This window comes from Podarcis tiliguerta, assembly GCF_965153285.1.
Source record: "Podarcis tiliguerta genome assembly, chromosome: 5".
Classification (NCBI taxonomy): Eukaryota; Metazoa; Chordata; class Lepidosauria; order Squamata; family Lacertidae; genus Podarcis; species Podarcis tiliguerta.
In genome coordinates, this window is record NC_139538.1 from 50,871,973 (window position 1) to 50,943,854 (window position 71,882).

Sequence of the window (71,882 nt, forward strand, 5' to 3'; positions counted from 1 at the left end):
GCTTAAATAGCCCCTTGGTAGCCAATAGACGACCCAACAGGCCAAATTTCTGCCCCAGCAACCAAGGGACAACCAATGGGGTGTTGTGGCTATCCAAATGGTCCCACCAGACAACAGGGAGGCAGTTTAGGTGATCTCACCGCAACACATGCTCTCCATGATGGAGGACACGATTTATCTGTACTATTCAGTTAGCTGGGAGTGGAACAATTGGGCCTTATTTGCCTGGCTTTGTATCCATCCCAGTTCCAACTCATTACTTTTATATCTCTTACAGGATGATAAATATCTTCTCATAATATCCTGAATCTCGATCCCCCCCAATAAAACCAGATAGGTATTTCTTTCTTATGGCTTTGATCCTCAGAGATACTCAGCAAACTTCGTAATCAAATGTCAGATCTGAAGCACCAGGCCTGCTGTTTTCTTTCATGTTCTCTGACTATCATTTCTGTCACAATCATTATTGCCTGTTACTAAGTTTGCAGAATACACAGTGCTTTACATTGCAAGGGTGGCCCATCCTGCTTTTCCGCCTGAGGCAAAATGAGGTGGCATCCCCCACTCCCTGCCCCCCGCCAAAGCCTCACTTACCCAGATTGTGTGGTGGTGGCATCAGCTTTCCAACAAGATCTCATGAGATTTCATGGAACTCTCATGAGATCCTGCAGAGAAGGAAGTTACGTGCTCCTAGGGCCTCACTCTGGTCAGCAATTGTGTTGCAGCATTCTGCACTAACTGCAGTTTCCGAGGAAAGTGCAAGGGAGTGTATTGCAGTGACCTAATCTATATAAGGGAAAGTGTGCAGGCAGTATAAAAGGTAAAGGGACCCCTGACCGTTAAGTCCACTTGCGGATGACTCTGGGGTTGTGGCGCTCATCTTGCTTTATTGGCTGAGGGAGCTGGCGTACAGCTTCTGGGTCATGTGGCCAGCATGACTAAGCTGCTTCTGGCAAACCAGAGCAGCGCACGGAAACACCGTTTACCTTCCTGCTGGAGCGGTAACTATTTATCTACTTGCACTTTGATGTGCTTTCGGACTGCTAGGTTGGCAGGAGCAGGGACCAAGCAACGGGAGCTCACCCCGTTGCGGGGATTTGAACTGCCGACCTTCTGATCGGAAAGCCCTAGGCTCTGTGGTTTAGACCACAGCGCCACCTGTGTCCCTATACTTTCCATTTATTCCCTGATCAATAGAAACTGTAATACTATATACTCATAACTAGGAGTAATTCCTACTGAGCTCAGCTGAATTTACCTTGGAGAAGACATACATAGGATTGCACTGTTGATATCTTTAAACATAGCTTTTTACCTATATTGATGTTCTGATTGTTATCCAATTATTCCCTGCCCCTTTACACAGTTTCTGACAGTGGACCCTGTTTGTACATTATACCACACGGGTTACTATTTGTAGCTTTTACTCTGGGAACTAAATGCAGTGTGACTGGGCAGCGGGGAGAAAGAGGATCTTGGTTGGATGATTTGCTTCTCCCTTCCTTCCTCTCCATAATTCATGTGCAAACTCAAGGGCATGGAAACATTGCCAATCATCAGAGTCTTAAGGAAAAGCCATAGAGAAGGCTTAACTAGCAGGCAAACCTTTTAAGGGAACAGGGCAAGATCTGATCTATCATCAACAGGAATTAATGTAGGAATAAGCTCCAATTCTTCAGCTCAGTAAACACTAGAACATTTAAAAAGTGGGACTAATTTCTATCATTAACTGTTAGAATTCCTTGCCATGTGAAAAGGTCCCAGCTGCTCCCTCCAATCAGCAGAAGTGGACCAAAGCAAACATCTCCCATTTGTCAGCTCTCCAGTTGTCACTTTCTGCCTTCCAGCTGGAAAGAAAAGAGGCCCTTAATGGTCATTTCATGCCTGCCAAACAATTCTTGGGATTGTAGTTAAGCTTTACTCAGAGTAGACTCATTGAAAATAATGGACCTATGCTTATTAATTTTGATGGGTCCACTCTAAGTGGGATTAGCATTGGATACAGCCCTTGATCCAGTTTTTAGTTTCTTTCTTTTTTCTTTTTACCTCCCCCCCCCCTGCGAAGTATTTCACTTTCATATTATTTGCCCAATTTGGGGCCAAAACACACAGGAATTGCTCCATCTCCATGATCATAGAAATCACATATCTAGAAAAAACAAATCAGGAGCCATAGATCAAGAAATCCATGATGAACTGCTGAGTTCATAGCTACCACCCACAATGTGGAAAGAGAAAAGATTAGATTATTTACTATTTTCATCTGCTAAATATGATGATGCTACCTTTTAAGGACAAGTCCTCCTGAGAAATTAAAATTAATGCAACAAATACCAAAATGATATGCAAAACAGCACATATTAAAATGTAATGGGCCAACAATAAAATCATTAAAAGCATTGATGGGATAATAAAGAAATTCAGGATCGTAGAACTATGGTTTTCCCTCCTGCTAAATTATATTCGGATGCGGGTGGCGCTGTGGGTAAAAGCCTCAGCACCTAGGGCTTGCCAATCGAAAGGTTGGCGGTTCGAATCCCCGCGGCGGGGTGCGCTCCCGTCGCTTGGTCCCAGCGCCTGCCAACCTAGCAGTTCGAAAGCACCCCCAGGTGCAAGTAGATAAATAGGGACCGCTTACTGGCGGGAAGGTAAACGGCGTTTCCATGTGCTGCGCTGGCTCGCCAGATGCGGCTTTGTCACGCTGGCCACGTGACCCGGAAGTGTCTCTGGACAGCGCTGGCCCCCGGCCTCTTGAGTGAGATGGGCGCACAACCCTAGAGTCTGTCAAGACTGGCCCGTGCGGGCAGGGGTACCTTTACCTTAAGTTATACTCAGAGAAGACCTATCAAAGTGAATGCACCTAAGTTAGTCATGTAACTTAAAATTCACCTGTTAGTCATTTCAATGGCTCAACCCTGAGTAGAACTAACAGTAGATGTGACCCAGTTCTCTCAAACATACTCTTTTGAACTAGATTAAGTATCCAGATTGCTAGGCTCTGTTTTCACAATCAGACTCTCAGGTTGAACTTTCAGGCTAGTGCTCTTGGAGTGCTTTCTCAAAGCCATTTCATATAGATTAGTTAACCTGTAACACACTTTTAACAACTTTATGGCACTCTCTCACTCTCTCCCTCCCCTGTGCACATGCGCGCGCGCGCGCGCGCGCACACACACACACACACACACACACACAGAGGGATCCTCAATTCCATGATGATCTGTGTCTTTTGATCCTGATGAATTAACCGTCAAAGTCATCGTAATCACTATTGGCTGAATCACATCACATCATTACAATGTGAATTCGGGGACAGGGGGAGTAGGTTACACAGTGTATGGTTAGAAAATGATTCAACAGACTGATTGGAAGCTTGGCTGTAGAAAATTTAGGAGTAGAAAGGATAAGAAATGGAATATTTGGAATGAGTTGAATACTTAGCAGGAGACTCTGGCATGCTGACTCGTGGTGTGCATTTTTGTTCCATAGACTTTGATAGGTTGGCTTTGTGGAAAAGAGTTCTCTATTTGTACTGTGTCTTTTGGGAAACATTTTGTTGTGTTAGCTGAAGTGGAATGTCTAGTATGTGCTTTTTGTCTAATAGCAGTGTAACATGCTTGTAGTTTTTGATGAAAAAGGCAATGTTGTGGCCACTGCTGGTCAATGGGATTTCATAACAGTGTCCCTTGCACACATGCTCAGTACAATATGAACCTGTTGTGGAAGGTGGTTAAAGCGGGTGGGGGTTGAATGGAATATTGGATGGAGTTAGAACTCGAGTAGAGCAGGATGGTCAGAAACTAAAAGAGTAGCTGTGTAAGGAACAGAAAATGAGAATGAGTGATGGATTGATATAAAAGCACGGACAAACCAGGCCTCAGCCTTAAAGAGTTTATAGTTCAAGTAGCTCAAGTGTGAAAAGATACAGGAAGAAGAGATCACTGGAGATGAATAAACATAATTTGAGAGACATGGGATGGAAGAGGGGAAAATATCTGTGAGGTATACAGCACCTGGATTTCTGATGGGCAACTTTTGAAGGAACAGGGAAGCCTTTAAGGGAAAAGCAGGAGGGAGATTTAGGGAGCAACAGTGTGATGGTGAGTGCTTTTATCTTCTGAATTCCTCTTTTCCTATTTCAACTTTGAAAGGGTTCGCCAGTTGACCTGAAAACTACCAGCTGGACCCATTCTGGTTCCTTTTAAAACCATACAATGTGCAGGATTCAGCTGGGGTGATGGTAGGGCATGGGAATCAACCCGAACCTTTGCTGATGTCACCCAAGGAACCAGCTGTTGCAGGCAAAAAAAGGCAGTGGCAGCCAGTAGAAGTTAGCAACCCTGTTAAAGACACAGGAGCCTGATGAAGCAAAAAGCAGTTGTTGGCCCTTATTTCTAATCTTGTTTCACTTAAGAACATAGGGTGCACCGGTGGGGCTGTATGGAGCAACAGACCTAGTAGCACACCTGCAGCCTTGCAATGCACAGCAGCCAGAGCAGAAGGTGGGGGAGGCAGATTGGTGTGACAGCCTGGAATTGGCACAACAACCAGGCTTGGATGGAGATTGATGAACAAGAAACCTTTCAGTTTAATACATTGTGTTCAGGGCTTCCCATGTTTACTCAAGCTCTAAAATGTCAGGATATTACAGCTGTTAAGCACCACACCTTCAACGGATGTGTTATTTAGGTAATATGGCTATGGAAGGGTATCTTATCTTCTGGATCGTTCCGGCTTCATCACTACCTTTGGAGCTGCATGGTTGTCAGTGGCGGGGTGGTTAACTGAATGGAATCACCCATCTGGCTCAGATGGAAGAGCAAACCACAGTTTCCTTCTGTAAAAATAAATTGCACTGGATTTCAGGCTTGTGCTCCCACTCCGCTCCTCCTTCTCTGCAGTTGTGAGATCAGAAACAACAACAATAAATAGCACCTTGTAGACAAAGCCACATAGTGTTTTTGCTTACAAGAAATCTCAATCTAGGGAATCATAGTGTTTTCAGGAAGGCTGCCGAATGCAGACCAGTGGAAAACAAATTTCATCGGCAACAAAAACCCTTGTAGCCCTCAAATTAGAATTTCATCGTTCATTGGATCATTTTTGCATGCAGTTTTCCCCTCTCGTACATTGATAAGAGGATGGGTGTGTGCGTAGGGAATGCAGAATAACTTTTTTGGCACAGCACAAAAATGAGAGCAAACCAGAATCTAAGACCATAGTTTGATCCTGGCTCACTCTCATTATTCCACAGTTTAAACATATTATAGTTTCCAAGTGCAGGTGTCACAGGAAACTGTGGTTAGTCTGCATTTTCTTCTTCCTATTTTAATCTCCCTCTTGTGGGAGGAGAAAGAGTGCTAATCCCTACAGCTTGTTCACCTGAACCAGGTGATAAGAGTGGAAGTTATTCTAGGGATTATTTTGTCTAATTTTGTGTGTTACCAGAATTCCTTGGTGTTCATTATGCTTTCAGCATTTGAACAGAATCTGCTAAATTACATATTAAATCATTTATGCTTGAAAATGCCTTCCTAAAAGGACAGATATATGCAGCTTCAAATTTTTGAAAAATCAAATTCCTCAGTCTGCAATCCTGCCTTGCACACTTACCTTGGAGCAAGCTCCATTGAACATAATTAGGCTTACTTCTGAGGAGACATGTATAGGCTTGTGTATAGGCTGCTACAACCCTCTGCCAATAATCCACCGTAAACATTACTCACCTAGCATAGTCTAGGTTATTTATTTTGTTGTCTGCCATGCTCAAGTGCAGAATGCAGTCAATGTAAATTTTTGAATGTGTTAATAATAGTAAGAAAGAGAGAGGGAGAGAGAAACTCTGCCACATAAATTGGATGCAGGAGGACAGCTGTAGACTGAACAGGAAGCGCTGGCCCAAGGCTAAATGAAACAGCTGTTGCCATTGTTCTGAATAGAAAGTGCCTTTGCAAATTCCACACAGCCCAGGATCAGAAAGCAGATGTTAGTAATTACAACACATGAAAAGAAGGGCACAGGATCAGGCAAGTGACGAAAAAGCAGCAGGACCAATAGATTTATAACTCACTGCTGCAGACCAGCATCTACCAAGGAGAATGTAACAAGTGTCAGCATTTAGCTCTCCTTCTTCCTGTAAGGTTCACACTAGGGGTGTCATCACTCATTGTCTCCCCATGTTCAGCTTGCAAACAAATAACCAAATGAGCTGAGCACTGTAAGGTGAAGGTGAAAGAATTCTGTGATTTATCAAAACAAAACCTCCCTAATTCGACTGTGTTTAAACAAGGCTCCTTGGAACGCAGCAAGACCAGTACAAGATACTTTATAGTCAGTTAACTTTCATTTTTTGCTTTGTATTTATGTACATAAGCCGAGATTGGTGTTTTTTCTTCATAATGTTGAATGTATTCTATGTTTGCTAAATTGTTGGTTTTTGTTGTTTTGAATTTACTGGCATGCTGTCCCGTATATTTGCATTTCCAATGTTCTCTTTCGTAATGTTTCGAATGTTTGCTATAAGCCACACAGCTCATTGTATAAAAGCAGCTTCTAGGCTTCCGGTCCTGCCTGCCTTAATGGAGGCAGCCCCTGCAACAGCGGGAGATCGTCTGTGAACAAAAAACAAGCATGGCGGAGGGTAAATCATCTTTGTAATTTCCCTCCAGGGATGGGCGGGAATGGGCTTCACTCGCAGTTCGTCTCGGTACCTGGCTCTTGCGCCGGCATGGAATATGGGAGGCAGGAAGGTGTGGAGTGCAAAAGCACTTCACCTGGCGAAAACCCTCCCATTAAGAAACAGAAGTTCTCTGTTTAATTGGATCTTTAATTGGCTTTAAAGTACTCGTGTGTGATGGGAAAGGGATGCAACAACATACTGTGCAATATACCAGCTACATATGGTAGATCAAAGGTTTGAATTGAAATAAGATTTTCTTTGGCGTGAAAGTCGGCTGGGGAGAGGGAAGCCCACAGTTTGTTTATTCTAAGCTGTTTTTATATATTTATGATTTGGCAACCCTCTCCAGAATATAAGATAAAAAAATATTTACAAGTGAGGAAGGGACATTGGAGTAATATTGATATTAACTAGCAAAAATGGAAACTGTGTGTGATCTAAAATAAAGAAAGGAGGGGGAGGGGAAGCTCAAGTATGACTATGTTGGAAAGACAGAGTAATTTCCCTCACCTCTGTTTAAAAACAACAGACAAGGAAAAAGTGACTGAGATTTGTGTGTGCTACTGACGGAATGTAATCTAAGATAAAGTTTAATTAAGCCATAAATCTCTCCTTGCAAGGAAAAGAATTTGGAGGCTGTGATAAGAACGCTGCAGAGATTCTGGGAGTTGGAAAGGAGTATTCAATCTTCAGCGCATTTGAAAACTGCCCACCTTTTTCTAAGCAGAGGGGGAAATGGCAAAGATCTGTGGTATGTTTTACTAGTGAGACAGAATGGTTTCTAGCAGACGGTCACCTGTTCCGAGACATTGAAGCAAGGGTTGGAGAGATAAGACGTCTGAGAAACTTCAAGATTCAGTTCCTCCACAAGACAGGATGGGAGAAAACAACAGCTGGGAAGTGAAAGAGACAACACCATAAATGGACAGAAGGAATCTCCATAGACATAACAGTTTTCACATGCAGGGCAGAATAAAGGTAATAGTTTGAGTTCCTCACTTGAAGCTTTATACATTCATATATTGTAACATCACAAATGGAAATCATTAATTATGTAGATTATTATTAAAACTGAAACGTAACTGACATTAATTAAGATTATGGAATGTAGTGATAAAAGATTGGAAATGCACCCAAGCCACCATGCGGGGAGCCACTTTAACTAAAATGTATTAATTGGAAGTTGATTGACATTTTGATAATTGTACAATTTGGGAATTAATTGTTATTGTTACAATTTGGCTATTATTGGGGGTATATTAGAAAGATGATAGATAGATAGATAGATAGATAGATAGATAGATAGATAGATAGACAGACAGACAGATAGATAGATAGATAGATAGATAGATAGATAGATAGATGATAGATAGATAGCTATCTCAGCATATAAGTGAAATCAATCAATCAGAAATAACATGAACACTATTTTGGGGTTCACTTCCCTTGCATAGTGACAATCATATGAGAGGGGGCAAGCCCATTTCACCCAACACATTGCTTTCCTCATCCTTTACAGCTTTCCATGAGTTGAAGGGGCAGTTTTCTGAAGCAGGGACCTGCTGTACTCATGAAGGCTCCCTGTGTGACTGACAAACCTTGGTGTAATAGAATGTGGGACAGCATAAATGACTTCCTAAGTAGGGATGGGTGAATTCTATTGGTTCTGGAGTCTATAATGAATTTGAAGCTACTGGTTGATTTTTGCAGGTGCCTTCTGGACAACTGGTTTCTTTTTCTGTGGTCTCTGTTATTCCCTGACTGATGCACATCCAAGCCTGGTGTGCCATTGTGTGCCAATGCCACTGACACCAGCACAAGGCCAAACATGACAAGAGACTCTTCTGGATCTCCAGCATATTTAAGGAATCTCATCCTCCTCCCAGAACTTCTACTCCAGTTTTTCAGCAATTAATCCCAGGATGCAGCTCCTGAGTATTTTTGGCAAAGACTCTCCTCCTGCAAGAGAGGGGAGTGGTTGTGGTCGGGAGCCGGACTCCGCCTTAAGCAGGGGGCGTTAGCCCCCTGCCTCCCAATCACCTGGCTGGCGCCAACGCCCACGGGCAGACACCCAACCAGGTGCCTGCGAGGGGGTGTGTTTAGCAGCCTAAATTGCTGCGGCACCAGCCTTCCGGCCTCACTTTTTGTCGTCCCGTCGCAAGTCACCCACCCTCCACTCCCTTAGAGCTCAGGGTCTCAGTTTTCTTTTGGCCTTGCTATGGACCTTAGGCTGGTCCTGTCCGGGGGGCCTGGTAGGAATTTTTCCATTTGGCATTAGGCTTTTTGGTTTTTTCGCCTACCTCGTAGCAATCGTCACAACTTTCGTGGTATTGGTGGGTAGGTTAGGCATTGGAATAATGTGTTGTGGTGTGTCGAAGGGCTAGGTGTGGCCATCGCCTGCGCCTTCAATTTTGGGTATTCTGTTAAAGGAATCCGGCGGTCATGTATTCTGTCCGATGCCTGCGTGGCGGGAGGCCATGGCACGACCCTCGGTGACATCAGGGGAGAGCTTATAGTTGGATTAGCATCAACAGGCTCCACCTACTGGTGAATAAACCCCCCTGTTTTAGACTCACCCCTCTCTGAGGGGGTGGAGTCAGCTGACGTAATCCAATGCCTAAGCCAATACCTTTTCACTTGCTGTAATCAATAAAGTTGTGGCCTTTTCTTGCCCATTAACCTTATATCACGTGTCCTTGTGTTTTCATTCCACTACGCGGGGATCGGGTCCTCGAACCACAACTCTGATCACAGATGACAAGGTAGGTTGAAATTTGACATAGTCAATACTGTGGACATTCTGCAGCAGTGGTTAGGAGGAAGTCTGAGTGACACATCTCCTTTACCCTTCCACCTTACTTCCAGCTACCAGGTGAATGTGCCAATCAGCTGAGATATGCGGTTATCGCCCCTTCTCTGCTAGTCAGATTAGTGGAGTCTTACAGGGGGGTGGGGAGCAGAAAAAAATTGCCTGGGGCCTAAATCAAGCCCCTTGGACCAAACAGTGGACCAGTAAGATGTCAGCATCGCTGCTACAACACCAATATCAAATATGGTTGGTATGGCTGAGAAATTTGTATACCTTTTTCTTTAAAAACAGGGACTGTTTCCTGCACTTTGGGTTTGGGGGTAAATCATACAAACAGCAGCGTAATAAGCTTCCATCCAGATATATAGCTTAGATTTCAGCCATAAGTAGGAAAGAAGGAAGAAGATGTGATGTTGTGAGCCTGATATTGATTTTGATAAAGAGTTTTTAGGCTTAACATCCTTTGGACATCTTCTTCCGTTATTTAAAACCATGCACACATTTAATCAGAAAAAAAGAACACACACCCCCACAGCCCACAGCAAGGAGCACAGACTGTAAGAAAGGTTAGTCAAAAGGTAAACCATGTGTTTGCCATCTTTGCTCCTGATATGGAAACCATATGCTTAAATACACCAGCAAGCATACTTAATATAACACTTTTTTTTATTAAACCTGGTTTTATAAAAAGCTGTCCACCATTCTCTCTGTTAGTGACTTCCAGATAGGTCACATATTCCTCACTGCAACTATCATTACATATTTAGAGCAAATTAGACTGCCCGGTAGACTGGTTCTGATTATTACTGCATAGGAGCAAGGGGGCATCTTATTTTTCTCCCCTGCCCCTGATAAATTAAAGGAACGGTAATGGGCAATTTCTGCAACCTGCAAAAAGGCAGACCCATCTGTGACTCATTTAGCACTTAAAAAAAAAGAAGATTTATTTTATTAACTCGGGCAGAATTTAGAGAGAATATAGATCCGCCTCCCTGCTCCTTTTTAGTTCTCCTGCTCACGATTGAGAGAAGAAAAGGAAAAACCCAACCTTGCACAGACATTTCAGGAATGAAAAACTGCCAGCATGTTGTTATTATAAGAGCAAAGTTTGCTGCCTTGGTGGTGAGATAGTGGATGGTTGCCTGGCCAACTGGAAGAACTCTGCTCAGGAATGGCTTTAATATCCTATAGGCCCTCTGCCACCATAAAGCACTATACAGAAATGAAGCACTGCAAAGAAAAACGGGCTGGAAGAGCTGGCTGCTCAGCCTACCTTGGTAAAGCATCAAAGAGACAATTTGCAAAAGCCCATTATTATTATTTTCAAATTAAGTTCTTTGGAATTATTCCCATGGTATGATTTCAAAATCAGTGACAAGTCATGGAAAAATCTGCCTTCCTGCCATTGGTAAACTGCAGAGTATATACGCTATACCAGTCTTCCCCGACCTGGTGCCCTCCAGATGTTTTGTACTTTGGTTTCCATCAGCCCCAGCCATTTAGTTCAACACATCTGGAAGACACCAGGCCGGGGGAGGGCGGCTCAAGATAATGCAGTTATGTTAACCTTTCATGCCTACATGATTTGCTCTTATCACTGTGATAAGATTCCTTCTTCCACCATTTTCCCTTGCATGTTGATGGAACCTTTCTCCATGGTTAGTCCATTTTGGATTAATCAACTTGAATTTGTCTGCAATCATTAGTACAGTGTCACCACCCCACCACTTATATCAGGCATTGGAAATCTGTGGCTCTCGACATGTCAGACTACATCTCCCAACATCCTTGGCCATTGGCCATGCGGGATGAGGATTTTTGATGTTGGAGTGCCACAGATTCTCCATCCCTGTCTTAAATACTCACTTGAAAAAGTGGGAAGTGCTTGCTATTATAATGCTCTTTCATAAATGTTCTATATATTTCTGGACCCAAGAGCCGGCAAATGCTAGTGATAGTAACTGAAGAAACAGCAGTTCCATAAGCTGGAAAAATAGGGAGTTTGTGAGCCATCATTTGAGCAACAGAGCTACACAACACCCTATTGGCCAGATCGCTTAAAGGAGGAAGCCTTATGTGCCCCCTCATCCACAAGTTTTAAATGGGGAATTTTCTGGGCTAAATATTAGAAACTTGATTTTTTAAATTGCTCATACACAAAAGGAAGTCTAGATTCTTATGATTTTTCTGAACCTGATGACCACTAGGGTAAAAGTAAAAGGTAAGTAAAGGACCCCTGGATGGTTAAGTCCCGTCAAAGGTGACTATGGGGTGCAGTACTCATCTCGCTTCAGGATGAGGGAGCTGGCGTTTGTCCACAGACAGCTTTCCAGGTCATGTAGCCAGCATGACTAAGCCGTTTCTTGTGCAACAGAACACCGATGCCAGAGTGCATGGAAACGCTGTTTACCTTCCTGCCACAGTGGTACCTATTTATCTACTTGCACTGGTATTCTTTCGAACTGCTAGGTTGGCAGAAGCTGGGACAGAGCAACAGGAGCTCACCCTTTGTGTGGATTCGAACTCCTGACCTTCCGATCAGCAAGCCCAAGAGGCTGAGTGGTTTAAACCACAGTGTATCCTGACTCCTGGGTAATATGAAAGGTACAAGCAAGGGAGACAGCAGATTAACTGAGAACATGTCTGGTTCGCTCAGACCGCATAGCAAGTCTGACTTGAAGCCTTTGATGGTGGAGTGGTGGTCAGGCCTACCAATGTTTCAACAGGATCTTATCATAGGTCATATCTGCACCCTATATTTAAAACACATGACCTCCTAAAAAAAACACTAAAAAACAACAACTCCTGGAATATATAGTTTAAAGGTGGTGGGAATTGTAGCTCTTTGAAGGGTAAACTATGGTTCCCAGTGATCTTTGTGGTTTAATCGCATTGTGTGGATATTATCCTAGATAGCAAAAATAACTAGGATGGCACATAGCCTGAATTTCTGAAAGCCACCACTTCTGAGAACTCTGTATGGGCGCAGGAAGGCTGGAACTCTGTGTATGGGGAATGGTCTGTAAGCCTGGCATGGCAACCCACTGAAGGCCATGCCAGCAATTCTATTAAGGCCTATACAGATCCTTCTGGTCAACATGCCATTCCTTCCATCAGCCTCTGATCTGTGTGTGGTACACAGGCTGGATCTCTGCTTGATGGCCCCCAGGCTCAGGATAGGCCTGGGTCCTGACACACAGTGTGTTTCCTTATGGAACGGTATGAGGGGAATGGAGGCAACACCCCTTCTACCCCCACCATTGCTTAAGAAGAGCTTTCCGTGCAGCAGTGTGTGGAGTTAGCCCCAAACTCCAGTCTCTTTATCTTTCCTGACAAGCAGGAAGAATGAAGAAGATCAAAAGCAAATGAAAATCGATAGGATTAAGGTACTGAAATTCTTCTGTTTTGCCACAGGCTGTCACTCTAACTCCACGTCCTTTGCAGCTGGGCAAGATTTCTCTTTAGAGGAAACCAGATGAGAGAGGAAAGGCAGCCAGACAAAGTAGTTCAGAAGTTTGCTCCTCCTTTTTTTGTTGCCTGTTTCTGAAATATAATCTCCCTGAAGATTTGTTTGGCAGTCGAAAGCCCCCCCACCCCCACTCTCTTCAGAAGAAGAGTAAGGAACATTCATCTTGATAACACACATGCTGAGCTATAGGGAAGTAGCTTGGTTGTCGGGTTGAGTACGGCCAAAAAAAATTAGAAGCAAATCTAACGACAGCTTTAATGTTGCTGGGCTTTGCATGTGCGGGCCATTTGTGCACCTGCAAAACTTTGGGGAGAGGGAGGGGAGTCTATTTGCACATTGAGAGTTGCTGAGTCCAGCTGGGCAAAAGCCAAACTCCACAGTGGACAAAGGATGAGGGTGCCTCAATCAAATCTTTCAGATGTTTCCATTGACACCAGCCAGAGATAAAAGCCCAGTACAAACACTCCCCCAGGCTTCAAGAGTCTTTGCATAGTCTGTTGATGCCTACGCTCTTCTCCCATGCAGATAATGTCTGTTAAGTTCTTGCCTGTGCGGCAAAAGCCTTCACGTGTTGCAAGGAGTGGAGTCTCCAAACTCTCCTGCCGCGTGGAGGCACACCGCATGTGATTCCCATGGCTGTAAATATTCGGTTCACATGGTGGTTCTCTTTCAATAAAGCAGGGAGGTGGTGCAGATTGGACACAACGCTATGTTCACATTGGAGAGAGGTACACAGAGCCCTCTCCCATGTGAAAATCCTAGCTGCTACCCGAGTGAGCATTTGAAGCAGCATAACCAACATTTTTGTGCTAGCGAGAGGCTATGGCAAGGGTGGGATGGTTGGTCTTCTGCCAGCCTTTGAATAGTCAATGGGGATTGTTTTCTTGCTGTCCTTCCATTTCAAAAGCAGGCCAAGGCATACAGAGGGGGAAAGGAGGTGTGAATGGAAAGGCAAGAGATGAAAAGTGCCTTGTCAAAGGCCAGTGGGACAGATTCAGTGTCCTTGAAAGTGTGCGTGCAGATGTCTTGGCCACTGCTGGACAAAGATGAATTTTCAAAGGCCCAATGTTTGGGGGTCAGACAGACTTAAACTATGATAACCATAAGTATACTTAGTACAAAGTGAAAGCTATACATTCCCCCTATTCTGTTTTTAGGGTTGTCTACTGGTCCACCTGGTAAAGCTGTGGGCCACAGTCTAAGGCAAATAATCTCCAGGTTTTGTGGAGGGACCATCTATATAGAAGAGCATGTGTCTTGAATATTGAATGCCCCATGTTCAATCCCTTGCATCTCCAGGTAGGGATGAGAAAGCTTCCTGTCTAGCACCATGGAGGGAAACTACCACTCAGTGTAGACCAGGGATGGGGAAACCTGCCACCCTCCAGACGTTGTTGGATTCCAGCCATCATGGTCAATTATTTTTAAAAAACACAACTATCCTGGAATGTGGCAAACAACTGATAATCTCCTAGAAAGGCACCCTCTGCCCTGCAGAAGTCCATCACCATTTTTTATGTACACATACATGCTACTCCTAAATTTATTTGACCCTCTTAAAAAAAAGCCCAAAAGACTAGCAGGCAATCCTCCTGTAGCAAGGCTGTCTTACACAATGCATGGGGAGATGTTATTGTGAAACGCCTGGATCAGACTTAGCGCTGGGAATAAAATCTGAATTTAAAAATAATAATTCTGGAGAGGAGTCTTCATCCAAGCCACATGGTCAGAAACTTATTAAGCTGCCTTTAAGTCTCTCTTCAAAACTCACCTTTTTCTGGGAAGCCTTTGGATCCACTCCCTAATCCCTATTGTAGGCAAGCCAAAGTACATCTAATGGAAGTCATCTTCTTGTCTATTCATGACTTCATTCCTCCCTTTCTCTGCTGTTTTCCCATGTCTGTTTTGGACTGGAAGCCCCCTGGGGCAGGGAGCTGTCATACCTGTGCTTTGCAAAGTGCAATGTACACAGATCAAGCATGGTGAGCATTGATGAAATGCAGCCTTTGAAGCTCTCCTGAGGCCACAACCCTCCCTGGCCCTGCTTTCTACCCTACTTCAATGGTTTTTGTCTGGCTGGAATCATGGAATTGTAGAGTAGGAATGTGTCCTTGTTCTCTGCTAATGCCTCTTGCTTGCTTGCATGAATGGAGGAAGTGGCAAACTGTACAAAGCTGAATTTTGCATTTGTTGCTCCACCCACTTTTGCTTTTGGCCCCTTCCAGGCTGGCAGGTGGCCCTAGAAGGTTTCCCAGGAGGGAATGTGTCCCTCTTGCTGAAAATGCTCCCCATTTGTGACATAGATGGTGCTACATAAATAACAGCAATATGATAAAGACGATGCAGTCAAAACATCCTATCTGTGTTTTAATTATTGTTTAATTGGTTACTCACCATTTCCAACAAATCCAAACACTTGTGTGAAAGAAAAGTAGAGGGCAAGGCAAATTGGTCTGCTTTATAAGACACTGTAAATACAGTTTGCAGGGGACACCGATGGGAAGATTTTTAGCAAACGAAATAAACTCACTTGAGTTCTGCAGCAAAAGGCCCATTTAGGTTTTCTTTCCAGATCACCTTGGGGGGGGGGGGAATACATTCACATGGTATGGGAGATGTTTGTTGTTTCTAACCAGCTTCATCTCAACCAATCCACCTCCGCAAGCTCCAGTGTTCCCACAGATGTTTCTTGCTGGTCAAGAGGAAGCCACCCTAATTATGATCACAGCATTCTGCCTTTGTAAAAAAATAATTATGAATATGAAGTGCGAAATTAATTTGCGTGAAAATGCTCCCGTGTGCCATGCAAAGCAGAATATTTCTTCAAGCAAACCGACTCATGAGTGGGAGGATTAAAAAGGAAAGGAAGAAACAATAGAAATTCTCGAATTATTAGAATTATTGTGGTGTTGTGAAAGAAAACCAGAAGACTCGGCTTGCGTCCATCCATAATGCTGGCTAGGAGCAGGCGCAATTATCATTATCTACTGTGGATGCCCGCCAGATGCTGTTGACTCCAACTCCCATCATACCTGCTCATCAGCCATGTTGGCTGAGGGTGATGGCAGCTGGAGTACATCAATACCTGGAGTGAACAACTTTGGTTAATCCCGATCTACTGCAGTAAAAGAAGCTCTGTGTATACGCCTAGCAGAACAGAATGCTCATTACTGAGGTATCAACTGATACAGGACAGAACCAAATGCTGGTTCCCTGCTCTGAGTATCAGTTTGTGTGCTCAATGTCTCCCAGATCATAAGCAGCATCTGTTCTTGTGCTGTTTCTGGACCTCAGAGGTGTATCCCAGAACCCCTGTAATGCCACAAAGTAGTCTGAAGAGTGCTTTGTTCTAGTGATGACCAAAGAAGTGCATAAAAAAGGGTGGTCATTCCAGAATCATTTTGAAGAGTTAAGGGGAGTAGGTTGTGTACTCTCAGTTTACGCAAAAGTTGGGACACTGGGCTGAATGCAACAAACTTGTTCCACTAGCAGAAACCATTGCAAGGACTCTCACTAGTGTAATGGGGGGCATGCAAATCTGCCATGGAGGGTCAGAAGAACCCTCAGAACAGTACAGGAGGGAGGGTGATAGGAAAATGTTCTGTTGGGCAATCAGATATGCTTGTGCTGAGGGAACCATCTCCTTAGTTCCACACTGAATTCCACCCTCTGGAAGGCACTTGCAAGAGTCATCCATAGTTCCACCAGAATTGAGCCCCAGTGCAGAAATTCATAATCTGTTGTGGTATTGCAATATTCTTTCCTCCAGGTTTCACCCATGAGGGCCATCTCCTACCTTCCCCTCATGTTGAGAGACAACAAGGGCCACTGCCTTTATGAGAAAAGAGCTATAGCTGTGTGGCAGAGCAGGTGTTTTCCGTACCTAAATTTCAGTTTTAAATCCCTGGCATCACTAGTAAGGGATCTTAGGTAGCACACCTGGAGAAGAAATCTGCCTAAGACTTTGAAGAACTCTTACCCATTGGGTACAATAATGGGCTAGAGTTGGGTAGCCAATGCGGTGCCCTCCCGTCGTTGCCAGATCACAGCTCTGAATATCAGCCATACCGGTTGAAGCTGATGGGAGTTGTAGTCAAACAACATCTGGACAACATGACATATGTGCTCATGTCTTTGGTTCACTTCAGCTGCAATCCTAGAATGGGGAGAGGAATGCAGGTGGGTCATTCATGTCTAACAACCTGCTGGGCTCTTGCCAGCAGGGTGGAAGTGAGGGTGGAGGAGTGCTTTGTGCTCTTCCATCCTTTTTTCCTGATGGGTTGGTTTGGAAACAACGAAAGGGAAATAAATGAGATTGTCTTCTGCCAGCTCCAGGGTGTATGGGTGTTGGGAAACTGGGAAGTTATTGGATCTGTCAGATCTAAGCTTGCCCTGATCCTCCACGGTATTGCCAACACCCCCCTAACATGCCACCTTCTTGACTCTACTGACTTCAGAGCTTCAACATTGGTAGGGCCAGGGCTCTGGAAGTTGCTGTGGTGGCGGTAAGAGTTTATCTTACTTGATATCTCAATCTAACCTTGGAGAGGGAGAGCTAATGCATGCCATGGCCCCTTAGATGGCTTTCCAGGAACCATAAAATAGGATAAGTTCCCAAGCAAGAAGCAGTGTTCAAGATCTACTTGCATGATAGATTCCCTTTCCTTGCAATACACACCCCTTGCTGACTTCTGTCATCAAGCATCAAGGTTTTAATGTATTTTTAATCTCTGTTGGAAGCCTCCCAGAGTGGCTGGGGAAACCCAGCCAGATGGGCAGGCACAAATAAATTATTATTATTATTATTATTATTATTATTATTATTTTATATTTGCTGCTGAGATGTTTAGTTTGCTGGCTGACACTGTAGCTGAATCCCTTTAGGAGACTTTGCAGATTCTTCCCTCATTCCACAAACAGATTGATATCTGAATCATGCAGTTCAAAAAATTGCCAAAACCATTTAATTTAACCTGCTGCAGATTCCAGGGCTGGTTGGCAAGTGTCATTTAGAAAACTTTTCATGCATTGTGACAATCATTGACCACCTACCTGCTCATCCTTGCTTTATTTGACTTGTACATTGTAACTTCTGTCTGTGCTTTGTCAGTATGTAAACAATAGTATTATATTTCCGGCTGATTTTATTGTAAGGAGCGGCTCATAAAACAGTTTATTTGACTTGTTTAAATGAGATATCAAAGGGCTTCCCAGTTACACATATTGTGATGGAGAAGTATAAATGATCACATGCAGATAGTAGAATTCTGATGTGCTCAAAAGGGTGAATCTCCATGCATTGTTACACTCCCTTGCCAATTTGGATAATCTTTCTTTAGTTTTAAATTTTATTTTATTGAAGTAGGAGTACATACATTGCAAGATGAAAAAAGCCAAGAACAAAATACAAAGGTGGATTCAAGAGCATATAGCACACATAAATAAAGCCATAATCCCATAAAACATGAAGCAGATTACAGCTACTATCATAAGGCAAGAAGAGCTGCCTTTCCAAGAGGAAAACTGAGATGAAGGAGGATGAATTCTTGCCTCCCACCTTTGTTGGTGAAAAACAGGGTTGAGGAACCTTTTGCCCTGCTCGCGTTGTTGGACTACAATTTCCATCATCCTTGACCATTGGCTATGCTCTCTGGGGTGATGGGAGTTGGAATCCAACAACATCTGTAGGGCCACAGATATAACCACCTCTATGGAAAAGATTAACAGAAACCACATTTCAGAGATGGAATCTTGTCCTCCATACCTCTTGCCAGTTCACTCTGGCACATTAACTTTTTAGACAATGCCAGAAACAACATCCTTGTGGATCAATTCTTGGGTTGACTGTACAGATTAACATGGTGAACAGTGTGTGATATAATCTCAGAAACTGGTTCCCAGAATGTCTTAACAAGTCCACCATGTGCATTTCAGAGACGGTCCTCCTTAGTGTCTCCTCAAGCACAAGGAAGACACTCATTGGCTAATGTGATGAAGGCAGATGGTGGTAAGGTGCCATCTATGTATGAAGTTGACTTGAGCAAGTCTTTGGCCTGTATGAATAACCTGTGGAACTCTGAAACAGGGATCCCAATGACCTTTTCACGCATAGTTTTATTTTAAATCATCTATTGGAACGAAACCTTTAGTTTTGGGAGCTGAGGCAACAAGTACATTTTCAAACACTGTCAGATATCTTTTTTTAAAGAATGCCTATTAATGAAAATCCATAAGATGCATCGGTTAGCCCAGGAAATGATCAAGACTAGCAGAAGACTAATGCTGCAGCCCTAGACAAAACAAGTGATCAAGCATTGCGCACAACATTGCACAGCAATAGTGAGACCAGACAGTGGGAAAACCTTTTTCTCTATTTTCATAGTATCTCTCCAGCACAGACCAATTTGGGGTTATTTTATTCTATAGCTATTTAAAGCCAAATCCCACATTTTGAAAGATTCATTCATAAACATCTGTGTGGCACGAAGCCAGCAGAACTCCTTCATCTGCCTAGGCTCACTGAAACATCCAGCTTGGAATGGTTCTCTTTCCCCCACCCCCTTGCGTATTGCTAGCCAGAACAAATGTGATCATCTCTTAAACCATTCTTGTGCTTTCATGTGGTGTTTTGGCATATTGGTGCCTGAAGTGTCCTTAATTGTTGCTGTAATAACAACATGGGCATCCTTTGGCTTGAAATGGCATTCTCTAGCTTACGCGCCTACAATTCCCTTTACTAGCAGGATAACTGAAATTCTTCAGCAATCCCATATTTGCAGCAATTTATTCTAAATCATGTTACTCAAGGGAGAAGTGTGCACAAGACTTTAGAATAATTATTATCTTGCTGGAAATGTGCAAAATTTAATTCCAAAATGGTTCTTAAAATGAAATCCTCAATGAAATATATAGTGTTGACATCCTGGACCATTATAGTTATTATTTTTCAGAACATTCTGAGTCTTTAATCTTGAGGGAATTATTTGGCATATCTCTTCTCTGATGTCCCTGTTCAAGTAGCCAAGAATCTCGCTCTGTTTGATATATAGTGAGTCTTTAAATCTTGTCTTGGATAGGGTTCCAACATTCTAGACTGGTGAATATCAGGAGACAATGGGGATCAATGTAATTGTGATTTCCATCAAAACCCTGTGGGTTTCAATGCAAATTAGCGGTTGAAGCAGTTCTTGGCTCCTGATGTTGGGGAATGCACATGACCTTTCCTCCCTGTGATTTTCTCATCAGTAGAAACTTTAGTAAATAGGAGAATTTGCTTTTACTACATCAACTTAGGAATCTCTTTACATTTTAAATGATGTTTGTTTGTGTGCATTTAAGTGTGAGTGAATGTGGGGACAGGACCTTTTCTATAGTGGCCCCACAGTTGTGGAACAAACTCCCAGCCCTGAGAGATACAATCAGCCCCCTCCTTGCTGTCATTTAAGCATGCTCTAAAAACATATTTATTCATGACTGCTTTTAGTGACATTGTGTAAGGGGGTAGGGGGCTCTATTTTTGTTGAGATGTCAGACATGGATTAGAATAAATGAAATGTTGTTTGATCTTTGATATGGGTTTGGGTTGTTTTTATTTGTTTTAAGATACCATGGGAAGATGACATATTTTAAATGTTGGCATGTTAAATAAAACTAAATAAGAGGACTCAGGGCCTTTTTTTCTAGAAAAAGATGCTGGAACTTGTTGACCTTTTTTTAGGGGGAACACTCACCCCAAGTTGTTGAGTGAGTTCCAGCTGAAAAAAAGTCGTGATTGGATTTTGGATTCTTATTCACATGCCAATCTCCCAGCAGTGAGAAGCTTCAGAGGTGCCACCACATACCTTGGATTGGTTTTCTCATAATGAAGATAGCAGAAGATGGTGGTGTCTTTGAGATATGTGACTTTAAAGGTAAAGGTACCCCTGCCCATACGGGCCAGTCTTGACAGACTCTAGGGTTGTGCGCTCATCTCACTCTAGAGGCCGGGAGCCAGCGCTGTCTGCAGACACTTCCGGGTCACGTGGCCAGCGTGACGAAGCTGCTCTGGCAAGCCAGCACCAGCGCAGCACACGGAACGCCATTTACCTTCCCGCTATAAAGCGGTACCTATTTATCTACTTGCACTTAAGGGTGCTTTCGAACTGCTAGGTGGCAGGAGCTGGGACCGAACGACGGGAGCTCACCCCGCCGCAGGGATTCGAACCGCCGACCATGCGATCGGCAAGTCCTAGGCGCTGACTTTATTTACACATAAAAACAGGCTGAGCATAAAATGGAAGAGCTCACAGTATCAACACGCCAACAGCTCTTCATCCCATACTAGATTTCTAGGAGAGCACCCAAAGCATAGATTTGGACACAGCACAGAGAGCAGGCCAAGCTGCTGTGTCTTCTGGTTCCAAACAAGACTGGTCTAAGTTTATTGTTCTCTTACATTTACTGATGCCATCGCCTCCAGTCAAACAAAGAGGAGCCTGCCCCTTTTAGCTACTTCTGAAAGTATCTCCATCTCGTAGTTCCATGGAAACCAATCACCTGTGCTCTTCATTCATGCAAAAGGATAACTTAACAGAGTTAGCTAGAGTCATCAACTTAACAAAGGGACTGGTCTGACCACTTTAGCAGCCTCATTTTCTGTAGAATCTTCTGTAGAATCTTATATGAAACCACAGGCTTGGACCAACCCCACCATCCTATGACAATATGCATGCTTTGGCCTTGCCGGTTCCTGGTATGCATACTCTCACTGCTTTCCTGCAAAGGAAGCAGACCACCAGGGAAAAAATATTCCCCACCTATGCTTCAGAATGTTTTGACAATCATCTTTGAATGGTACCATGTGGTATAACCTCAGTTTTATTTACCCATCTTGCTCAACTCCTTAATATATATTGCCAAGGATGCAGCTTATTCGTCCACTCCTGACTCTCTTTATTTAACATATTGGCCTGGATTTGAGAATGTTCCCTTCCCATATAAATTAGCTTCCATTGAGTCATTAATGTGTTTTTCTGTGTATCTATCTCACATGATCATATACTATATTTTTAGCAGGATCCCAGGCTCAGGAAGCTTTCAGGATCATCCAAGCTTAACAAAAGAGGCAGCTGTTCACTATTTATTTTTATTGTCTTTGTTCGATGTATGTCCACATACCCCTTACATTACATACCATCCATCCTCTGTAGTTAATCAGGCAGGGATCTTCAGTAACTATAATTCATTCATCCTGACTGTGTTGTGCTGCTTCTTTCATCAGACACATGTGAGCGCAAAATTAGATCCTGCACTGGACTGTCACCCAAACTTTATTGTTTTTAAACTTCAGTCAGTCCTCCATTTTACCGACATAATGTTTATCTGGAATAATTATTTAGCCTAGAAGCACAGAAGACACCTAGCACTAGCACTGCATGTTGTTCAGACTCAGTTCCCGGACTGCCAAGTCTCTTCTCTTTCACAGACTTATGCAGATTCCTTTATGAGATCACCTCCAGGCAAGAATGGGAACAGTAGAGAAAGACAGGGCAGACTTTGGTCTTTCACATCTTTCACATTTCAACTGCGGCCCAAGCAAGGCCAAAATTTGGTACACCCCCCCCCCAACTTTTCACCTTCCCTTCTGCTGAATCCACTACGTCAGAGATTCCTGAAAAGGTTACCTGAAATTATCATCCCAAATCATATCACAGGTCAGACAAATGGCTACAACCTTGAAAGATTTCGATACGATACGATAATCTTTATTGTCATTGTCCCATGCAGAACAACAAAATTGAAAAAAATCTACACCAGACATTCAAAAACCCACAAGCCTGCTATCCCAGCTATCCCAGACTGGTCAGCCCCTAAAAACTCTGATACCCCATAATTGAATACAATATATCCACATAAAGACTACCTTACACTGCTTTTAAAACCCAAATCACATTTGGATAGAAACTGTTTCTCAGGTGGCTAGTCCTAGTCTTTATAACCCTGTACCTTCTTCCAGAAGGCAGAAGCTGAAAGAGATAATTTCCAGGGTGCGCACTATCCTGCACTATCTCTGCAGCTTTCCTATGGCACCTGGAATGAATGGAATTACCGTAATCAAATAGAGAAGAGAGGAAAGAAATGCTTTCTCCACCCTGTTTTATTTACTGTCCTTTGTTCTTTACAACTCATACAGGCTGTGTGCATACCATACATTTAAAGCACCTCCCTCCCCTGAATCCTGGGATCTGTAGTTTGCTTCTCATAGAGCTACACTCTCAGCACCCTTAACCAACTTGAGAGGAAAAATGTGGCTGAAATATATGGTGTGTACTCAGCCACAGTGGTGATACAGTGCTAGGGACGTCGATGGTGCTGTGGTCTAAACCACTGATTCTCTTGGGCTTGCCACTCAAAAGGTCAGTGGTTCGAATCCCCATGATGGGATGAGTTCCCGTTGCTCTGCCCCAGCTCCAGCCAACCTAGCAGTTCGAAAGCATGCCAATGCAAGTAGATACATAAGTACTCCAGCGGCGGGAAGGCAAATGGCGTTTCCATGCGTTCTGGTTTGCATCACAGTGTTCCATTGCACCAGAAGCGGTTTAGTCATGCTGGCCACATGACCTGGAAAGCTGTCTGTGGACAAACGCCGGCTCCCTTGGCCTGAAAGCAAGATGAGCACCACAACCCCATAGTTGCCTTTGACTGGACTTAACTGTCCAGGGGTCCTTTAACTTTACCTTTTAGTGAAATGTGTTCCTCCAAAGATTTGGCCTTCAGACTATGAAAACAAGGGGGGTAGGATTATCATATTAATTCTAACAGGCCTTGAATTATATCTACTTTCTAACTCGGGACTCTAATAAAGTATAAGCAATCACTGTTGCCATTTTGGAAAGAATAATAACTATAGTGAAAGCCTATATTAAGCTGCTTCGTTTAAGTATATGATGTATGCATTATGGACAACATAGATGAGATGTGTATACACATTCCAGAGCCTTCAATACTTACTCATGCAATGATTTATCACTTACCATGTGCTATAATGTTGCATAAGATATAGAACATAGTTTTGTTTTGTTTTTTGGTGGGGAGGCAATAAAAATGTTGTCAGCACATGCTAAATGTATACAATTTTCAATTTTAGTTTTTCTGGGAATTGGGGAAAAAGCCAGTATAGTTATTCTATTACATGCAATCTCAGAAGGAGTAGATTAGCAACACAATCCAGTTTATAGCACCATTTGACATGAAACTCTCGCTAGCTGGCCACAAGAATTTAAAGACATTCAAGACAAAGATTTTGAGGAGATTAAAGAGGTTTTGGACTACCATGAACACATTAGGACAAATTCCACCCTAACCATGTTATTCTGGGCAAGAGACTACCGCTTGGCTTCTTTGTGTCATGTGTAAAATGGGAACACTGACCGAACTCATAGAGCTGTTGTGAAGAAAATGAGTAAAAAATTGCCCCAATGCACTTTGGGCATTAATTGTGCCAAGTTTATGTCTGCTATTAAATATCTAAAAGCCTTTGGTTGGAATTCAGTGTGGCACTATTACAAATGTTTTGTCTGCACAAGTATATCAGTTTGCCAGACAGAACAATCCCCCTTAGCCTCCCCAATGAATTTTGGGTAGCGCAAGGGGAGGAGAGTAGAGAAAGCCCCATTGTGCTAGTGCAAGCCCTTGCATAGGACTTCCACTGATGGAGTTCATTAGATGAATCCCATCTTTTATGACTATCATAACTGGATAGCTCAGTTTGTTAGCGCATGGTGCTGATAACACCAAGGTTGCAGGTTCGATCCCAGCTGCAGATTCCTGCATTGCAGTGGATTGGGCTACATGATCGTCAAGGTCCCTTCCAAATCTACGATTCTATGTTCATTAACTCCACATGTATGACCAGTTTCTTTCTTTACGTCAGATATCTTAACAAGTAAAAACAGTAAATGTCAGTGATAACAACAAACGTATGTGCAAATGATATTTCATCATGCTTGCTGTAGTGAAGTCTTTCGTACTAATTTGGTAAATTGTTAGGAAGGCAAGGGATAGTCACACAAAAAACCAAACTACTAACTAAACAAACATAAGAATGTTTGCAGTTCAGCTTCTGTTAGAGAAGGGGAAATCAAATAGGAAGATAAATATGGCCTCATCACTGCTAGTCTTTGGTTTATGAAGTGGATGATGTCTGTGATGTCTGCTAGTCGTCGTCATCATCATCAAAAACATACTGAAGACATATTTATATAAGTCTTTGTTTGGCTAAATTGTTGCGACTGAATTTTCATATATTTCAGAATCTTGTAAGCTACCTTATGAAGGCAGTGTGCCCTGAAAAGTGGGTTTGAAGTCTTTTAAATAAATAATAAGAGATGGAGCCAATTTTACCATGAATCCACCATGCCTCCAAATACCAGCTTCTGGAGTAAAACAGTGGGAGAGGGCTATTGTGGTGTAGTGGTTAAGAGTGGTAGACTCCTAATCTGGGGAACCGGGTTCTTGTCTCCGCTCCTCCACATGCAGCTGCTGGGTGACCTTGGGCCAGTCACACTTCTTTGAAGTCTCTCAGCCCCACTCACCCCACAGAGTGTTTGTTGTGGGGGAGGAAGGGAAAGGAGAATGTTAGCCGCTTTGAGACTCCTTGAAGGGAGTGAAAGGCGGGATATCAAATCCAAACTCTTCTTCTTCTTCTTCTTCTATTGCCCTCACATCCTGCCTGAGGGCTTCCCATATGCAACTGGTTGGTTGCTGGGAGAAACAGGTTGCTGGACTAGATAGGTTTTTGGTATGATCCAGTTCTTCTTATGACCACTCATGAGTATTGGCTGGTTCAGCAAAATATACTCCTGAACTGTGGACAATACCGGTAATCTGTAGAACAGCTTGGTCCCTGAGAATGCTGAATTGGGCTGTCCTGGAACATTCCACTATTCTGATGTAACAGCAGATATATTCCGAACCTAAATTAATTTTTACTTCTTGGATGCCCAGGAGCAGCTCTGAGTTCTAGCACATGATGCTCTTAAAAGTAGTAAATTACAGACTAGAGATGAAGTGTGTTAAAGTGTACTTAGGCATTGCAGAAAGTGATTCATAAACCAACATGAAATGCTTTTAATGAGAAACGGATTACAATGTGGTCCAGATTTACAAAGCAGGGCATTAGATTGCAGCGTATAACATGGTTACGGATTACTCAAGGCACAATTCACTGAGCTTAACTTCTGTACAAACTTTCATTCACTTTGTCATTAATTGCACTGTAATAAACTATTTTAACACCTGCACTTGACATCTGTGCAACCAATATTGTTGTCGGATTTTTTTTACTTCATGGGCACATTAGACTCTGGGGAGGCTCGTACAGAGGATCATTTTGTGAGAAACGAAAGCATAACTGAACCCATTTGATTATACAAGAAGGGAGACAGATCCTAGGCTGCACTGCTGTTGCATGGAACTAAGCACAATTTGAGGGGTTGCTGGTTTAGATAGCCTTTTAGATAGCTCCACCATCACCAACAATATTGCTGTGTATAATGTGATTGTGTGATTAGCACAGGCACCATTTGGATAGTGACTAAGGTGTCATTCATGACAAGATACACCATCCCCACTACAAGTCCTTGTGATTCTAAACTATCATTCACAGCTACTTCTACAGGAATTTTCCTTTGACTGTGGGGGCATATGCCTTGATTTCCCTTATCTTATTTTCTTCTTCTTTTTTTAAGGGTGGGAGGACTTTTCATGGCATCAATAACCTGCAGATAACCCATTACTGTTGGCCTTAATTTTCTTTTCATGGATTCCAGTCTTCAAGAGGCTGCTAATCCTTCATTATGTTACCCAGGGAATTGCATCTACAAAGCTCACCTGTTGACTGAGCCTTATGAAGCCAATGCAGCTATACACTTGTCTAGAGCCTGAGGGTTTTGCTGGACTGGGATGCATGTGAATTGACCAGCATCCCCCCCCCCATACCAGTGGCACATTTTACAGTCAACCGAGTGCCAAACAGTTTTGAGAGGCAATTGGCATTTGTAGTTGTGGTCTGGCAGAATCGCAACCAGCCAATAGGCTGTGTTTTCTATTGAACTAGCTTGCCAGGAAAGAGAAAATTGAATATTTAGAAAGGGTTCCAAAACCAATTTCATACAAGGAGAATTCTGCAAGCTTAAAATAGTAACAATGATAGTGCTGGTCAGTGAACTTAAGCTTCGGTCTCAATCAGTGCCAACCAAGCCTAGGCTCACTAGGTGGTCTTGGGCAGACCACTTCTTCTCAGCCACAAGAGCACATGAATGTGTTATCACTTGACTCTGAGTGATTCTCACTCTTGGTTCAGTTTCTATACCAAACTTGTAGCTGCTCAACAAGATTTAAGTGAGGAGAAAACAACGACCACAACCAATTAATAATACTGGATAATTCCATACTCAGTTTATTGTGATCTAGTGCACTGCTCATTCATGAAAGGTTTTGTTTTGTTTTGTTTTTTTTTTGTTTTTTGTTTTGTTTTGTTTTCTACAGCATCCACATACCATCCTCAACAAAATGCCATCCTATCCTCCATCCCCCAATTTAATCTGAATTTACCTTTTGTGGATTTTTTTTGTTTTTCACTTATGGGATTTTCTGCAAAAACTGACTCTGAATTAAATGGGGAAATATGGGTTGACAGTTTGATGAGGATGACATGGTGTGGTAAGCACACAACGCCCGTATGCAAGAGCAGCACACTAGTCCACAATAAACTGCTGTGTAGAAGCACCGATGGCTTAAAAATTTTAGAAAGCCTCAACCATCTGCTGAAAAGTTTGGAAATTGTCTCTTGTGTCTTCATCCACACTGCTGGATTCAGGAGTGCAAACTTGAATAAAATATGGGGGGGGGGGGCAGGTAAGTCCCGCCCTGCATAATTGATCACATGATGTGGTGCGCACACACCATTTCGATCCCAATGTCCACCAAGTTTGCGGAGGGACTCCTAAAATATGTTATTGGTGGGACGAAGGGACCTTGTTGGCAACAAACCACATAAAAGGCAAAGATGGGAGCCTGAAGGCAGGCTGAGCCCTCCATAGTACAGTACCCCCATTGAATTGAAGATACACACAATTCCTTGGAACTTTTATTTCTCCTTGAGTTAGTTAGGCATAAACAGAAGGAGGACAACAGATTCGCACTACCTCAACCATCCATTGATTGGGAATATAGGGAACTGCCATATACTTGGTCCATCTGGCTCAACATGGTCTACTCTGACTGGCAGCCACTCTTCAGGGCTTCAGACAAGGGACTCTCCCAGCTATATCTGGAGATGCTGGAGATGGAACTTGGGATATTCTGCATGCAAAGAAATGATCTACCACCGAGCTACAACCCTTCCATGTAGATTCCCTAGTCTGTATAGAAATTGTAAAAAATAAATGAGCTAAACTGTAAACATAATAAATTAAGTAAAAGATCAATTCTCAGACACAAGTTGTCATTCATGTGTAGATGCAATGATGATGACAGTGATGATGCCAAATTTCAGAATGGGAGGAGGGTCAAAAACAGCCTCATCCTAGTAATGACGTATTGAGCTGATTTATGCTCTAAATTGGGCCAATTCTGTGCTCTTTCCCCTTTCCCCCAAAAGGTGCCATCCAGCAGCAACTAGAAGGGAGGCAACAAAGAAAGCTGCTTCTCAGGCACTCTCAGGTACCTGGGGATTGTGGATGAGCCAGAAGCCTTGGCCAAGTAAAACATGCAGTGGACTTTGCACAGGGAACATCCTGCTAGTGAGGCTTTAGGGCCAAGATCCAAGAAGCAGCCCTCTGCTTTGCACACAACCCTGACTGCAACTGGAAGGAAAAGGAAGGAGCAGAGGGGCTCACAACAAGGTGGGGGAGCCCCCCCCCCCCGGTTTCATCAAGGAAAGAAAAGTGGTAGGGGACATTCTTGCTGTTGGTTTCCCTCCCTTGGATTCTTCATGCTGGGGCCTTGCTGAACTATCAAATAATTTTCTGAAACAGCTCAGAAAGGAAGAGATTGGGCCTTGTTTTGCTCATCTCTGTGGCAGGCCCCCTTACCTTCATTTAATTGCCTCTCTTTTGTACCATGCCTATTTGACTGTGAAGGGACGCAGGTGGTGCTGTGGGTTGAACCACAGAGCCTAGGACTTGCTGATCAGAAGGTCGGCAGTTCAAATCCCCATGATGGGGTGAGCTCCCGTTGCTCGATCCCTGCTCCTGCCAACCTAGCAGTTCGAAAGCATGTCAAAGTGCAAGTAGATAAATAGGTACCACTCCAGTGGGGAGGTAAATGGCATTTCCGTGCGCTGCTCTGGTTCGCCAAAAGTGGCTTAGTCATGCTGGCCACATGATCCGGAAGCTGTACGCCGGCTCCCTCAGCCAATAAAGCAAGATGAGCGCCGCAGCCCGCCCCACAGGCACAATTTGACACAGGCACAATTTGAAAATTGTTTACACATTTGGAAAAGCTGTCTGAATTTTCTCCTGGAATATTATTTGATCAGCGGCGTAGCTGGCCGCTTGGGTGCCCAGGGTTGTTCTTCAGTCTGCTTAGACTGTTCGGGGTAGTCTGCTTGGTTTTCTTCTGTTTAGAAACAAATGTTCTGTACAGTATCTGGGGGATTCTGTAGGGCTGCTTCTGCCTGCTGTACAAAGCCATATGACATCAAAATTAAGTATTATAGTGATTCACAGTCATATAAAAAGAATCCTCACTTGTTCTCAAAATGCACACTATAATGATACACAGTGATCTGAACACTTGTATTGCTTCACAGCTGACTTTACAATTTGATTCTTACTAAATGGTAAGCACGCATTTGTATAACTGTTATACAGTCATAGACTCATGTGCCACATGCTTAATGTTACTAAGCAACTGGGCCTAGATAGTAAAAGCTGCCTTTAAAAAAAATGGCAAGAGGCCAAGGTCACCCTAGGACCTAGATGGACGCCCTGGGCTGTAGCCCACTCATCCTGTATGTATATCTGGCACTACTTGGGCCCCACATACCTGAAGGGTGAAGCTGGGTGTTCACTGGTATTGTGCTTTGTAGCACATGCTGTCATTCTGTAAGCAAAGTTTATTTGAAAAGGAGGGGAGGGTCAGGAGGTACAGTGCCTTGCACAAAAGGCCAAACCACCCCCTAACCAGACCCCTAGTCCATGGACTGGGCGAAAGGCAGGGAGTCCAACAGTAGGTGGCACCAGAGACAATGACAGGTGGCTCCTATTCATTCTAATTTTGAACCCACCCTTCTCCCTCTTGAGTTTTACAAGGGCAACACTGAGAAGGAAGAAGCTGACAGTTCCTGGGCTGGCTGCAAGAATAAAGGCAGGCAGGTGGGAGCTGGCTGCGAGCATACTAATGTTGGTGGAGCACTGCTGCATTCACCCTCATGGACCAGTTTCCACTGCCCTGGTGTGCCCCCCTCTTACTCCTGGCAGAACTGCTGTTGTTCTCCACCCCCACCCCCCCCCCACCCCGTTTCACTCTGTGCTACAGTTCCCAAGAGCCACTGCAAAACCACACCACCCTCATGCAGGCCAGTTTAGAACTCTTGGGGGTAGGGATTTCCCAACAATGTTCACAATTGGTTGCTAAATTATAATTCAATATGATGAGAGTTCAACCATCACTACGCAGATGCCGGCATCGGAAATGTGTTGCACTCATAGCTTTTTATGGAGGCTTCTGTGAATAGCGTTCGTGAGTAGCAAAAACAGATTTGCATCACCTGTTTATTGCAGACATGTTCCATTTAGGCTGATTGAGAAATAATTCCTTTAAGTGGTCATGCAAAGCAGGCTTGGCTAGCTGGGGAACCCTAGCACACGTGCAGTCAATCAGAGCTCCTTGCAGCTTAATAATTGCTACTGCTATTTGCTTTGCTCTCTGTATGGTAATGAGTTTCAAAACACATTTTAAAAAAAAGTCTGAACAAGTTTCAGCAAGCACTTAGACCATCCTTTTCTTGCAAAAGAAAAAAAAAGCATTGTAGTGGCAAACAGATGTTACTTTGTTGATGCAATTATCCGCAGATCACTTTTCTACAGTTATTGTCCACTTTTCTACAGTTCGTTTAGAAAGAGGAGTGGGGGAGAGAGAAAGGTTGAGCATAGCAAAGGTCTGTGTGCTCTGCAAAGATTTGGTTATTTAGCCTCTGTGATTCTGAGCGACACTAAAACTTCACTAGAAATGTTACAACGTTCTCTTACAGAAGACCCTTCCATGCAGCAATTAATGTGAAACCTACATGTGGATTATGACATGCCACAATCATCTCACATGTGGGATCTCATACTGCTTTCCAGCACAAATGCATGGCCCAGCCTTCCTCAGATGTACCATTTGAAATGCCTACATGTTCAGAGGCTTTTCACTCACATGTGTACCCTACAGTTTTTTTCCAAGTGGCCAGTTAGGTAGAGCTAGATAATTTTAGGCTCTGAATTTAATCACCTTTCAAGACCTCCCTCTTTAGATGGTAATGTGTATGACTTTACTTCCTTCAAAGTGGGAACCCTGTTTTGTTAGGGGCTTTCCTGCTCATTCTGCTGAGCCGGGTTGTGGACCCAAAGTCTCCTCTTGGTGGCACCACTGCTGACGGTCCTATCTACATCTTCCCTAATAATTCCATGGTTTCAGTGAAGCGGTTCCCATGAGCCAGAGATAGCAAAATACAGAATTCTACTGAGCGCTGCTGACCCCTTGCCACCATCAGCTTAGTTGCAACCTAAGAAAGTACGTCCCAGATGAACTTTGAGAAACTGGAGTAATCCTTGAGAAATGGATTCCGATGACTGACCTTTTTGTGATGTGTGTGGGAATTGTTATTTTTGTGTCTGTATGGTTTGTGTACATAATACTGTTGCCATATGATATCATATCCTCACTTATCATTGCATCTATCAAATCTCTGCATAAATCCCCCTCTGTTTTTAAATTATCTATTGGTTAGATCATTTTGGAATGGCTAAATATGTGTGTGTTGAACATTCTCTCCCAACTTCCCTCTTTGGCTCCCCCTCCCTCTTTCACCCACCCCCAGGAATTTTCTTGGAAGTAAACCCCACTTCTTGTAATGGAGTGTGCACACCTCAGTGGTTTAGCCTTGAGGTGTTACCTATTGTGCAACAGGCTGTTTTATCATACACTGTATCTTCACAAAGATCTTCTTTCGTTTGCATATCCTATTGAACATCTAACCATCTGTGCTGGCTTTAAGATCAATGCCCCACCCCATCCTGCATTCTATAGGAAAAACCTGTCGTTAGAACTTGACCAATTAAATCTCTACAGAACATATTTTTCCTTTCAGGTCTGTTGTCCGCTGTTCTTGCCTGATGTGAAGCCAATATTTCACGTTAATGGTTGTGAGATCATTCTCATTGCTCTCCATGGAAAAGGCTAGTGATTCCCCCCCCCCCCCATTTTATTTTGGATGCTTTATTTTAGTCTGGGTAGGGCTGAGAAAGGGATGAAAATGAACTCCCTGCCATGGTACAAGCAATAATGACCTCTGTAAGAATTTCAGATCTGTAATCTGACTACATTTTATGTAACGATCAGGGGGCAAATATAACTCCAAAGTCTTCCACTGTTGAGTTAACTTAAGTTACTTGAAGGGGAGTGTAACAATGTGTATTTGGGCAACGACTGCTTCTCTTACCATTCCCAGAAATCACAGCATCAGCTCACAGTGGCTTCATGTCCCAGCCATTCGTTTCAAGTTATCTTTTATTTTAAAAGTTTACACACCCCAAAAAGGGGCCCGGAAAGAAATTAGAGTCAGACTTGAATATTTTTATTATCTTTATTAAAATATTTTATTTTCAATTTACTTTTTTCCAAAATGATTTTTAAAATGTGTTTCTAAAATCCTTAACCCGCTGAATAAGTCCAGCGCACAGTTTAAATGCACTGCATCTTTTTTCCCAATCCTTTCCAAAAGGATAATGATGTACATCTTTGTAGCTAGAAAGGAGTTTTTGTAATCTTAGGCCAGGGATATCCGATATACACAAACTCACACAGGCTCACAATGTATACCACCCCTTCGCCCAACTGCAAAACTAACCATTTTGAACAAACTTGAAATCGCTCCACTCTCTCACACACAACCAAGAAACGCAGTCTGGAGCCGCTGACCAATGAGCCATTGATACCACAGATCGCCGCTCTAAGTTCGCCGTCGCAACGTCGCCTGCTTTCTATTGAGTCTGGTCAGCGAGGCAACCTGCGAAGGGATCGCGGGAGGCGGAGGGCGGTCCACTGCACTCCTGTTTTCCTGTCTGTGGAATGCAACAAGGGAGCAATGTTTCTCCTAGCTTTCAAGGACAGGGGAGTGGATTGAGGACGAGAACTTCCAGCTTGTACCCTGTGAAGCCGAAACATAGCATTCTCCCAGATCTTTACGCACACTTATGCGCAAGCAAATCCCAGCTGGAGCGTGGGGGCAGCCTGTCTATATTTCTCCCCCGCTCCCTTCCTCGGACGTAGGGCATCCAGGTTGGCATCCAGTGAGACGGAAGCCTTTCTGTTTGGGGAGGACAGGAGCCCTTTCAAAAGGACGTTTGCTCCGGAGAGGATCCCATTGCGCTCCAAGGCTTGCTTAGACAGAAAGTACTAGAAGTCAGTTTTGAAACGGTCGGACGTTCAGTCCGAGGAACCTGGCATTTTATCCCGGCTGCGGTGCCAAATACCCTAAACCCCATTTGTCACTTAAAGAGGTGTCGGTCGGTTGGTTTGCTTGTGTCATTACAAGCAAGGATTTCATCGGAGCCTGTTTTACGAGCGGCTTGTTTCAGGTGCCTTTGGGCAGAGGCGTCTTGCAGACAAGAAGAACCAGGCGCCCCGTCGAAAACCAGCCGCAGCGCAGCTTCAGAAACGTGGCTTCGCACAACAGAAAATCCTCCCGCAGCCCCACCGCCTGCTCGCCCCCAATGCTTAAGCTAAAAATGTCCCTTATTCCGTTTCGGAGTCGAGCCAACAAAACAGGTTGCCCTGTGTGACGTTAAATTAAACAACAACCCACGAACCTCCGAGTGCGTAAACTGTCACGAACAAGGCAGTCTGACACACGAAACCCAGTCCGCGCCGTCTATCTTCTCTCGGGTCCGCTGGTTTGGACTTCCCTCGAGTTCTTTTGGTGCCATGTGGGGCCACACAATTTAGGATACCTTTTCAGCTGGATGAAGGAATCCCGCAACCCTTGTGTTCAAACATCAGTTCAATGTCCTCTGATCTAAGCTAGCTCCCGTAGACTCTCTGGCGTGCATAGGTGTGCAAGACTGGGTGTGTCCACGGGGGAGATAATCGTAGATAAGCTTAGGAGTTCAGACGTTAGGTGCCCGAAGGAATATGAGAAGGTAGGACTTTTATGCTCAAGAAGTTACGGTGCTGCGCACACACTGAGCTCTATCCACATTCCAGCGGACAGGGTTAAGCTGATCTTAAGGTCCAACTCAGTCAATGGAACTAGAAGCGTCCAGTCCTAAGCGCACATGGACTCAAGTCCCGCGGGCAAATCCTCAAGCGCACAGCTTCTGTACCTTGACTGGAATGAATGTTTATGTAAGACAGGTTTGTTTTAAAAGCCACAACGGGAAGAGGAGAAAAAATGGGAAGGGATTCCCGATACAATTACTCCGGTGCAAAAGCTCTTTGGAGTCAGCAAAAGTGACTGCAAATCTTTAGCAAAGTCGTCGCAGCTTCGGCTGCGCTAGATCCTAAGTCCTCTTACTTGGAGGATTAGCTCCGAGGGATTTACTTACTCTAGAGTCTAAGTAAACGTAACTCAGGGCGTGCCAGGCATTCAAAAAGGGTTACAAAAAAGGAGAATCGTAACTACGGATCAAAACGGATTAGGCCTAAGGGAACTTTTTGTTCAGTTTCAAAATATTCCCAACTTTCTTTTCACGCTTCCATGAAAGCTTTACTTTCCTTCTATATCTGTCAAATACTTCACCCCAAACAAACCTATTTCTGTCATTAAAAACTAACAGAATTCGGGAGCTTATTTTTGTGACCCATCTCATAGATGTCCGCTCTTCAGAATGTTACCTGGCGAATTTAGGATAGTGGGCATTAAGCCGATGAGCTAAATGGACGTGGGAAAACCTGAAGGTTTACTTCTACATAGCGGCATAAAACCTGCTTTTCAAACATTATTAAAGATCCACAATAATAAATAGGCTTTAAGGTTTAGATGCCAGACTGGCACCCTGGTTCTGCCCCACTCCACCCTTTTAAAACTTACTAAGAATTTCACTCAAAGAACTTCTCCCTAAAAGGGCTTAGGGAAGAAGTGTGAGACTGGGAACCGCCCGGCCCATTCCTTTTGGGTTGAATTTACTCCCAAAGGCACACAGCTAAGGACCCAATTCTAAAGCCCTGAGCATGCCCTCTTGCACTCCAGAGACAGGAGCCGTTTTCTCATGAGTAACCTTATTCAAAAGAGAAGGAGCAGCTCAAGAGGCTGGGGAATTGTGGATTGCAACTTGGACCTGTTTGTACAACTGCAGTCCCCTAACCAAGAAGCCGCCCTTCATTACTGGGCACCCTCTTTATAAAAATCCCAATATTGGAGATCTCTTGGGAAAGGAGACAAGGCTCCCAGTTCACCTGCGACCTCATTCTAGCTTGTTCAGAAGACCTTTTTTGCGTTGGTCTAAACGTCACATTCGTATTAGGCCCAGCCAAACTCCTCTCACAGAAGGAGAAACGCCAAGTTCTATCTCAGCGCGTCACGTCTCGGGCGCGAGCGTGGGATTGCCGAGCGTTGCTGTTTGGGAAATGCACAGTTGGGTGAGGGAGGGAATCAGCAAAGGTTTGTGTGTGTGTGTGAGTCTCAATTCCGCATACTTATGTTCCTAGTCATAAGATGCCACTGCAAGCAAATTACGCTCTTGAAGCCCTTGAAAAAAGCATGATTTAAAACGAAATAAGTATTAATTAGTATCCTAAATGACACTTTAATGTGCTAATATTGAATCTGTGCTTTAGAAGCGGGGCTGACTTATTATTTGAATGTGTTCTGTCTCCTCGGTTAAATTCCTTCTGTCTGTCTCCTCTGTAATTCACGCTCCAGACTGCTGGAAATGGAGAGAGAGAGAGAGAGAGAGAGAGAGAGAGAGAGAGAGAGAGAGAGATAGAGGCTGCAACTCAAAAAATGAAAGCGGGAGGGAAAGGGGAAGGTGGGTGGAGAACCAAGCTCATCCAGGAAGGCCTAAAGCTCGTCAAAGCCCAGAAGAAGCTGCGATCCGCAAACCGCTTCAACAGTTGGGAGTCAAGCCGAATTCGCTCCAGGCCTGGGTGACGCCACTGAGCCGACTCAAGGTGGCTCTTTCTGCCTCCCAGGTGGGAACTGAGGAGGAGAGCAACAAAAAAAATGAATAAACTACAAAACTCACCGGTCAGTTTCTTGAATGGGGAAATAAACAAAAAGTATTGGAAACCGACCAGCGGAAAGAAGCCTGGCCGGCCTATCTGGTTGTGGATCAGTGGTGGCAGGAAGCGGCGCTGCCGGGAGCGCATCCGGGAGGGCAGGACTAAATGGGTGTCATTGGATTGTGGATAAACTTCTCCACACACGCATACACGAAATGTCCCGGATGTTTCTTCACTCCAGGGGTCGAAGTATTTCTCGTGCTTTCGTTTGTAGCAACGAAAGTATCCCGCGAACTAGTCACAACTGACTTCAAGTACGAGCTCTCCATTTTAGCCTGAGCTTGACTTGCGGGCCCCTCGCAGGACCCCGTGGAAACCGACAGAGGCGTTTGCCACTGACTTCAAGCGGGACACGTGCGTTGTGTGAAATCCTTGCCCGCGATAAATGGGTGCGCTACCTGGCCACCACTGGTCTAGAGGCTTCAGAGCACTTTGCAGTCCTGTGAACTCAGGAACTATTACAATAATCATATCTCTATCTCTGTCCACACCTACATACACATCCCTAATAACCGGCTATTACGCTTCATGCATCTGGCGATGTGGCCTGCACTATGAGAACGCTGGCTAACCTTTAAGGTCCTACAAGACCCTTCGGGTTGTATCCAGCTAAACTTCGCTTGGAGCAGACCCACTGAAAATAATGCACCCAAGTTAGTCGTGCCCCTTAATTCCAATGGGTCTACTCTGAGTATGACTATAGTTGGAGGCCCACCTTTAGTTGACGTTGCGCAGAGAATTGTTGTAAGGCAGACCGAGAAGACACAGTAATATATTTCCTCATACAGTATTACAGGAGAGAAAACGAGGAGGACAGTGAGTGAATGAATTTTAGCACGGCAAAGGCACTGGCAGAAGGACTACATTGTGTGAATTAGATGAATATAATACACATCAACATCTTGTGCACCATCTATTCGAGGACCTATGAAGTTTGAGGCTTCTGGGCAATCGATCAGGGCTTTCCCCCTATTCTTCTCTAAAGGAATCTGGAGATAAACGGCCGATATTTAGGGCAGTAGATAACCCGCGGGTTAGCCCCCCCGGTGTATAGACTCGAAGCCGAGGGGCAACGCGAAAAATGGCATGGATCCTTCGGAAAAACGGAAGTCTTCGACAATGGAAGCTGCGGTACTATCATTCATCTGATGTGCGAGCCTTAAAATTGGCTTGGGGTTTGCGTTGATTCTAATCATTCTGGATTTCACCACTGCTGGTACATCCCCCTCCCCCCCCAACCAGGAGGACTAGAAACTTGTAAATACGGATTTAATCTGAAGTTTCCAAATTGTTAATCCACGCAATCTACGCTTTTAAAGGTTCGAGCCAGACTCTGCTAGAAACCACAAGAAAGTTCCCTAATGATTTTAATTATTATAGCGAATGCCCCTGTTAAAGATGCTAAGAGACGGAGGTGGTGGAATAATCACAGCTTAGTGGTGGGGGTTATTGCAGCACCGAAGGTACTGTGCCACGATCCTTGGAATGGCCTTGCTTGGGAATTTCCATGGACGTTATCTGCCTTCTTCCTCGCGCTAGGAAGGACTAGCTTCTCGCGAGGCGGAGTTTGCCTGGGCCAGTTAGCCTGGCGAGGCTCCTGATCCTTGTCGACGCGACTTGGTCCACCGAAGGCAAAGCGAGAAGGGGCAGCTGGAGAGAGCGGTGGGATTTGGAGAGAGCAAGCGAGCGAAGAGGTCGCTGGATCGGGCTTAAGAGTTCCGCATCCGGACATCAGGCATGCACGAGGAAGTGGGGAGGGGGCTCCAGCGACCGGTCACAAGTCCAGCAGTTTGGAAAATTTTCGTGGAAGTCCCTGTCCAAACGGAGATCAAGGGAGCTCTTCCAGGGGGAACTGCCTGGCGCACTGCCTGGGGCAACGTGTCCAGGTTGCTGTCGCGCGTAAGAGGCAGCGCAGGACTTCGCGAGCGATCTGGTCCCAGCCAGCGCGGAGCGGGTCAGCGCTTCATAGCCCTTAGTTTATTCTCTAGTCTAGTGGGTTTTGGGGTGTGTGTGTGAGAGAGAGGTTTATCGCCTCAAATCCCTAGGCTAGGAATCAGGCACGCCCCGAGTACAGTACAGATCAGGTGGAAAGGAAAAGTCGCTTCCTCTCCTTACCTCAGGGTTTTGCCAGATGCAAAGAATGGGTGTTTGATTCCCACATCCAAAGGAGAACATTGGGAAGATGTTCGCCTGAAAATACAGACTTCAGCGGAAGTGATTTGCAAACGAGGGGTCCAAAATCCATTTTCAAATGCACGCAAAGGTCCGGGAAAAGGAGCGGGGTGGATTTTGTTGCTGCTGCAGCAGCAAACTGGTGTTTTAATAGAGCCCGGATAAAAACATTTCTGGAATGTAAGAAAAATGTGGAGAGGGGGCGAGGTGGAGCTATATTCCTCTAGTCTGATTTTTAAAAAAATAAAATTGTGGAGAAATCTATATATTCGGCACCTATAATTCGGAAATGCAATAGACAGCAGCACCAAATATAATTTTCGCTAACCAGCATTTTGGCAACTAGCACAGGAAAGATGCGACGTTTCGCTCTGTTTTTTGAGGAGTGCGTTTGCCATCCCAATTCCAAATATACTTTGATTTTTTTTGGAAATGAAAACGACAGAGCGTCTCGTAGAACCTCTATGGTGGCGTAAGCTTTCCTGACCCACTGCCCAATTTATCGGGTGCAAATTAGTCCCCATTCCATTGCAAATTAGTCACAAGTGCTCTTTAGGATGGGGTACTAAAGCGCATAATAAGATACAGTAGTTGAGCCAGGTGTGTGTGTCTTTAAAGACACTTCCCGAGTAAAAATAAGTTTATAATTTTCTTATGCGTATGATTTTTAAAAATAGCAAAATTATTATATCACGCCTTGGATATAATAACATCTCGAAAGTGTAAAACACCATGCATTTATAGCAGTGTTAATGATGAACGGGTAAATTACAAGAAACGTGTATGTGTGTGTAGAAAAAGATCTCTTCTTCTGCGATAGAAGATCTCTGTGTTCGAGTTTTCCAGACGTCATCCACTAGGCGGCGCTACATGCACATATATTATGTTAAGGGATGTAAGAAGTATTGGTTAGAGAATACTTTTTTCAAAAACGTCTTTGCTGAACACTAGACTCTTAAAAATAAAACATTTGGTAATGAGCACACATTGTGGAAATAGCTTAAAGCCCAAGTTAATTTGCAAAAGCATCTGAATTAGGAAAGGCATAGAAATTATTTTAAAAATTATTCTTAATGTAATAATTTGTTTTATAAAAAATTGGCATTTTCCCTGGCCTGTTAGAACTTGTTTATATTAATATTTAGGCCACGCTCTTTCAAAATAATGAGAATAAACAATTTCCATACAAAATTAGAGAGAGCTGTTTCGTGGAAAGTTGCATCTATCCTTAACATGATTTGAACCACATTTTGCTTCTCTCTGAGTAAATGATACCATGAAAAAGAAGAGAGAGAGGGAGAGAACTCGAATTCGGAAAATAGTTTTAAACACATAAAATGTGCTGGGCAGAGTGCCGCCAAATTATGCTCGATGGCTGGAGCTCCAATCCGATTAAGGGTTTCAAAATTGCTAATTAAATCCTTAAAAGTTTCCGGCTTGGCTCGCTCGATTTTCTATTATCATTTAATTTCTGCTTCATATCAGTAATCTGATGCGATATGTAAAATAAGGCCGTTAATAATAATAATAATAATAATAAATTTTATTTATACCCCGCCCTCCCCAGCCAAAGCCGGGCTCAGGGCGGCTAACAACAATAAAAACAATCCGACATTCTAAAAACTTTCCACCATAAAATCAATCAGAAACAAATTGATGGCAACCAGCAAGCAAGACCCTGTGCAGATTGCCAGAGGAGGGGGTCAGGCTGCGCCCTGACCAAAGGCCTGGTGGAACAGCTCTGTCTTACAGGCCCTGCGGAAAGATGTCAAGTCCCGCAGGGCCCTAGTCTCTGGTGGAACGCTCTGTCACAAGAGACACGAGAGACAAGAGATTAATGCGAATTAATCAAGACCCTCACATCTTTTCTTTTCTTTTCAACCCTTCATCCTGCACATATATGCCCGAGATCTGGTATATATTTTGATACTGTTTGACTGGTGCTGTTGCTGCTGGATTAAGCAAGACCAAGAGGGTTCAGCCACGCCAGGGCTGCAACCCTGTACACACGCAATTACTTGGAGGTAAATTCCACTCTAGCTGGAGGCGGCCTCTTCCAACGAAATGCGCTCTGGACAGGGATCCAACAGTTCATAAACAGAATAGGCAGGAAGATTTGTATCTGACAGAATTTGGCCCACTACAGCCAAAAGGAACAACGATTTCAGTCCAGTATTGGGATCCAGGAATACAACTCCAAAACATCCGGGAATGACCGCCGTCCCACCTACATTTGTTTACTAGTCTGTTCCTCCTGTTTCTCTGCTTTTTGTTTTAATGTTCTTCATTCACAGTTGGGCTACAGGGGGATCAGTCTCTGGTGGTTCGCTCAGATGATTGTATTTGGACATCACGAACCACTTTATGACTCACGGAGTTTCATGGGAACCCATCTGACGCGTAAACGCCATTACTCCGGTTTAAGCGCCCACTGAGTCATTACAGAGCCTGGGTCCTATCCTGCAGGCTGTACCAAAACTGGACCTCCGATAGTCCAAAATTAGCACAGGGCAGACCTTTCAATCTCTCTGCTGAGCAACCCAAACACGTCCCCAGATGGTCTGCAAGTCGGAAGAATCTCCCCCAGGCTGGCAAGTTGCTATCGCTTCCCCCCTGCTCTGCTCGCTGTTATTGGGAGAGTCGGTGTGTGGGGTGTATCTCCCTTTCTAAACTGGTGTGTGTGTAATATATTCGGGGGTGAGCTGAAAAGGGATTTCCCTGTTCTAAATAGACCATCCAGACTTTTAATTCTGACTCTGTTAGCATTAATTTTGAACATTAATTGGCCAGTTACCCAATTCTAATTCTCGACGCCGGTGGTTCTTAGGGGATAGGAAGAGATTTGTGAATGTTAACTTGGATCTGAAAGAGAGAGGAGCAACTTGGGAAGTTTGCAGAGAGAATGGCAACTAGCAGATCGATTATCGCTCTCACGCACAAACCCCCCAATCCCGCGCATCTTCCCCCAGCAAACCCAGAGAGAAGGGCAGTACCAGGAGAAATAAGCCGTTACCCCCATCCTAAAGAGGCTCCATGAAAAATGGGGTAGGGACGCTCCATTCTGTTCAAGGAGGCAGGGGGATCGTTCTGGGAATCTGGACCCGAGAGGATCCCAGGCTTCTTGGATTCCTCTGTGCCTGTTGAGGTTTGGGAACAGAGGAAGGTGGGGAATTGCAATTCGCTTTGGCTGGAGGTCTCGCTCTCACCTCGGACAGCTAATCCACCTGCGCGCTGCGCAAAGCAGCTTGCGAGCCTCGGGCGGGGGCCGCCTGGCCTGACCCGCTGCCCACGAGCCTGGTGTCCGGCTTCCAGCCGCTCGCCTCTTTTATCCCGCCGGCCCGGCCCGACCTCGGCTCCCGTCTGATCTGCCTGCGCCAGCCGAGGAACGGCAGAAGGGCAAGGCCCGGGCCATCGCAATCGCTCCGGCTTATGGCGCTAAAGACGCTTTTAAAAGGGGGCTCGCAGCACGCCTAAATCTATTTGCGGAGATTTAGGAGCTGCCTTGTGCATTTAAGCCACGTAATTATCCCTCCAGTTCCCAGCCAACCAGAACCACCACCACCACCACCCCACCTCAGCCGCCACCCCGGCCCTGCTCAGCATTTTATTGTGGGCGCAATCCTGATCCATTTCAGTCAAGGGCGCCTGGGCCTGGGCAGCGTCTGAGCGACCTCGACGGCTCTGGGTTATTTCGTCAGGCTGGTCGAATTATTATTATTATTATTATTATTATTATTATTATTATTATTATTAGGCTAAAAAGAAGTGGACAACTGTGCGATGAGAAGAAAGATCACTGGGGTTGTGAGGCAAAGGTGGAAAGACTCAGATCTGGAGCTAAAAGGGATCTCATCTTGGAGAGGGTCCCAGAAGTCTCAGAAAAGACGGGGCGGTAGCCAGAAACGCCAACACTAGGGCAAAGGTTGGGCTTTGGGAAATAATTTCTAACCCCACAGGCAGCAGGGTCAAGTGAGCGCCCTATTTCCCCCTCGCCTTCTCTGGTTCAACTTCCCCCGCTCCTCGTTGTTGTCACAAATATGCCAACCCTCTCGCAAAAGATCCTCTTTCCTTTCTGGAATCCAGAGTTCAGATTCTGCATGGTAATTTTTTGCCGGTGCCTCCAGCAAAGGGCGCGCCAGGCACCGGCCTAGGAGAGAGATGTCGGGCTGCGATTATTAACTTCCACAGAGAAATGTCCTGGCAAGAGTTTCCTAAGGCGGCGAGCGACGCGTTTTCTAAAACCTAACTCTGCCCGAGAAAAACTCGCGCGGTGAAGCGGGATGGTGAGGGCACCGTCCGGCCGCCGCGTTGTCGGGAAACAGCGAGGGGAGATGGTGGGCTTCCCTCCCCACGTCCGAGTTCGGTCTCCGTTTTCCACTCACTTGGTTTAAAAACGGGAGGTGGGGTGAGCTGGATCGAGACTTCCTGCTCCGGATCTTGTTAGAGGACGCGATACCCCTTTTACATAGAATCCGGCGGCAAAGCCAGCTCAAAGAGGGTATCTATAAAGAGCCACGATTCGGGGACTTTTCAGCCGCGCGCCAGGCGACCTAGGAGGCTATGGAAAGACCAAAGGCTTCCACTCAGACCGGCCATTCATTCACAACAGGGATCTTTCTATACCTGCGCAGAGAAGCAACTTTTAAGGAACTCGTTTGAAGGCATCTCTCGCGTTCAAAACAGGCAGGCTGAAATCTCCTGGCTGGAGCTATTTAAATAGTCAGATTTCTTTCTATGGGCAATGCTTGTTTTGGGAGGGTTCTTTTTTTCTGTTTTTAAGCTGGTTGCCTTTCTTCCTTTAGCCCCGGGCTAGATTTTCCTCGCCACTACTATGCGATCCCTTTTGAACGTTTCAGACAATAGCAGGACTAAGGTTCTAACTTGGCACCTGGGTCATCCGAAGTATATTTATCTGGCATTCCTGGCCCCGCCATCCCGTTGATGGCATTAAAACACACACACACACATCCGGGTAAATCATGGTGAGATCTGGGGCCTTCCAATCTCTTTGCATTTGTAAATTCCCCTTATTTCAGCGAAACGCCCTTTCATACTAGTGCACTGAGGATCGCAGATGGGCGCCCTTACCCAAAGGATTTAAGAAACACACAATTCCCCACCCCCTTCCCAATAACCTACACCGAAATTAATGAGCTCATTCCCACTTCCTTGATGTCAGAATGTAACTAGGGTGAAATACTTGCTGCGGCTCCCACCAAAGTCACTTGAGTTTCAGTCCAGACATACACGCAGGGATGACCTGAGTTGTGGATTGGGCTATCTGACATTTTAACGTTGTCCAATTTTCTCTTGAGATTGCCTGTAACCCCAACACCCATCTCACACACACACTCCCCCCCGCTTTGCTGGACTTTAAAAATTCACTTTCCATAACATTTGGGCGTGAAGGAAGGAGTGGAAATTGGTCGCTTTACGACGAGAGCTAATCCTTTAAAAGACAAGCGAGATTTTTTTTTAATTAAAAAAAAAACTTCAAATGGGTCGGTGAGTGAAGGCAAGGCAAGGCGGCTTTGAAAAGAGTTGTCCATTGTCTTTACGCTGCCCGTTTAGATTTTTTTAAAAAACCAATTAAAGGCACAATAAATAAATGACCACTTTATAGTTTTAGTAGCCAGAATGTTGTATTGTATTGCAGGATGATGATGATAACCCCAAAACATCAAACGCAGGGAATAAAGGCAGATTAAAGAAAACACACACACTCCTGTCTTCTTGGTTGCATACAGCTGCCAGCGTTCCTAATCTGTCCACACACTTCCACCCACATGGGCTGCAGAGAGAAATAGGTGGGATTTTTGCATAATTAATAGGGCCTAATAATAATTTTAGCCATATGCAAGCTCCATCTACGAGTTTATATTTATACCCAATTTATTTCTAGCTTGTGTGGCATCTGGTCGTAAGCATAAAAGCAACGCACTTTGTACTTTCTCAAGTATGTGTGTGTGTGTGTGTGTGTGTGTGAAAGAGAGAGAGAGAGAGAAATTGTACACAAAATAGGGGGAAAGTATATGAATTCACCCCCTGAGTTCTTAGTAACTCCAACTGAAGGAGAGAGTCTTCATCTAATTGCTCTAGTGACACATAGTCTGGGTTTTTTGTTCTTGGTTTTTGTTGCTACCCGGACAATGTGATTCCTACAAGTTACAACGGAAAAGGCAGGATATATTTCGACTTATATTTAAATGAATGTGATAATCAGGGTTTTTTAAAATAAAATTTTTAAAAAGTATTCCATCAAATAGCTTTTACTAATAATATTAAAGGGGTGCTGGAGAAACCATGAAAGGGAAAACTTAAAAGCTTTTGGAAACAAGCTTTCCCCTCCCGATTTCCATGTAGACTCCACTGTGCATCCTCTGCACCTTTCGAAATAAATCACACCGCAGCGTAATAGATTTAAAATACGCCAGATTTTTTTTTTAATCATTAATTGAGAACGTGAAAAATACCTGCTGGTACTTCACTTTAGAAGAGTGTAATTGGTAAAAATAGGAGGTTGATGAATAGATAATAGATCCTTAACTACCAATAAACAGTAAGCAGCAGCCAGCAGTACTAGGATGTGATCATAATTATTCGACCGCAGCAGCCAATGGGAGCGGGAGGACTCGGCCCTAAAAATCGTCCCCAAACGCCGCGGTAATCTCGAAAATGCGGACAAGGCCGGATTCGCCGCCCGTCCCTCTGCCGGAGTCCCAGCTTTGTCTACAACACCTACCCTCCTCCCTCGTCATCATGCTGCCCTGGAGATCAGCAGAAGGCGGCGAGCCACACCCCCGCTCCCCCCCACCCCCGCCAAAAAGGTGTTTGGGGTTTTGCGTTTGTCTGGGCGCAGAAAACTCCTGGAGGTTTCCTGGGCGAAAACAGCTCCAGTAAGTCGACGGCTTCCTGCTCTGTAGGGCGGTTCTGAGGAAAGGGGGAAGCGAGCCACCCCATGGCTGGAGATCAGCTCGGGGCACCCAAACAGAACCGACAGAGAGGGCGGACTCGAAAGGCGCTGGAAGAAGGAGAGGAGAGCAGGCGGTAGACATCTGCCACCACTTCCAGCACCGAGAGAAAATCCTCGCCACAATTCTTCAGTTGGGCTGTTTGGGGAAAGCCAGATTTCCTCGCCAGCTCCAGCGAGCGAGCTCGGTGTTGAACCCCAAGGAAGAGTCGTCGTCTTCTTCCTCTTCCTCCTCCTCCTCCTCCTCCGCTCCCTCCCCCCCCCCGTCAAAGTTGTGAAACCTCCCACGCTCCTACCTGCATCCTGGAGGGATTTCGACTCCGCTCACACGGGTGGGACCTCTGGCAGGCTGCGTCTGCTACGTCTGCTGCGTCTCTCTCTCTCACTTTCCCCCTCTCTCTTCTCTCTCGTGACTTTCACCCCCCCCCTTTCCTTCCCGTTCTCGCCCGGCACAGAGCGGTGGAGTCCATTCCAGTCCGGGCCCGGATCCATCCCTCCAGGATCGCGCCGGCCACAAGTTCGCCTCTCCCCTCTGACGCACTTTAAAGAGTCTCCCCCTTCCACCTCCGGGCGAGTAATAGCGACCAATCATCAAGCCATTTACCAGGCTTCAGAGGAAGCTGTTTATGTGATCCTCGGCACTAATTAGGCTCATGAACTAACAAATCGTTTGCACCACTTTGGGCAAAGGGACCCGATCGCAAGCTCGCTCGCTCTCTCGCTCGCGCTCTCGCCTCGTTCTCGCTGGATTGCCGCTGGACCTCGCCGGGGCCGCCTTGGGCGCTGCACAAAAAAGGACAAGACGGAGGTGCGGGAGGGAAGGGAGGAGGAGGCGGAGGAGGAGAAGAGGGCAAAAAGAAGAAAGGCAGAACTTCGCCCAGCAACTTTTTCTCTTCCCCACTTCGCTTTCCCGTCGGGCGGATGAAGTGAGCGCAGAGCTTTGCAGGGCGCTCGCCTCTCCATGTGGCCGCACGGCTCTCTTGCTGCTGCCGCTGCCACCGCGGGCGGCTGCCCGGCTGCCAGACTCTGGATCTAGGCGGGCCCGGCGCCCCGATCGTCTCTGCCGGACCTCGACGCCTCCGAGGAGGAGCCGCGGGCGCAGCGGAGGGCGCGCCCGCCGCCCGGAGGCCCCGGTGCCGGGCGCTTGGCCGCCAGGATGTTTCAACCGGCGCCGAAGCGCTGCTTCACCATCGAGTCTCTGGTGGCCAAAGACAGCCCTGCGTTGCCCGCTTCCCGCGCCGAGGATCCCATCCGGCCGGCGGCGCTGAGCTATGCCAACGCAAGCCCCATGAACCCTTTCCTCAACGGCTTCCACTCGGGCGGCCGCGGCGTCTACTCCAACCCGGACTTGGTCTTCGCAGAGGCCGTCTCGCACCCGCCCAATCCGGCCGCCGTCCCGGTGCACCCGGTGCCTCCGCCTCACGCCCTGGCCGCGCATCCGCTGCCGGCCTCGCACTCCCCGCACCCGCTCTTTGCGTCGCAGCAAAGGGACCCCTCTACTTTCTACCCCTGGCTAATACACCGATACAGATATCTGGGCCATCGGTTCCAAGGTAAGGGCCGGACGGAGGGGGTTGCCTCCCTCTCCACCCCCCCCCCTCAGCTGCTGGATTTCCTATTGCACATATTGGAGGGAGGGGAAGGGGTCGGGAAGACCCGGAAAAGTGCAGAAATCTCTCCGACCAAGGCAGAGAAAACGGGAAAGGAAACGTCTCTTTTTCCAAAGGCCGTTTGTCTAGGCGACGCAACGAAAAGAGAGTTGAGGATGGGCGTGGAGGGGTGTCTGTGTGGGGCTGGGGGAGGGGGCAGAAATTCTGAACCTCTCTTAGTTCCGTTGCAAAGGCGACTATTTGCAGAGGAAGCGAATTCGAGTTTGTGCTCCTTTTTAGAATGTTGTTAACTTGAGCGATTGTCGCTGCAGAATAGGAAGGGTTGGGATCAAGGGGAAGACAGTGTAACCCTCCCTCAGTTTGGTCTAATGGATTCCCTCCGCAGTCTCCCTGATCCCCTTCAGGAGGATCGTTATGGAACGAGGGGCTTCAGGAATGAGTCGGTCTCAGCAGCCCTTTCCTTGAAACTTTTTTAAAAAACCAGATCTTCCCTAAAGAGTGAGTTCAAGAGGACAACCCCCCTCCAGTGAATTAGCAACCGAAGGTCTTGCGAGAGAAATAAGAGCTGAAAGGCAGGTAGAGAGACAGTGGGGGCAAAGGGGGTTGATAATACTAAAGGCAGGAGTGGGCGGGGCAGAAACGATTCTTTCTATGACTTTAAAATGATTTAAAGAAAAACCTCGCAGGTAAATTTATCCTTTTAACCTCCCAACCAAAGTCAACTTCAGCAGAGAAATGTGGAGTCAAGTCAAAGAGCTTTCTTTGAGAGGCTCCCAAGATAGCCCACAACAAGGCGAAATTGCAGAGTTAATGATGGTTTAATTTTTTTAAAAGAAAAACGGGCTCCCCTTTTATTTCTTGGGAACAAAACCGATAGCCGTTCCAAGGCACTTCCGCAGCTGCCATCTCATTCACGCTCCAGTGAAACTTTACTGGGGAAGAACGCTCAGTTTGAAGTCAATGACTCCTAAATTCTCAGTGGTTTTTGTTTTAAAAGGGATCGCGCTGGAATATTTCCCCAATATTTTTTTTGCATCTCCCATAAGCCCACCCCGACCATCTTCCAGAAAAAAAGAATAACGAAAACAAGGAAAGAGTTGGGAAAGGATTTCGTACAGAAACAACTTTCTTCCTTTCACTTTTCCATGGTTTACACGCGCAAACTAACAAGAGAGAGAGCACACACGGGCAGGGCTAGAATATTGCTTTCGTGTGTCCCCCCCGCCCCAATTCAGCAGAGAGAAAGAAAGAGAGAGAGAGAGAGCACAAGCCGTTTGTCTTCGGGAAGCCAAACGTTATAAAAACGAGTTTGAAGGGTGATAAGGAAGTGTGGCCCTCACTCAGTCAAAGGAGACCCTCCTACCTGTCTTTAAACTGTGGGGTATTTGTCCTGCTAAGACCTGGAGCTTCTGGAGACCCAGAAACCGCGTTTGTTTGTATCCCACTAGTTTTATTAACTTCCTTGCTAAGTTCCCCCCAAAATCAATTAATTTTACAAAGTGCAATAAGGAGTAACCAAAGGGGTTGGGAATCCATGCAAACACCTCTTTTGAAATGGAATGGTTTCCAAGATAGGGGGGGGGGGGAGGGAAGGGAGGGAGAGAGTCGATTAGGGTTATTAGTATTATCGTTATAACCTCTCGGTGGGAAATGAGGGGTTTCGTTCACCCAGTCATTTCCCCCGCTGTCGTGAGCAGCTTTCTGAAGGAGGCTCCATCGCAAAGGAGGGATTTGCCTGCCTTGTTATTGTGGCCCCGCGTCGGGTGAAACGACCGAGGCCCAAAAATAGGTAGAGCGATTGTGGGGATGGCGGGTGTATCTGCAAAAAGCCTGGCGAGGAAACTATTCCAGCAATTGACAGATGACAAACGCGGCGGCTCTGCGGGCACTGGAAAGAGAGCCCCCGCCCTCCTCTTCTCCCATTTTCAGCCCCCATCCCCATTTAAAAGGATGAGTCTGGTTCTTTTTGCTTTGGCAGATGTTCGCCAAAGCAGCTCTTCCTGCTGGAAGTTTTCAAGGCGGTCGAGGGTGGCGACTTTATACCTGGTGCAGGTCTTCGAAAAGATGGTTCTTGTGCGGATTTTTATTTTATTTTTAAGGAACTACCTGCATGTAAAAGGCGGTGTCAGAATAGGATGGTAGGAAACTCCTTGAAGGAAGAGAGGGGGTGCCATTTTTCGAAATTGGGGTTTCCTAGAAGATGGTTGCGAATTCTGCTCTTTAGCTCGCTGAATGTTGGCGAGATTAATTTCCTTGTGAAATAATTAGTTGCTTTCTTGTATTGAGGGGGCTCTTTCCCCCTTAATCGGAAGTCAGCTGTCCCCCCTCCCCCTTGCACACCTAACCTCCCCCCCCCCCACGCGTTCCTTCAAATACCCAGAGTTTTTGTTTTTTTTAAAAGATATATGAAGCAGACCAATTGGCCTTTCCTCTCCGTCGCTTTCTTCCCTGGGAGACATTCTCTGAATGAATGTTACTTTCGTTCTGATCTTACAGGGTCCGCACCTTTTGTCTCTCTCCCTCTCTCCTTCCCTCCTCCCCCCCCCCAAAAAAAGTCAGTCTGCTGGGTGAGAATTTAAGCACATGTTAAGTAGGGAAATCACTTCCAAGCAAAGGTGCCAAAGACAGAAAGGTTTAAAATAATGGGAAGACTTTCCGCTTCAAGTTTCCCCCTCCCCTCCCCTCCCCCCTCCACCTTCGATTAGAGATGCAAAATGCTAATAAGTAGGCTTGCTTGGCTCATGAATGTCTTTTTTTTTTTTTTTGTCTCGCGATCCAGGCAATGAAACCAGCCCGGAGAGTTTCCTCTTGCACAATGCACTAGCCAGGAAGCCCAAACGGATCCGCACCGCCTTTTCCCCTTCCCAGTTACTGAGACTGGAGCACGCTTTTGAGAAAAATCACTACGTCGTAGGGGCAGAGAGGAAGCAACTGGCGCACAGCCTCAGTCTCACAGAAACTCAGGTGAGGTGCAGGGGGAGCGTCTCTATCCGGCAGGCCGCTCCGGCGCGCGCTCAAAGACAAGGCCTGGGCCTCTGAACAAACCCCCACCGCCCTGGGTTGAGTTTGCAGGGGCTGCGGGGGGCGGGAGAAGCCAGGTTCACCTGTAAGAAGATAGAGGTCTAGGCTAACGTGGGAATTCTAAACTCTGTCCCTGTGTGTTGGCTGCCGCGAATCTTTCTTTCCTCCCCATCACAAAAGCATTCTGGATCTTTTTCCAAAGATTTGTTTTGTTTTGTTTCAGGAAGCTCGTGGAGTATTATTGGTATTGTTACTGTATTAGAAAAATGTATGTTATGTCAATTATTATTACTGTAGATCTAGAGGCTACCTGTTTAAGCCAAAGTAACAGGATATTTCGCCCCAGCGGCATGAACAAGATTTTTATCATCTTCTATCAAGGTAGTTCGGTTTAAATAGCTTCCGGATCATACCGTTGGGATTATCCAGGGTCAAATTTGAAGGTGGAGAAATAAATTGCATTTCTAAATTGAACTCCATTTAATTAAAAAAAATCATGAGTTTTGAAATATTTAATGTGTGTTTATGGCTGAGAACTATCCAATCGATTTTTGGTTTGGTTTGGTTTTATAGTTTGTGAAACTGCGCAGTGCAAAGGGAGCGTTTGCTTTGTTATTCGAGGAGCAGACTTGGTTTGGGAAATGGGCTCTGTTCGTTGTGTCTTTTTTCCTGAATGTAGGATTTAAACGATTTCAAACTATAGACAGAGAGACCTCAAGCGGAAAGTTGGGAGTTCTCTCCCCCCCCCCCTTGTTTACTTCTGAAATTGAAAGTAGGTTCCTCCATACAGTTAACTCCGCTATGGTCGGTCCCTCCATATAGTTTAATCCATTCCCCCATTTACACCAAAGTAACAATAATTAAACCCTTTCTCACTCCCAACCTGAATACATTTCGCTTCCATTTCGGCAGAAGTAGACTCTGAGCGAAAGTGTTTCGAATACTTTCTAGTGACGTTCTATTGACCCAGCCCGACGTTAAATACTACGCATTTTAAATGTGTGATAAATATATATCTACACACACTCACGTGTTCAATTTGATGAAGCGGGCTTGAATCCAGGAGAGCTTATGCCCCAACAACCGTGTTAGCCGCAAGGTTCTTTGCGTGTTAACTGGACTCCCCAAAACCCCCCTGCATTTTGCATCAGAGCAACAAAACCGCTTTAAAAATCCCGTCTTTAACTGTGCTGCGGACCGGACGTTTTATTTCCAGGGGGCTGGCAATATTGGTCGTTGTCTCCCCCCCCCCTTTTTTTCTTTTTTGAAGCCCTTCCCTGCCAACGGCGTATGTCCCGCTGACCCTCCAGCAAATTGTGCCAGTGAAATAGAATGATAAGGTTTGGGTAGGGGGGGGGGGAAAGACCACATCAAAAAGCTGGTGCGGAGGGCGATCCGGCGATGGGAAGAATGGCGTTGTTTGACAGTCGCCCAGATGAGACTTGCGCTCGTTTCTTGGAGAGTGTGCCAGGCAGAAAGATCAATTGTGTGAACCTTGCAGTGTGTGTGCGCGCGAGATCAGATCAAATTAATCTGTTCGACTGCCCAGCTGCCTTGCTGTATATATGTGCGTACGTTTCAAACCAGATAGTTGGTTTGGCTGCTCGGGTTTTTTGTTTAGGATGCATGCCGTCGTTCTTCTTTTCTGTTTGTTTGTTTGCTTGAGGGGCTCCGTCTCTGGCCTCCCCCCCCCCTTTCAAATATCTCGATTTTCAGAGGCTTTTGTTACTGCTCTCCTCCCTTAACAGAAGTTCGATGGCCTTTTCCAAACGCTTTTCTCTCTTTCCAAGACGCCGGGCCTATTTCGAAAGGAATGTTCTCTCCGGGGCTCTGCGTTTCAAGGAAGCGAAGAGGGGGGAGCAAGGCAGAGAAGAAGGAAAAATAGGCGCAGCTTAGTTCAAAGTTCCCAGTAAACAGTAACGTTCTTTGGTCGGATTAAGTTGTAACACTTTCGGCCCCCCCTCCTCATTCTCTCTCACTCTCCCCCCCCCGTCCCCTTTTCCTGCCTTTCTTTGGGGGCGCCTTAAAGAGGGCCGGGCCTTTTGTTTTAAAGATGTCTCCCCTAACAAAACCCCCAGTAAATGGGTCGCCCCTTTGATGAGGTTCGCCGAACAAGGGCCTGGTCACAGCCTGATTTCCACTGGCAAAGGCCGTATTTAAGGTGGTCTTTGTCCCGCTTGATTCCGAAGCTGGTCGGGGTCTATTGTGGCGGTGTCAGGCCTCCAGCCCCCGACAAAACGAGCGCCCCTTTGGAGACCAGGCGTGGAGAAATGAACCGTCGTCCCCTTCAATTAGCAAACTGAAAAGCGAATTAAACTCGCCCTTGTATATCCCCCCGCTCAGCTATTTTAAATGGGAGGCTTTTTTTTTTTTTTTAAGAATATGAAAATGCGGCCGAGATGTGGGGAGAGGGAAGGGTGGGGGGCGTCTGGCAGCGAAGGGCTTCTGAAGGGGCAGCGAAGCGGGTTAAAGGAGCTTATTAAAATGGTCCCGTTTTCGGATTTACGTCCTCCCCTCCCTTTACGGGCAGCGTCTTTATCAGGCATTTTCAGGCCGAATCAGAGCAGAAAGTGCTTAAAAAAAAAAAAAAAAAAAGCCGAACCGTGTTTACTTTTGGCCGCAACGAGGATCGTGTGTGTGTGTCCGTGTGTGTGTGTGTCCCTCTCTCTTTGGAGATAATTTCGGGATCAATAAGATCTGCAATTAAATGACTGACAGGGTCAGCTGGTTATGTTTAATTCAGATTTAGGCGAGCCAAAGCAAATTCGTAGGGGGCTTCCCTTCTTCCCACCCCCTTCCCCGAGATACTTGAAGGGCTTCCCCATATGGCTTGCAACCCGGGCTGCTGTCACCGAAGAAGAACCGGGAAATAGGTTCTTCTTGCCCCTTTGATGATGAGGCAGGCAGGCTCCGGGTACAAAAGACACGTCGATTTAGAGCAGGCAAAATTCGAACCTCCTACTTAATTAACGCAGCTCTTCAGCTTCCCCCTTTTATTATATTTAATTAAGGTTGAATAGTTCCCCCCTCCTCCACCTTTAAAACCTGAAACCGGGTTCAGCTCCCTAGGAAAATATATCCATACTGTAGGTTTTAAAGACCAGGCTGAAAGAAGAGTTTTACAGCCATGAGTTTATAAACACGGACGTTAGATTTATATAAAACCGGTTATGAGATAAGTGGTGGTGAAGATTAAAAAAATGCAACCATCTCGGTTTGGTTAATTGCTTGATTTCGAATGGCTGCCGATGCGATTAATATTTGAGGGCGGGGAAGGGGGAAATGCCCTTAGAACTCTCAATGTTCTTCTCAATCCCACCGTTTGTAATGCGAAGTGCAGTTGACACGAGTATCAAGAGAGAGCTGCCTGGAGAGGAAATATGTGAGCTTGAGAGGAGAGGCCGGGACACGGCATTCACACACGCACCATTCGTAGGTGCACGGAATACACGTGTGAGAGCAAAGCGAGTCGGAGTACGTGCGGTGTTTCTAAAACACATCTGTAGCAGATAGTATGGGCGAATGGGTCCCCATCTGCACAAGAAGTGTACATTGCAATGCATATATGTATAGGAGCATCGTGCAGACCTGACTGCCACAGAGTGGCAGATCACACACATACAGATACGGGAGGGGGGGGGGACGGGACGCCACAAAATATTGTCCTTTCTGCTAGTAGGTCACATGCACAGCTTCTTTCTGAAGCCAGCCAGGCGGTGTAAATTTGAGGGCTGTATATAGGGACCTGCGTGTATATGGGAATGGGCAATCTCAATTTCTGCTCAGAATGGAAGTCAGTCTGGCTGAATCCACGGGGCTCCTTTCCAAGCCAACTTATTTAGGATCGGAATGTAAGGCTATACAGTAAACAAGCGAACTTATTTGGCAGTAAAATCACTTTTTAAGGCTAGCGGACTTGTTTCCGAGTGCAGCCTTTGGGCCTACGGTTCACTGGGGTTATAAGGAAGATCAGACGTGCGCTGCCTATAAGTTGCAGATCCCCCCAGGCATTAGGATGGGCTCTAATGACTACTCTGGAGTAAGTAAGTGGAGGAGCATAGACTCGGTGTTCTCCTGAGTTGAGCGAAAATACATCCAGGGCGGAGACGCCGGCAGGATCTTCTGGGGTTCCTGATCGCGTGTCAACCTCTGCACACGAGGGCTGCTTGCACCTGGGGAGGGAAAAGGGAGAGGCTCCTTGTCTGGGCCGTGCCCCGCCTTCGCGTCTCCATAGTTACACTTCCGGCTCTCAGCGCGACGGGGCCACCGCGTGCAAAAAGAGAGGATCGCCATAGCTGTAGCCTCTGCTTCGGAGTAAAGGCTTGCAGCCAGATCTCCACTGCAGTCACTTGTTTACACTGAAATTCAAAATCCAATTCTCCCAGTGCGATCCACAGCGGAGCTGAAGCGAGATGCATCGGCACGAGGATCCTAAACGATTTGTTGTTGTTGTTTTCCTGGGACGTGAACCCTTATTGATTTCATATGGAATGTAATGCCACAAATGAGTTCAGAATCGGGGTGAAAAGCTGCAGTCCTAAGTTGAAATCAGTGGGGGCGCATTTCCAAGGGCTGCGCTCAAAGTGGGGGATTAGTCTTAAAACCCCAATTACTGCGGCTTAACTGAGTCCTAGGCGAGGCAGGAGGTGAGCTCCCGTGAAGTCAACGAGATTGCCTTTGATCCGGGCATTGTCTGTCTAAGCAACAGGAAGTCCCATTAATTTATATGGCGTTTACTTCCCAGTAAGCATGCAAAGCAGGCGAGAAACGCCACATCTCCTCCAGTCCCGCTATAGCCAGAGGATTCTCCGAATCTGAACAAAGCTGTGTTTAGTCCACGCGGTTGCTTAAGAGCAGACTGAGCACAGCCCGGACCCTTCCAAGCGAACAGCCATAGGATCGCACTGCGTGGCCACATAGCATTTCCAAGGAGAAGGTATCGAAGTCAGGGAGGGGAAATTAGGAAGCTTGGAGTGCCTGACCTAAATACTTTTTTTTTTTTTTTAATCGATTTCAAACCCGACCTTGTGCCTAACTCAGAAGCAATTAGTTTGTTTTAGCGCTTTGCGTTTTATAATGAAGATTTTTAACTGTTGTAAGCCGCCTTGAATTGGGGAGAAAAAAGACGGGATGCAAATACATTAAATAATCATCAAAGTAACCCCTACTTGAGTTCACGCGCACAGGGTCGTTGTTGCCGGGTTAGTGGGTGCTGCTAGGGCGAGAATGTCCCACTGCTGCTATGCTGTGTTCATTTTACCCGAGACAGACATGTCTACCTGGTGTATACCATCAGGAGACCTGTTTCCGAAGCGAGGCTTATTCTCTTTCTGCAGTGGACCCGGTAAAGGTGCAGAAACCGCCCAGTGTGTGTGTGTGTGTGTGTGTGTGTGTGTAAGTGAGTGAGAGACCCTTAGGCCCCGCACATCCGCCGCCAGGGAGCTGACAGCCCTGCCTGTGTTGTTTCCCTTTCTGCAGGTAAAAGTTTGGTTTCAGAACCGAAGGACAAAGTTCAAGCGGCAGAAGTTGGAAGAGGAAGGCTCGGACTCCCAACAAAAGAAAAAGGGGACTCATCATATTAACCGGTGGAGGATCGCCACCAAACAAGCCAGCCCGGAGGAGATCGACGTCACGTCGGACGATTAAATCATCTCCCACTTTAAAAACACACACACAATAATAGTAATAATAAAAAGACGACGACGACGAAGCGGCGGCGGCGGCGGCAAAACTCCCGGCTGGCACTTAACAGACTTTCCCACGAACAACTCAAGTGTTAAAGGCTCGCGACAACCGCAGGAAAGTGAGTGGCGCGGCCAGGGCGAGGGACAGCAACCAGGCTGGATCCCACCAGGCGATTCTCGTTTTTCTGTTTTTCTGTTTTTGTTTGTTTTTGTTTCTGTTTTAGAGAGGGGCAGTTTGAGAGGGGGCGAGAGCCGGCCGGCCAGTTTAAGCCAGCCCAGAAGTCAGTCCATCAAGGGTGGGGGCCTTGGCTGGTCCTGCTTTGGTACAATTTTGTTTTAAGCGCAAAAAAAAGAAGGGAGGGGGGGAGGGGAATCTGTCAATCAAAGCCAAACCACCAAGACGAGGTGATTGACCAATATTCCGTTTCTCGCCATTCGAACTCAGATCGCTCCAAATTTTTAAAGGGATCGCATACACACGCAACCGTACCGGGACACTTTGCAGTTGACGAGGGATTTTGTTCTTATTAATGATGATTCCGAGTGTCTCCCAGGCTTTTTTTAGGAGAGAGGATCCCATACCCAGCCAAAATCGACACACCTGTTTCAGAGAAACTTGAACTGCATGCTTTCTTTTTAAAAATTCTACAAACCTCGCGGGAGGGGGAAGAAGAAGGAGGGGGGGGTAGGGCCTTTTTTTTTTAATGGTCCCTAAAGTCAGACATGAACTGCGCTTCCCCCCCTCCCCTCCTCAGAGACAGGTTCTGTGTGCTTTTTAAATTTATTTTACGAGAAACTGTGCAGTCTGTAAACCTTTTTATGATAACTTCTGGCGTCAACGTGGTTGTGAAAACTCAATGAAGTAGCGGTAACAAATTCTAATTTTTTATTTTATTTTTTTAATTTTGTTTTTGCTTCCCCCTCCCCCCAATGGATATAACCTTTGAAAAAGAAAAAAGGGGATGGGTTGTTGAGGGTGGAGGGGTGGGGAAGGGAACTTTTGCTGCAAAAACAGACAATAATAAAAAGAGAGATTTAAAGAAACTAGTCCCCACATTCTAAAACTTCGATTCCCCCCCTTCTCCTTGGTTGGGGGTTTGTACTCAAACTCCCGCAGGACTTCAGAAGGAGCCAGGGATCTTGCAGATCCCTCTGTAGAAATCATTTCGACCCAGGCCCGTTTTCATTGGGGACAAATTTCAAGCACTGATGTTGATGATCCAAGATTATAGAGCTACTAAAAATGACAAATGTTTCCTTAATGTCTTCTTTACCAGAATGTAAATATTTTTGTGTTTTTTGTGTTTAATTTGTTAGAATTCTAACACACTATATACTTCCAAGAAGTATCTCAATGTCAATATTTTGTCAATAAAGATTTATCAATATGGCCTAACAACTTTAAGCACAGTTTTTCCCTTCGGAAAGGTTAAGTCCCTGCCACTTATCTCTTCTCTGCTGGCCCATAGACCCGATGACCTTGATTTGATGCTAGCAACAGGCAGCCACCCCTCAGGAGACGTTGAAATAACAGGGAAGCCCAATAGAGGTCTCCTCATCCTGACCATCAAACGCATTCCTCCCCCAAACCGTCCCCAGAGCAAACGGAGGACTTTTTCTACAGTATGTCAGAACCGGCCCAACTAAATTTCTATGTGTGCATCTAAAAATGTATTATGGATTTCACGAAAACGTGTGGGTGTGAATTCGTGTGCCATGCACGTGCAGGCACCAGAAAGTCAGAATTAACTGCCTGCCCTGACTGTGCAGCGCCTACGCGGTGGCAAACTCGGGGGTGTGTGTGTGTGTGTGTGTGTGTGTGTGTGTGTGTGAGAGAGAGAGAGAGAGAGAGAGAGAGAGGGCCCCTTGATTGTACTCCTATCAAATCACAGTAATCGGAAGTAATCTTTCCTGGAAATAAATGGGCTCTCCTTCGTGGGCGCGTTTGCATAGCTGTTGTTTTAGTTCCGGTAGAAATCCAAATACTCTCTAACACTGGCTTGTTGATCGCTCTGCTGGCGAGTCCAGGTACCTATTAGTCAAGGACAGCTTTGTTAAATCGGAGGCTCCACTTGAATCAACGCGAATTTACTTCCGTATATACTTCCGAGTATAGAGCTCATTTGGTCATTTTGCTTTCTTTAAAACCTGGCATCGCGGTTCCGTTCCTTCTTTTTAACCGGGCCTCCAACACACGCAAGCAAACTCTTTTCAATTCCACCCGAACTTCCTGCAGCTTTACACTCACTTAACTTGAGAATGCGTCCCCGGTCTGACTCAGTTGAGTAGACGCGGATAAGGATTGCGCTGCTTCTGGCATGTTTTTAGGATAAGCGTAGCACGACGCTTTAGAAGCAAGTCTAAAACGAGGCGTTTCACAGCTGTAGCAGGCTGGCAAGTATTCCTTGGGAGCAGGAGAAGCTGGTTGGATTTTTATTTGTTTCCTTGTCGTATTAATGTTTATACTTTCCGAGAGAGAGCGAGGTGGGGACATAGGAAGGGGAAGGGAGGGTTGCCAACTTGAAAAAGAAAAGGGTAAAAAGTTTCCCCTAATCCTTGAGGAAGCTAGCTGGCTTTCTGGGGGTGCCCCAGGTTGTTGGTTTTCCCCCCTCCCCCCCAACAAAAAAATTAATTCATGCTTCATTTGCTCCTTAGCCTGATAGGCTGCATTAATCAGTTTTCTTTCCATTGACAGCGCAAACCTCGTCTGCAGTGTTCCAGCTACAAAGACTTTTTTGTCGAAGTGCAAATCAGTTTAGGCAATTATCATACCAGGAATATGAAGGGGAAAGAGGAGCCATTGCCCAGTGGTCTCCTTTAATCTCTTAATCCGTGGATCCAGGGGGGCTAGTTGGACATAATTTAGGACAATCTGACTACCCTTTACACTGTGATAAGGCGAAGTTACAATGCGTCGCGAAAATACCAGCTTTGTTCAGCATCCTGCCTTGAAAGTTCAGATTAGGCATTCCGCGCACGTGCTTGTCCAGTATATGGCGCTATGGAAATTCGGTTTAAAAGGTCCGGGTCGGGTTCTTTTCTTTTTTAGGCCTTTAAAAAACAATGATGATGATTAATCATAATAATTATAATGACCGTTCTTTGTTTCTCCTTTCGATCCTAATGGGTGACTTTCCACCCAGAGAGCAGTGAGAAAGAGAAGGTGCCCTGGGAGAAATTCCCTCTTCTGTCCCTTCAACCCCGCCGTTTCCCACTCCACATCTAGGAGCCAAACTCCTAAGGTAAACTTCTCTTCGCCTTTCTCTTTCCTTTCTCCTCCTCCTCCTTCATCTCTCATTCTTTCCCCTCCCCCAGCCTTTCTTCTCCTCCTCCTCCTCTCTCTGTCTCTCCCTTTTAAAACGCCTCTTCCAATAAAATCGGGCCACGGGAGTTTAATTTCTTTAGTACCTTAAAAAAAAAAATTCCCTGCTATAAAATAAACAATTGTTTCATTTCATTTCATTTCATTTTTTAAAAAAAACCTCTCCACACATTACCCATCTTCCTAGTCTTTAGTCCTCGAAATGGTTTCCTATCTTGATTTTTTTTTTATTTTTTTTTTTGGAACAGCTTATTTTTCCCCCTCTGCGAGATGCAGGAGCTTCTCGCTTCCGATAAATAAATAAATAAATTTCCCCTCTTTCTTCCCTTAAACCGCAAAAAAGGGGGGAGAGAGAGGAGATTGAAGGAAAGGGGAGAAGAAGAAGAAAAAATATATATTAAGCGTCCTATGTAGCGTAACAGCAATAAAATCTTCAGAGAATGCTATTAGCTTTGGGGGGGGGGGGAGGGAAACCCCTAAAAGCTTTATTACAAACCAAGCTTTGAAAATAGGGGGGATTAGGAGTCTGAAAGAGTCCCACAATGGCTAGAAGAAAAGGTTTCATGCTAATGAGGTTAATGCCCTTTGTATCTGAGGACTCCACAACTTCATTACTCGCTATCTCAGGCTCCACCGAGCGGCTCAGAACACTGCAGCCCACTCCAGCTTCCCCCTTCCCTGCCTAAAGAAGGATTTGATAGCAGCTCTGTTCAAACTAGATAATTATATCTTTTCAAGTCGGAATTAAGATAAAGAAAGTGAAGCAAAAGGCGGCTCGCCTTGATCCACTGCAAACAATTTGGGCGCACTTTTCTCTCTCTCTCCCTCTCTCTCTCTCCACCCCCCCCTCCGCCCCCGTTTCCATAAGAAGCAGGACGCTCGGAATTATTAAGTCCTCATTTGCTTTATTAATTCATCTCTTTTAAAGTGCGGCCGGATTACGCAGGCCGCGCTGCGGCTGCTGCGCCCGGCGCTGGCGTCCGAAGGCGGGGAGGGGACCAACTTTGCGCCCCCCTCCGCAAAAAAAGATGCGACCCGATGGGCCGGACCCGGGGGGGGGGGCGCAAAGCGAGGTCGGGGACGTGACGGTGGCGGAGGTGGAAAGCGGGAAGCGGAGGCTAGGGGAGGCGGTGCAGGGAGGAGGAGGGCCGCGATGGGGCTGACCGGGCGCTTTCCCAAAGTAGGTGCTGGAACGACTTCGGTCGCCTTCACTCCTGGTGTCTAGAAAACGCTTTTCTCCCTGGCTCTGCCGTCTCTCGCCCTCTCTTTTAGCCCGCTCCAATACTTGGCTGACTAATAAATCCTTTCAATAAGACTTACTCCCGAGGAAGCGCACCTGGCTTTTGTTCCTCTCCATGACGCACACAGACCTACAAAGGGCGATCCAATGCCGTGCAAATAGGTTCCATTGATGCAACTGGGGGCTAAGCCCTCGTTGCTTTATACACACCCAAACACTAACAGCCCAATCCAGTTCCAGACGGTTTATACACCCCTTGAGCCAAATGGGGCTTCATTTCCACTAAGCTCATCTCATAGGAGCCAACTCCTAGGGGCCCTGGGGGATTCAGCCCCCACAATGAAATATTTGTGGCGGCTGGGCCCCCACAAAGTTGATGGGCATTCCCATTCAAATACTGTTTGTGCACTGCGTCATGTGATCGATTAGGCAGGGCCTGGCATACCTGCCCCCCCGCCCCATATTTTATTCCAGTTGACACGTCTGGCTCACCTTGCTTTTTCGCCTCTATTTCCTTAGGTCTCCTTTCTCGTCCCACTGATTTTCCTTAAAAAAAAAAAAAAAAAAGTTGAAAGGAGTGCGCATGCGTGGTTCCCTTCTGAATGGGGTGGTGGTGCGTGCTTGTGATACTGTGAGGCTAATTCTCGTCTTACTTCGGATCACCAAGCCACGGTCCCGAACGTGTGTTCTTAAAAACCTGTGTCTTGCGCCGTCGCCGGGTCCGCGCGCCCCCTTTTCAGCCTGCAGGGCAGGTTCAGAGCAGGGCGCCCCGGTCGCGGCTGGAGGCCTTGGTTGCATTTGGGGGCGCCTTTGATCTGGTTCGGTTTCGTTCTGGGGCTCTGACTGGTGCTCAGAAGGGGTTGCTCCTGGGACGTCAGACCTAGATTCGGAGGTGGGGCGAGGTTCACCCAGAATTCCACCCCGCCACCTCCACACGCGCTTCCTAGGAAGTCTGGAGTGCTTTAAACAGGCTTCGGGAGGGGTCAGCCAGGAATCAAACCTCAGTTTCAGAAGACATGTCTAACTGGGGTGAAAAGGAGCCTGAGCAGGTTGTCACTCCAGTCAGACTTGTCTTTTGAGAATGAAGTTCTCCCCAAGTTCTGGCCTAGTTTTCTCAGAGGTGGTAAACCCGTGTACTTTGCGACTAAATGCTCTTCCAGATAAAGCTAACGCTCCCTGCACGTAGACAACCAGCATGTCAAGGAGAAAGCTAGATCAGAACCTTCCGCTTCCCGGCTTGCTTCCCCTTGTCTTCCGGTTAATTCCAGTGGACTGACTTCTAGCAGGACAAGCGAATACTTATTTCTGCAGAAGTCACTCTCAATGTGCAGGGCTTTTTATTATGCATGTTTAGGATTGCGGCTTGTTATTAAGTATGTTTAGGATTGCAGCCTTAGGATCGGCCGGCGCATGGACAGAATTAAGGAGCGTTTCCCACTTCGATTATTTTCCAACTCGGGTTGGAAGGCTATTGCGAGGCCCCAGTGGCGGGTTTTCTGCAGGGGTCTGTGCGCATGCGCAGATATACACCAACTCCTGCACTGACCATGTCGGATACTGCCTTGATATTTTTCGATCGTCTGGGTACGGAGGCCACTCCCATCAGTAGCTTTTGTCGTTCTCGCTCTGATCCTAAACCCAGTGGCGCAAACCTTTGCTTACCTGGGAGTAAGTCTCTGGATCTGAGGAAGTGTAGAATCGTAGAGTTAGAAGCGGGAATCTTTTCGTCCAACATGGGACTCGAATTCAGGAACCCTGAGATTAAAAGTTTCCTGCTCTGACCGCGTCCCCTTGCTTGAGCTTGGAGACGGTCCTGCGATATTGAGGCTGGAGATGGCAACTCTACAAGCAAGGCAGAGCCCGGTTTTGTGGCAAAGAATGTGAATGCTTGTGATTATAATAAAAGTAAAATCCAGAAATGAGCGGCAGAGGTTAGGATCGCGATCCCAGACTGATTCCGTTTCATTTGGGTATGCCTTGCTGTGAGGTGAGCACGCCAGAGTGGGATCCGACCGGAAAACCGTATGTGCTTGGAAGTTCAGCTGCCTGCAGACCGACGCATACGCGGGTCTCTGGGACTAAGCCTCACCCAATTCAAAGAGACTTATTCCCTAGTACACACGCCTAGGCTCAGACGACTGGGGTAGCTCTGTCGGTAGAGCAGGAGACTCTCTCAGGACCGTGAGTTATGTTATGGATGCTTTAGCTGAGATTCCTGCATTGCAGGACTAGAAGAGCCTTGGATCCCTTCCAAAACCACAATTCTATGATGCTGTGATGACCCTGGAGTCCCTTCCAACAATTCTATGCCTGCACTTAATGGGTACACTCCCAGGAACACGTGTTAAGGTGCCGCCGGTATGGAAACACCCTTGTTCCCTAGTCTTTTGTGGTTTGGGCTCTGGAGAGCCCCTGATGATTTAAGCTTTACTCTGTCGGCCCCAGATTCGTTTGTGTGTGTGTGTGTGAGGGGGGGGACTCCGGATTCTAAAGTGGGGCTTCCTTTCATTTCAGTTCCCCTTCCGCCTGCTTTCTCGGAAGTAAACGAGATGTCCCGTAGCGTGTGCAGAGAGGCTGGGCCGACATCTCCCGAGCGCTCAGTTTCTCTGAGCGCGCTGGCCGGTCACCTCTGGATAATGAATGATCTTCGCCCCCAGCCCCAAAGGCGAACCGCTTAGGCGTGAGGTTAGGAAATGAGACGGGAAGCTCGGCTCGCCTCTTCCCGCGCCCATCCCATTGATCCAGCCCCGCCGCTCTCCCCTCTTTCCCCTCCAGTGTTTCATAACTACTTAGAGCTCATCATATATCAATTGATTTACTTCTCCAAATAGCCCCCGCTGCGCCGTGGAAGTCGGAGTTTAGAGGACCTGGTGACCCCGAGCAATAACCTCGCTCCTTGCCGGAGCTTGTCCTGCTAGGACGCTCTCAGCCATTAAAGCGCAGCGCGGAGGGAAGAGAAGCAGCACTTGAAAGCGAAAGGTCTGATTAATCGGAGGCAATGGGCTTTTAATTGGCCTTTTGTGATTAGCGCTTGAGCCAGGGAAGCGAGATGTCAAACAGCACAGAGCGGATCCCAGGACCCCCTCCAGCTTTGGCCAATATACTAATTCTCCCTTTTAGATTGGCTGGGACTCCAGAGCTTCTTAAACTCGCTGTTAAGTCTCTCACCGCCACCTGAGGAATGACAGCAAAGTTCTTGAACGTCCCTGGCGTTTACCTTCAGGTAAACGTGTAAAGGATCTGGGATGTCAATCATTTGCTTATGCCCAATATCTTTGGCGTAAGTGGCTTGAGGAGTGAAGTTTGACACCCTTCAGTCTGAAACAGGAAATTGAACAACGGGTGCAGTCCTCTTCTACTTTTACTCAGAGGTAAGTCTCCCTATGATGAGCTTTCCAAGTGGTCCATCTCTCCAAGCTCACTTTCCACGGAATGAAGTTCCACTTACACCAGTGGGGGCCTGCTTCCAAGTAAAAGCTGTTCAAGGAAGGGATAAATGTTCCTAGAAGCTCGATCTGCAAATCACTTAAGCCGATTTCATAAACTGATTGTCACAGCGTGCGCTAATCAAAGGCGCTTGCTTCCTCCTGAGACTTAAACCGGATTCGTACCGTGTTCGCTGGTACGAATGTGGGCTTACAAGGACATAAGTGGGTTAGAAGGATCGGGCAAGCCCCCTTGAAATTAATGGGAGGAAAAGCTGTCGGACTTACTTTGATTTCTGTTGAATAAATCTACCTAGGATCGGAGCATACTTGACAACAAGTTTCCCTGAAAACGACGGGGGGGGGGGAGGGGAGGGAGGTTCCCATGTGCTTCGAATCCAAGAATGCACGGAAGTCTTCTGGGAAAGGAATAGGAGCGAAATCAAGGAGCGATGCGTGTAAATAGGTGGGTTTAGGGTCGCCATAGGCTCAGGACGCAACTCTTGGCTTACCTGGGTGCTGTCTGGTACCCTGGAAAATTCTAACCTGAAGTGCAGAGGGGAGAGTGTCAAAGAGGCGGCTGTCATTTGACGCCTCGCCTGAATTTAATACGCCGGCAGGTGCCTGGCTGACCCGTGAGCTCACAAAAGCCTTTTCTTTTCCAAATCAACACGGCTCGGACTAGTCTCTGGTCTGGGAGAGGCTCTCGCCACATCAGCACCTGACGCGCATCTGAGCCTTGTTTGGGGAGAAATCCACGGACTTCTGCCGCCTTTTTGGGGCATCGTCTGTTTGCGGAACAGCAGCCTTATTTGAGTGCTGGGACTTGGGCTGTTCTTTAAAGTGCTTTAAAGGCATATTTTTAAAGGAAGGGTTAAAACAGTGTGGGGAAACCGGGCAGGTCCTCATCTTGATATTGTAACTGCAGGATTTTCTCTTCGAACCCACAAGCAGGCGATCCCCTGAAACCAACGAAACTTCTCCATTAAAAGTTTAGGAATCTCCACTCATCCAGCTGTTTCTCAGTCACAGCAGCCAATCTTTCCATATATAGATAGATAATTTCTTCATTGACACCTTCCCCTTCTTTGGCTGTATGGTTACAATTAACATAATTTTCATTCACTCATTCACTCTGGCCAGTCACTTTCCCTCTGTTCTCATCCCACTCATGCACGCTCCAGCTCGATCAGAGACAGGGTTTCCCAGGCGTCGATTCCTCCTCCATCTTTGCCCCCCCATCCCTAGCGGTTGAAGGAGAATCCGCCTCCTAACCAACTCCCCCATCACTTGGGCTGCTCCCTTTCGCCTCTTCCCCTCCGCAACCTTTCTCTCGCGCCGGTGTTGATCAACATTCCGAGGGCAGAGGGGTCTTATCCTTGATGTCCACTGCAACGTATTTGTTGGAGCAGTTTCAGTCGCTGTCAGGATCCCCCGAAGGGCCTTTTTTTTTTTTTTTTTTGAGGGGGTGACCCGCCCCAGCCCCAGGCCTTCCAGCCTTGCCTTCCCTTCCCTGTCTGGGGAAAACCAGCTAATATTTATAGCTCAGCTCTCCATTGCACTTGGCTGGACCTGACGTCAGGAAAAAGGAAACAAACTCTCTCTCTCTCTCTCTCTCTCTCTCTCTCTCTCTCTCTCACACACACACACACACACACACTTGATCCGGCCTGCTTCTGAAACTGATCTTGAAATGAGAGAACAGACTCTACACAATTCCCATGGCCTTGACATAAGGTACAGCGATAAATATACACCACTAATGAGCAATTACCATATAATCACCTTCCAATTAGTTCGCATAATGATGAATTAAACATTCTAGCCGGCTGGATTAGGTTTCTTACTTTGTATATTATTTACGAAGGCTAGCTTCTGCCTAGCACCAAATATCAAATGAGATAGGGAATTTTCTGTTGGGGTTATTAGACATTCATATCATGTCCTCCTTTGGGGCTTTAAAGAGCGGGGGGGGGGGGGGAGTTATTCGCTGGTTTGTTACCACTAGCATAGCAGGAAATTCTACCGGAAAGGTACCGGCCACCCCGTCGCTCAGCTTCTCCCATCTCTAATTTAGGAGAGAAAGTGAGAGTCTTCCAGACGGTCAGGCTTAACCATCCAGGAGCTTCTCATTTATGTTACTTGGCTCTGAGAAAGAGAATTTTGCACGTGGTCGGTGCGCTTTAAGGCTCAAACATCTTCCAGGTTTCTCAGTCCGGTCCGCCCGTCCCACCCTGAACTGTTATTTATTTCCTTGCAAAAAGCCTTAATCAACATCAAAGGCTGGAGGTACCAGGCGCCCCCTCCCCGTCGGAATGTTGTGCGTATGTTTCTTTTCTTCTCCTTTCCACCAGGACAATGAAAGATCAGCGAAGCTTCTTTGAAATGGGGAGGAGGGCTGAAAGGAGCCTCTCAACGTCCGCCGGCCGCTGAGGGGCGCCTTAAGGGCCATCCTACGGCCCACAAGGGCGAGGGGGGGTCTGGGGGTGTGGGACTTTGAGCAACTGCCGATCCACTAGCTTGCAAAGTTTGGGGGGGAAGTGGGGATTCCAGACTGGTTCTTTTCTCTCTTTGGGTCGTTTGTGAATGCCTTTCTTTTTCCGAGGTCTGCTTTCATCGTCGTCGATGCAGCGGCGCGAAGGAGAAAGGTTTTGGAAATTCAACTTGAAGTCGTGGTGGGAGAGAAGGGAAAGTGGCCACGTCTCGGCTGTTTTCAGTTCTGCGGAGCAAAACTTGCCTACCCCACATTTTAAAGCCAGCAACATTCAATTCAGATCAATCGTTCATTAACACGGGGAGCTGGGAACGCAAAAGAGCCGTTCTAGGTTTTTGGGGGGGACTGACCCACAGCAAATGCTTTGAGAGGCTGACCCAAGCTGCCACTTATGGGGCGTGTGAGCAGGCTGCCTCTGCTCATTCCCGGTGGACCCAATGGGCTCGATCCAGCCACAGTGAAAGAGGTCGGGATCCATTCGATTATATCCGGAGAGAATAGTGGCGCAATCCTATAATGCTTCCTGAGAAGTTAAGCCGCTCTGAGTTCAGTGGGGTTTATTCCCAGGTAAGTGAGCAGAGGATTGCAGCCTAAACTTGCCTTTCATTCCCCACCCCCCACCACATGGCATTTCACTTAGGCTGCATCGTATCCCCTGAAATTTTCTATCCGCAAAATATTTTGTTGTAGGGTTCCTGGACCAGGACCCATGTAAATAAGTCAGGAGAAGAGAAATGTTTCGCTCCTAACTCTTGAATTTTTTGCCGTTTGTTGGTTTTCATGATGTGCTTTAAATTAGTCATTGGCCTGTAAAGGAAGCCCGTGCCACTCTCCCCACCCCTGAACAAAAGGTTTTCAATTCCTGGTTATCAAATGAGCGCAGGCACAGACCTGGCGCTCGAAAACCTCATTCAGTCGCGATTCTCACATCCTTTCGACGTGTTTCCCCACGTAGATCTCAAACTTCCTAGCAAATCGGTGTATGCCTTAGCTCTTCAAACCACATGGTGGGGGAGGGGAGGGGTTTTTCTAACATACCAGAACCTTGAATGCATTTACTCTGGAGTAGTTGCCCCTAGGGTCAAGCCTGGTTTACCATAGGGAAAATGTGCAAAGGATGGCAACAAGTTTAAAAGAAGGCTGAGTTGAAGGCGACGAAGTTGCATTGAAGAAACTTATTTTTTAAAAGATTTCCATGCCGAGAGATCGTAATCTGCTCTGATCTTAATTATGGAAGAAATACAGTGGTACCTCGGCTTACATACGCTTCAGGTTACATACGCTTCAGGTTACATACGCTTCAGGTTACACACTCCACTAAGTCAGAAATAGTGCTTCAGGTTAAGAACTTTGCTTCAGGATAAGAACAGAAATCGGGCTCCGGCGGCGCGGCGGCAGCAGGAGGCCCCATTAGCTAAAGTGGTGCTTCAGGTTAAGAACAGTTTCAGGTTAAGTACGGACCTCCGGAACGAATTAAGTACTTAACCCGAGGTACCACTGTATTCAGGAGCAATTCGCACCAAAAGACAGGAAGGAGTTGGAAAGTTCTGCCAAGCATACGGGGTGGGAAACAAGAGACCAGAATAAGGTCCCATATTGCGGAGATAATTGCACAGGAGCAAGGAAAGACGTTGAAAGGAAAACGGGGGGAAATATTAACATTTTTTTCTCCAATACGGTCCCCTCCCCTCCCCTCTCACTTTTGTACTTTTGCTCTAAATAGTCTACCTCCCCCTACTTCACGTGAATGCTGGGGAATGTAGAGATGAAATACTTTTTTTTTTATTTGGGGCCTTTTAAAAAGAAGATGGTAGAGGAGAGGAAAGACTCCCCTCCCCCAAGCATCAGTAAGGTAATACCTTTATTAGAATAAACGAAAGCCTTGCAAAATAGCAAGCAAGCTTTCCATTTCTTCACTGTTGTTCAGTATGGATAATAATAATAATAAAAAGGGGGGGGGGATGGCGGAGGGGACAAAAGAGAAAATCCTAGATAGGACTACAGTTGAGGGGGAGCCGCAGGAGATCAGTCATCATAGTAACTGGTCCAAGTCCGGCAGCCTCGTCAAATACTGCAGCGGCAAGTTCGGTGGGTTTTAATGGGGCTTACACCCAAGTAAGCAGGCCTGATACTATAGAAGTGCCGCCCACCTCCCTTCGATTCCTGTGTGTGGCCGTGGGAACGACCTTTCCGCGTGCGTAAATGTGCTCTGGAGACGAAGCCCTAAGCGCACATCATCGGAAGGAGACCCGGTGGAAATGAACTAAAGACGCAGAGCCGGATCCTATGCACGCTTCCATGGAAGTAGGTTCCGCTTCACTCAACAGGACTTCCTCACGAGTGAGTCCTGGTGGCGGGTAGTCAGGTTTTCAGACTCGCTTTCAGTCCGGTTGCGCACCTGGCTTGAGCGCAGGAGGAGGCGGGTTTGGAGAGGTGAGGCCGTGTCCCGGAAGGGGAGAGCTGTCCGTGGGCCCGTTGCCTGCGCTTGCTTGGCTCACCAAGAGAAGGCGGCAGGGCATTTCCAGACGGTCCTGGGAATCTGGATCTCATTCATCTAGCTCGCTCATTATTTGAGCAAACTTTTCAGGGGTGGGGGCTCTGTTTAGAAAGCAAAACCGCAGGGCTTGACTTTCTTCCTCGAGAATGAGGGGAAAGAGGGAAAGGAGAGCGTTCTGCTTATTATTCTAGCATTTGATCGCAGTAGGTACTAGAGCCAGAGAAGACACAGCAGTCTCGAGGACTCCAAAGAGAGAGAGATTCCCAGATAAAACTCCCCGGCGAGTTCCATTCATAATCTCGCTAATCGCTGTTATTTTACTTGGCAGGTTGGTGTTCCTTACTCTTGCGGGCGAAATTCAACCCAAACCGTAAACCTCTCTCAGAAAGGTTGTTTTGGTCGTATCCAGTGGGAGGAGGGAAAAACAAAACTCCGTTGGATTTTTTCTTTTAAAAACCATTTAAGCTTTGGGATCCTGCTTTTTCCGCCCCCTCTTGCAGCCCAATCTTATGCACGTTTACGTGGAAGTAAGTCCCACTCCGTTTAGTGTGTTGTGCTTTTTCCTAAATTAAGTGCGCGCAGAAGAATGGTGTGTTGTGGTGGGGAGGAGGGAGAAGAAGTTAGATTTGTGCCTCTATTATTTTTTTTTAAACCTGAACTCTCCACCCCTTCCTCGCCCGCCGAGAGCCACAATATTTACCCTTGCTGATGAACGTCAAGAGGCCCCAAACTAGCTGCTGGTTCCAAGCGTCTGGAAGAAACACTCTGTTATGGTATGGGAAAAACAGAATCCGAAGATGTACTGCAGAGTATAAAGTGCTGGAGGTCTTAAGGTCGGTGGGGTTCCAGTGAAGTGGGAGTCCACAACCAAATGTATAGTCCCATCCAACTGTATGTTTACTGACTCCGAAAGTTCACTGTGTTCAGCGTAGCAGGAGGTTGCAGTCTCAGCCACAGTTTCTTGGAAATAAGCCCCATTGAACACAATAGAGGTTATTTCCACATGGATTGAGATTTTTCCAACCCTAAATTATAGCCCTACTGAACCTGCATCCCAACAGGCTTGCAAATTAATTGATAAATAAAAATATTCTTGTTTTTACTCAGTGGATTTCAGTGACGGTTAATTCTATGGAAGCCCAAGCAGACTTGTGAGTAAGCCACAAAATTTTACTGAATTTAGTAGGACTTGTTAATAAAGATTGTGCTTTAAGGGTGTTCAGAATGACAACCTGAATGCAGCAGTTGAACTCTGTGAGACTCACACTCTGGGGTTTCCGAGCACAATTCAAAGTGTTGGTGCTGCCCCTTAAAGCCCTAAACGGCCTTGGCACAGTATACCTGAAGGAGTGTCTCCACCCCCATCGTTCTGCCCGGACACTGAGGTACAGCGCCCAGGGCCTTCTGGCGGTGGTTCCCTTGCTGCGAGAAGCAAAGCCACAGGGAACCAGGCAGAGGGCCTTCTTGGTAGTGGCGCCCACCCTGTGGAATGCCCTCCCACCAGATGTCAAAGAGATAAACAACTACCTTACATTTAGAAGACACCTGAAGGCAGCCCTGTTTAGGGAAGCTTTTAATGTGTGATATTTTAATGTATTTTTAATCTTTGTTGGAAACTTCCCAGAGTGGCTGGGGAAGCCCAGCCAGATGGGTGGGGTACAAATAATAAATTATTATTATTATTATTATTATTATTATTATTATTATTATTATTATTTATTATTATTATTATTATAGAATTGCCTTCTTGGTGTATTAAGCACTTGATGTGTTAAGCACATTTACAAGTTTCTCCTGGGATTGCACTCTGACTCCAGCCAACCCCTCCATTGGAATTTGCATAAATTGAATGACAGTATTCCTTCTTTTATGCCTCTGGGGGCAAAGTAACTTTAGGCTGCAATCCTATATACACTTCCCTGGGAATAATTTCCTTTGAGTTTTGCTTTGGAGTAGAAATGCATAGGATTGTACTGTTAAAGTCTCTGGCTCACATCATTGGGTGTTTCAATATGATGCTATTCTGTTGATTGTGGGGTGCAAATGGTTCACCTCCTTCGATTTTAGGGAAGTGGGCTGGACTTAACAACTGCAGATTAGATAGCCTGTTGTTGCCCACAAAGCCACTGCAGTTTAAATGTGGATGGAGCTGACCTGTTCCTGAAGTGCCTGGGAGCAACATCAGGCAGGTGAGTGTGTGCAGTACCAAGCAAGAGGCATGCTCCTATCCAGTTCCATACATGGAGGTTGTCTTGGGACATATTCAGAAGACCTTTGTATTATGAGGACTTAGGAGTGGTGCTAGACAACTTCCCCATTGGATGCAGTCAGTGGGGCCCAGGCCCAGGCCTGGAATTGCCACTTGCCTGTAGTTAGACCATTGCAGTTTCATAGATTAGAGCTCTGTAAGAATTAACCACAGTTTACTGGAATCAGCACTTACTATAGAAAGCCGGCTGACTGATGGAGTGGGAGATATGAGGCCATGCATCTCCACCTGAGATCTACATCACTCAGCACCATGTAAAGTAACATGGGGATATCTAGGACATCACAACTCTTTGGTCGGCTTCTTGCCACATGTAAACATTGACAGGTCATGGGGATGTGACCCCAAACACAGATGATCAAGTGTCACCAGCATTTCCGGAGAGTATATAAGGTTGAAGCCTACCTGGGCCACTGGGAGTCTCAATGCAGACCTTGCTGTCAACACTGGGTGCTGCACCAACTGCCTGTGAGGCTTTTGAATCATTGTTTTTCCCCCAAAGGGAAAGGATTCTTCACCAGCAGAGGAGACCATAAGATGATCTGTCTGTTTGCTCTTGCTTTGCTCTTTACTTTCCTCATCTTGTAAATAAAACCTGTTAAAGAGAAACATTGGTGGTCTTCATTGACTATCTGAGTCCTAAAGAACCGCTGCCTTCGACAAACAGGTAGCAGCAGAACACAGGCATGTGAGGGGAGGGAGGAAGAGACCAAGACACCCCACCACTTCTTGGTGCTTGGTCCCTGTTCCTTTGA

The 71,882-nt window shown here is 46.0% G+C and overlaps 1 protein-coding gene across 1 annotated transcript; it reads left to right on the forward strand.

The window, feature by feature from the left end:
* Positions 1-46,682: 46,682 nt before the first annotated feature.
* On the forward strand, positions 46,683-57,279 carry EMX2 (empty spiracles homeobox 2). The gene is made up of 3 exons (XM_083441183.1): positions 46,683-47,118; positions 49,955-50,139; positions 55,675-57,279. The coding sequence occupies exons 1-3, from the start codon at positions 46,722-46,724 to the stop codon at positions 55,840-55,842; spliced, it is 750 nt and encodes a 249-aa protein (XP_083297309.1). The 5' UTR covers positions 46,683-46,721; the 3' UTR covers positions 55,843-57,279.
* Positions 57,280-71,882: the final 14,603 nt, after the last annotated feature.

Excerpts from the sequence above, each read along its gene's own strand:
- EMX2 (XM_083441183.1), top strand. The coding sequence starts at position 46,722 with ATGTTTCAACCGGCGCCGAAGCGCTGCTTCACCATCGAGTCTCTGGTG. Across the intron at positions 47,119-49,954 it reads TCTGGGCCATCGGTTCCAAG|GCAATGAAACCAGCCCGGAG; the intron begins GTAAGGGCCGGA and ends CTCGCGATCCAG. Across the intron at positions 50,140-55,674 it reads TCAGTCTCACAGAAACTCAG|GTAAAAGTTTGGTTTCAGAA; the intron begins GTGAGGTGCAGG and ends CCCTTTCTGCAG.